Raw genomic sequence first — 72089 nt, 5'->3', positions numbered from 1 at the left:
GGGTTGGTTCCTTCTCCCTGACACATGGGGTGTCTAAAAAGCACTTGGGTGGTTCCTCCCGAGCAGCATGGTGCTCGAAATGGACTTGAGGTGTCTAGGTTGCTAGACACATGCACACACATTTGTTGAACACTCCAATTTGTCATTGACGGGGAGTGTTGAGAGAGTGAGTTTGGCAATGCCAAATCATTGGGGGTGAGAGGTGAGATGGTCACACTGATTGTACATTGAGGAGGGGTGTTGAAATGTGCAATGTCCAATTATTGGAATATTGTTATTGGTACCCTAGAGGGGTATCATTGTGTGATTTATGGTAGCCACATAGGAGGATGTGGACTTCATGGATAGATGTGGGACAAGGGTCACCACAAGTTGAATGTGGATCAGAGGATGCCACATAGCAGGCTATTGTCTTGAGGTTCTCTATATAAGAAACCTGCCATTGTATGATCATTAAGCATTGGAATATATTGTTGAGTGTTGCCTACATCGTTGTCTCTCCATTATGGATTTCCTTGTGTATTTTGATCCTCCATAGCATTGCACTAATCTTGCATTGCCCTAGGCTTAGTGGCGGTCTCATTTAGTTTCTTATCAAGTCTATCATTGCCATTCCATTGACCATAGTATACTGTCACTTGAATCCACCGTTGGTAGCCACTCCAAAATATATACTAATGCCTTCGACACTAGCCAACCTTCGGCCATGTTACCTTTTGGCCAAGCTTGCTATCGCACAAAGTCCTTCATGGTTTTCATGAAGTGCTCTAAGAAGAATATCCATCATGTATGGACGAGTCTCGCAATCTCCACTTCATCTACGAGATGTACTAGGAGGTGAGTTTGTATCGTGAGGATGCTCGTGGGGGGGTACTTCTCAAAGAGACAAACCAACTCCACCACTCCCCGTCTTACAGATTCAATAGAGGATGTCTTAATCTCCTTATGTGAGATCCATTGCACTAAATTCAACAACCTATAGATTGCCAATTGTACTTTTGGAGTGAAGCATCCCCACGATCACAATCAATAGTACAAACGGTTAAAAATTTCAAGCATTAGGAACATCGAATGGACACTAAATAACGAAATGTTGAGGTTACTTCCTATCAAGGTCAGTAGGAAAAGCTTGGCATATCTTATGCCAATCATGGGATTTTAGCCTTGATAGTAGTTGGTTGTCTTTAGAAAAAGCAACCCTAAGGGAATGCATCATACCCATTAAGATACGGATATACTTGATAATTTGCTTCACCGTGTGCTCTTCTTTAGTAGACATAACCTAAGGAGCATGAGGTAGTTAGAAGCAATTGTTAGAGCTTGACTGGCTCCATCTTGCCTATCTCCTTCAAATCCATTTGTGCCCCTATAGTGTGTCTCTTTCCTATGATATGGTTCCATTATAAGCTATCCACATTCTTGAATATATGCATGGGATCTAACAATTGGTTGATTTGTAAGTAATTCCAATATGAAAACTCATAGAAAACTTAGAACCATCGCATTCCACTTGAGCTTTAGGCATACATTCCTACAAGAGGTCATCCAAGAAAACCTTCCCTCAGTTCATGACCCTCTAGAAACAAAGCGATGTGTCCCTAATATACCATCTTTTTCATGGTCCGTGACCTTTAGGAGTCTACTAACCGTGGCCCACACCATGGACATACATGATGACTTGAGGTAACTAGACTTGTTACAATACCCCTATCTAGTCAACACAAGCTTGAACAAGCCATGGTAGATATTAACAATGAGAACAAAAGCCCACTTACCTAAGCACTCCTAGAATCCCAGAAAGTGATGCATGGTCCATATGAAAATGGCTCATATATTAGTAGACCACCAACCATCGGGATTGCTCATGTCTTCCACAGCAACCCCCCTCCTCACAAAATCTTGAGCTCATCAACTAATGGATGGAGGTAGACGTCTATGTTGTTGACTTTGTAGCAACCATGAATAAGCAAGCTAAGGATCATGTATATTTTCTTTGTAGAAAGACATAGTGAGATGTTGTAGTTAACAAGGACTACAAGCCACACATACTATAAGAAGCTAGTGGACACCGAATGGATTCACACCATCCATAGCAAGACCAAGCCAAAGATTCCTTGTCTCTCATGCAAAGCTTAGAAAGGTGGGGTCAATGTGACTCCATGCGCATGAGTCTGTTGATAAATGGATTCACACCATCCATAGCAAGATCAAGCCCAATATTCCTTGGCTCTGGTGCAAAGCTTGGAAAGGTGGAGTCAATGTGGCTCCATGCACATGAATCTACTGATATTTGTTGGATTCCATCTATGGATATATTTTGTGCATGCCACGTTGTTAAGCTTGCCATGATCGATGTACAAAATATGTGACGTATATGTAGTATAAGTGGAAAGTGTCTAAGAACCTTTTGAGGAACAGTTTTCCCTTGCAACACCACACTTTGGACATGTCTCCATAGTCTCGTAGTCTCCTCGAAATAACACACAATTGTTGACACATGCATGGATGCTATTGTAGTCTATTGTAGTCCATGCTACACTTTCATAACATCAATTGTGCATCATCACAAGACTCAGGCATTGTGTTTTCAAGTGGTAATATATGTTATTTTAGCAACCTGAGAAAAAAACAAAGCACCATTGAAGAGCATAAAAAGTGTTTTTTATAGTGGAGTCAAAATCAATGGAACATAGAATGTACCTGAATAACTCAATCACACTTGCATCACCCCACCCATACTTTGCCTATACACTTAGGAGTGCAAGCATCGTCTTTAAATGAGATACTCGGCACCCATCATACAATGATATGGATGCTTCCTCTCTCAATGGATCAAGTGACTCGGCATCCATGGATAGTAATGCATCCATTATTGCCTTTATCTCAGGCTCCAAGATTGGAGAAAGTTTTGAAAGGCCCACTGTCTCCTTTGGTATCAAGGGTGTAGTCTGTGGCATGGTCTCCAATTAATCTATCAACTCAGACACTCCATCCATCGCACACCCACGAAATCTTCTAATGGGCCGCAATAGGTGCATTCCTTGGGATGAAGCATCACCTCTCTATACAAATTTCTAGGGTGAAAGGGATGAGAGGATTGAAAGACCATGCATGAGCTATGGCGGAGAGCAAGAGCAAGAAAAGAGAGAGAGAGACAAATGGGAACTCCAATAGTCACAATGTGTGACCAGGCCTTCCTTTATTCACTAGTCACTGAAAGAATAAAGAATAAGTGTGACGATGACGGGTGCTTGCCACCTGCAGTGTGCAGTGGCGGGTACTGTCAGTGTAGTAATACACGGGATGGCACGGCGGAGGCGCCTTTACCCCAACAACCTCCCACTTAAAGGCGAATCTGCCCCAGTGAGAGAGAAAAGAAAAGAAAAGATAGTACAAATGTACATAGGTACAAGGGATGAGGAAAGGCAACATCTCATCCAATGCCTATCAATCTCCTAAGGAAGGCAAAGCGCTCAGTAGTGAGGCTTTTCGTGAGAAGATCTACAGGATTGATGTCAGTGGAGATCTTGACAAGGTCAACAGACCTATCTTCCACGACACCCCGAATAAAGTGATATCTCACCTCAATATGTTTCGTCTTCGCATGGAAGACCGGATTCTTAGCCAACTGAATGGCACTCATAGAATCTGAATGCAGTGTAGAAATAGCATCAATCCCAAGGTCAGATGGCCTAGCCAAATAGCCTCCTTGCAAGTCTCAGTGGTAGACAAAGCCGTACACTTCTGCACCCTGGACATCCAAGAAATAGCCCCTCTAGCATAAGTGAACACATAGCCAGAAGTGGACTTCCTGCTATCTGCATGTCCTGTATAGTCGGAGTCAGTGTAACCCATGACCCCTATATCCTAGATACCATAGCATGTAGACACATCTGCAGCACCCTTCAGGTACCTCATGATACCTTTCACGGCATCCCAATGCTTCTTGCTAGGTGTAGCCATATAATGCGCCACAACACCATCTGCATGCACAATATCTGGACGAGTGGCTATCATGGCATACATGAGACTGCCCACTGCTGATGCATAAGTGATCTTGGCCATCTCGGCCCTCTGCTCATCTGTCTGTGGACAATCGACCTGTGAAACCCTCACATGAGAAGGCAAAGGACAGCCTGTAGGCTTTACGTCCTGCATGCGGAAGCGCTCAAGGAGTTTATGGATGTACTCCCATTGTGAGAGATACAAAAGCCCCTGACGCCTATCATGCTTAATGCGCATCCCAAGAATATGTGAAGCCTGTCCCAGATCCTTCATCTCAAAGCTCTTCTTGAGCTGAGCTTTCAGAGCATCAAGCTCTGCATGAGCTGTCCCTGCTATCAGCATGTCATCAACATAGAGAACCAAAATCAGTAAACTGCCATCACGGGCTTTCTTCTGTAAAGACAAGGATCCATAACACTCTTGGTGTATCCCTGACTGCATAAAGGCATCAAACTTATGATACCATTCCCTAGGTGCCTGCTTCAAGCCATAAAGACTCTTCTTCAATTTGCACACTAGGTGCTCCCTGCCATGTTTGGCAAAGCCCTTAGGCTGCTCCATATAGATCTCATCATGCAAATCCCCATGCAAGAATGCAGTCTTAACATCCATCTGATAAAGATCCAAGTCAAGTTTTGCGACCAAGGACAAGACTAAGCATAGGGTAGTCATCTTGACGACATGAGAGAAGACCTCATCAAAGTCAACTCCATGCTCATGTTTAAAACCCTTAGCTACAAGTCTAGCCTTATAGGCCGGCTTGGGGTGCCCAGGGGTACTTTTCAACTTGTACACCCATTTGCATGGCAAAGCCTTTTTGCCCTTAGGCAAGGCAACAAGATCCCAAGTCATATTCCTATGCAAGGAGTCCATCTCAGACTGCATAGACCTCTCCCAGGAGTGACTGTCACCCTTGCACATAGCCTCATCATAGGTGAGAGGATCTCCTGCATCCGTCAACAAGACATACTGCATAGAGGGCTCATAGCGATCAGGTGGACATCTATCTCTAGTAGACCGTCTCACCACAGGCTGTACTGCCTGCCCAACTGCCTGTCCAACACCCTTGCCCTGTGTAGGAACTGCTGCAGGCTATACTATTGGCTGTGCTGGAGCCCAAGGCTCCTCCTGAAAGATCAGTCTGCGGATCTCAACCACCTTCTCAGGCTGCTTATGCATTTTGTGTTCATGGAAAACTACATCATGGTTGTGTACTATTTTCCGCGCCTGTGGATCCCATAGGCGATAGCCCATCTCTCATGAATCACCATAGCCAAAAAAGATGCATTTAATGCTCTTTGGATCCAACTTACTCCTCTTGTCCTTGGGCACATGGCAGAATGCCTCACATCCAAAGACATGGAGATGCGCATAAGAGGGTGGCTTACCAGCCCAAACTTCCTCTGCAACTTGGAAATCCAAACCACTAGAAGGTGATCGGTTTATGACATGCACTGCCGTACTAACTGCCTCAGCCCAAAAGCTCTGTGGTATGCCTGCATGGCTAAGCATAGAGCACACACACTCTTGAATAGTCCTGTTCATGCGCTCAGCCAAACCATTCTGGGGTGGGGTGTAAGGGGTGGTCAACTGACGCTTAATACCCCTGTCATCACACAACTGCTCAAAAGCATGTGAGACATATTCTCCCCCATTGTCAGTCCTAAGGCATTTCAGCCTATACCCAATCTGGTTCTCAACAAGAGCAAGCCAACACTAAAAGACTGCCAAGACATCGGACTTCTGCTTTATAGGATAAGCCCACACTTTCCTAGAAAAATCGTCAATGAAGGTAACAAAGTACTTCGCGCCACCCATAGACATACAAGGCATGGGCCCACAAACATTAGAATGCACCAAAGCCAAGGGCTCACTCATGTGTGGCCTACCCGATTTCTTATGCATAGATATATTCTGCTTACCATAAAGACAATGATCACACGAGTCAATACATGCATAGTCTAAAGGCGGAAGATACTGCAAACCAGAAAGCATTTTCATTCCCTTCAAAGACATATGCCCCAAACGGGCATGACAAAGTGATACATGTGGGATAGAACCCACTGACAAAACATGATCAACTGTAGGACCATCCACTACAAGAGGATAGAGGCTGCCAGCCTTGGGACCTTTGGCCAATACAAGTCTGCCTTTGGTAATCTTCCAGGCAGAGTCTCAAAAACCAATGTGAAACCCTGCATCATCCAGCTGACTTGTAGACATAAGGCTGTGCATAAGTGCAGGTACATGATGTACATCCTTGAGCACAAAAGAACTGCCAGTGGAAAACTGCAACTGTATGTCACCACTGTCCACAATAGCCAAAGACTTGTCATCTCCAAGCATCACTGACCCTGATACAGTGTGGTAGGAGTGGAACCACTCATGATAAGGTGTCACATGAAAAGACGCGCTTGAATCCAAAAGCCAACACTATGCATATATGCTAGGAGTCTCAGTCAACTGTGAGCTGTCAGATGAACTAGCTACCAAGAAAAACTCATCACCGTTAGATGGCTCCTCAGTCTGTGTAACATTGATCTCTTCGATCTTTACACTGGACTTCGCAGGTGATCAGAAGACTTTTCCTGCACTTTATCCTTCCCCTTGTCCTTGCGCTTCTCATTGCGCAACTCATGACACCGTGGTCTGATATGGCCCTTTTTCCCACAATGATGGCAAGTGACATTAGCGTTGCGCCCATGCGACTTACTACGTGACTTTCCACGAGATTTGGACCGACCCTTTTGAGAGTCACGGACACGGCCATTCCCACAGTCATTCCTGTCATTCCTGCCTCTAACTGTCAAAGCATGAGAAACACGAGAGGCATCCAAGTTCTTCCTGTTGATCTCTTCCTGTAGAAGAGCATTCTCTACATCAGACAATTTCAGCTTAGTAGCAGGAGCACACAAGGCAATACGAAAGACATCCCACGACTCTCCAAGAGTCGCAAGCAAAAAGAGTGGGGTCACCTCATCGGGAAATGTAATACCCTGCGATGTCAGATTCTTCAAGATCACATGGAACTGGCTCAAATGAGCAAACATCATCGCATTCTCCTTCATGCGCAGATCCATGAGTTGCTTGAGCCAATACATCTGACTAGCCGGGCTCTTCTTATCATAAAGATTCTTGATATTTTCCCATAACTACCATGCGGTCTGTGCCTCATCCACTACATTGTAATGAACCTTCTCAGTTAGAGAGAGTATGATTGTGGACTTACAGTATACATCCAAGTCAAACCAGTCATAATTGCTCATACCTGCGGGCTGCTGCCCGCCCAATGGAAGTGGCTTTACATGGTTCTTATGCACCAAGACCTACCAAATCTGGCTCTTCCAATAGCCATAGTTGGTACCATCCAACTTTATGATATTAAATATGGCATTATCAGTCGAAGATGAAGCCATGATGCAGGCTGTAAATGCAGAGACAATTCAAAAACTGCTTGCTATTTTTTGCTCAGTAAACAACCAAAAAACCACTAAATCTAAGGAAAAATGACTGGGAAATTGACTGAGAAGCTGCTGCCCACCAAGTACAAGGTACAGTACACCAAATCAGGACATTTCAGCATGAAAAATACAGCTTAGTCTACCAATAAATGCTTACTGTAATAAATTGCAGACATGCAATAATGAGAGTAAGCTCTCCCAAAATTGGATCCAAAGTCAACTAGACAGTGCTAGGTCCAAAGCCGGCATGAAAAGGACAAAGCAAAGCCAAATGACGGTGAAAATACATGAGCTTAACACTGAGACATTTCAAATAGCATCTGCCAGTAAGAGGCACACCCCCAGACAATCTAGGCAAGATGTACCTACAACTGCCAAAACTTGACACAAATAGGTGTCTACCCAAAATGAAAGCAGATCCAAAGCAAGAGATTCAGCTCATAAGTAATTCGGAGACCAAGACATACATCAATGCAATATCCAAAGGTCGGAGGGTAATCCCAAAGTCTCAAAAAACATCTACTCAAAGTCGTAAGTTGCTCCAAGACATGAACTGCTCAAAGTCGGTCATGCATACACTATGCTCCCACTGGCACAAATGGCATACAGGCGAGCTAAAGAGCTCAAACAACCCAAGACAAAGTACCAATGACAAGTGACCAAGTCAATGCGTCAGACGCATCCAAGAGAGCATGACATACATGAAGCAATTGTCGTAGCAACCACTGAGCAAGACATAATCCCAATGGCAAGATCTCTGTCAAGTCAATACATCTAGTAACAACCCAAGGTCAATATCCCTGTGAGTCGGAAGTGCTCAAAACATCCAAATCGGAGCTCCAAAATATCTTTCAAGCATGGACAAACTAAGAGGCATCAACCATGGACCAAAGCATGTAATGCATAGAGCTTATCCGTCAAGTACAGACAATAGGCATAAGTAGCCCAAATGCCAGTCAAGTCGACCAAACTACCAATGACAAACCAATAACAATGGAGTAAATGCAATGCTCAAAAGCATTCCGGAATCACAATCATGAGTTTGAAGTCGATCCCCAAAGTGTAATACATCATGGCATAACCCATAGCATACATCTGGTATCGATAGAGAAGCAATACATGTGACAAATGAGCTTCAGTCCGCTCATGTACAACAGCTCTAAATAGTCCAAAATTGTCAATTTACAGCCCAAAAACAATGCCAAATCATGGGCAAATCGAATGCATACATTCCCAAGACATTCGAGCATCAAGTAGGCCGCATACGGGCATCAAATAGCACAACCGGAATGGAGTGTAAGTAACAAATGCTAATGCCAATGTTGCTGCCCTATTTTCAGCCTGTTATGACAGTTTATGACAGTCCCAAATCTAAAGAAATCAGCCCCGAATGATCAATACCAATGCCCAAATCTTGAATGACATCAAGCATGAAGTCTAATAGCCCTCTTGATCAAGGTAGAGAGCAAGAAGCAATGGCCAAGTGTGGAGTTGAAGTAGACAAGTGCTAACAACTTGGAAAAAATAGCGCAATCTGCCCTATTGGTGCTAAACTTGCTGCTACTCCACGTGAGCTGAAAGAGGGTAATGGGGGGCTCAAGAAGGGCCTATCAAAGGCCTATGACAAACCTCTTTGAGCCTTGATAGGTGTAAGGCACAATATGAGGGGAATAAGCTTCAAGGGTTTGAAGCCATGGCCGCCCTTGCTATTTGCAACCTGTAGACTGAAATAAAACCCTGAAAGAATGATCAAATACCTCAGTACCAATGCCTTGAAGGTGCCTCAATAGGCTAGAAAGGTGCTCGGGAAGCTAGGGAGTGAAGGGAGCTCGGGGAGATCGGATATGGCTGCCGGGATGGAGATCCAATGCAAGAAGGGAGTCGATGCGAAGCTAAGCAAGCACTAGAAGAGCTCAAGCAATCAGAAGCCCAGCTTTGATACCACTTGAAAGGGATGAGAGGATTGAAAGATCATGCACGAGCTATGGCGGAGAGCAAGAGCAAGAAAAGAGAGAGAGAGACAAATGGGAACTCCAACAGTCACAATGTGTGACCGGGGGTCTTCCTTTATTCACTAGTCACTGAAAGAATAAAGAATAAGTGTGACGGTGATGGGCGCCCACCACCTGCAGTGTGCAGTGGCGGGTATTGTTAGTGTAGTAATACACGGGGTGGCACGGCGGAGGTGCCTTTACCCCAACATAGGGCATGTCTAATATTTTTGTATATGATATTCAATTACTTTGCTAATATAAAGCATGATTATACACTTTTCTTACTGTTTGCTCAAAGTTTAAGACTGCATGGTCAATGATCTTTGATTGAAACTCACAGAAGCATCGTACGTGGTCTATATACAAGCGATGCTTTTGTTTGATTTTCAACTTGCACTGAGTGTAAGGACACGAGACATGCTGATTAAGATACACCTTGTGATCTTGGATGCCATGACTATCATCCTTATCTATTTGGTCTATGTTATGACAAATAATATGTTTTTATTTCTCTCATTGATCATCTTCCTCCATTTTAATCTCTACTTATCTTTCTCCCTCTCCATTCTTATATGTCCCACTATTTTTTTCTCTTTTCCTTCTTTATTTCTCTTCCCACCTATTTTTTTCTCTCCCTTTTCCTTTTTTTTGTTTGCCTCCTTTAATCTCTTTCTATCTTTCTTGCCCCTCTCTCTCTCATTATTTCTCTCTCTCTACCATCTTTCTACTTCTCTCCCCTCTTTATTTCTCTCCCCACCCTTTTTCTCTCTCCCTTTCCCTTTCTTTTTTTGCCTCCATTCATCTCTTTATTTCTATCTCCCCCTCTCTCTTTCATTGTTTCTCTCTCTCTACCATCTCTCTACTTCTCTCCATTCTTTTTCTCTCTCCTTCTCTTTACATTTATCTATTTTTATCTATCTGCCTCGCTATTTCTCTCCCCACCCCTCTTTCTCTCCCTCTTTCCCTTTCTTTATTTGCCTCTCTCCATCTCTATTTGTCCATTCCTTTTCTCTCCCCTTCTCTTTATCTTTATCTATCCCCCCTCTATTTCTCTCCCCACCCCTCTTTCTCTCTCTCTTTCCCTTTCTTTATTTGCATCCCTTCATCTTTCTTTGTTTCTCTCTCCCCCTTTCTCTCTCTCATTATTTCTCTCTCTTCTCCTATTTTCTCTCTCCACTCTCACTTCTTCTCTATCTTCCTTTCTCTCCTTTATTCTCTCTATTATTCTCTCTCTTTCCCTCCCCACTCTCACTCAACCCATCTTGTTACAATAGAAATCAAAGATAAAAAATACAAAACTTAAAAAACAAGGACATTTAATGATCCTCTCTCCCCATCTCTCTTTATATTTCTCTTCCCTTTTTCCTTTTATTTTTCTATCTTTCCATTCTCTCTAATTCTCTCATTGTTTCTCTATTTCTCTCACCCTCTCTATTTATTGTTCTCTCTATCTCTCCTAAGAGTTGACTTGAGGGAGCAACCTTGTATTGATATTTTGTGGATTTTAAGAAAGCTTTTGACACCATACCAAGAGTTGGCTTATGGCAATGAATGCAATAATTAGGGGTCCCAAATGATCTATGCATGGAAATTTACAGGATATATCAACAAGTGGTGTGCTGCCTCAGAGGTCGCAATGGGTTGTCACAAGTATTTGAGAGTAATATGGGAGTCAAACAATGTTACCTTCTCTCCCCTACATTATTTGGTTTATGCATTGATAAGCTAGAGGAAATACTTCCCACAGCTTTGAATGAACAGGAAGCCAAAAGCCCACATATTGGTATGTTTGCCATCTTGTTCATGCTTTATGTAGATGATGTGGTCTTCTTTACATATAGTGGGGAACGTATGTAGCAGTTCATGGGGATTCTTGAATGGTTTTGTCAAGTTGGTTGTTTGACGGTGAATGTATAAAAAACAAAGCTAATGGCTGTGTGCACCAAGCATCAAGTACATTATGTGGGACAATCTATAGAGGTAGTATCTACTTTCAAATACTTGGGGATTGAGATACCTACAGACCACAGATGGCATACATGTGTGGAGCGGCAATTAGCGGCAAGGAAAAGCAAGTATTATCACTTTGAAAATGTCTGCAATCATACATATATAAATTCTAGAAAATATGTTGTATGATTTTTATCTTCTACAGACGGTATTACATGGAGTGGAAGTGTGTGTGTGGGGGGGGGGGGGGGAGCATCTCCTCATCTGCATGGAACGACATTGAGAAGATGCAAGAAGCTTTTATTCGTAGACATTTGGGTATCAAAAGCACCACACCATATGTACTTATGCTTTTGGAAATTGGTCGTCGGCCAATTGAGGTACATGCTATGATCTGAGTACTGAGATATGCGACCAGACTACGTCAAATGAATGACAGTAGGCTCTCCAAACGGGCATGGAATGCTAACACATGCCTACAAAAAACATGGAAAAGTAAAGTGCTTTCAACATGATGGGTGTTGGATATGTGAAAATGGTTTAAAGAGTGGGGAGTGGATAGATATCTAGATATGGCATCTGAAGATATATGCATGGACACATTTCAATCAGACCTCTTATGAGCGTATCAAGCAAAACATCAAAGCAAGGAAGAAAATGGCAAACTTGCTTATTACAGTATGCATATATACCATTCATTTTGGGAATCCTACATGTAGGCAGAGGTACACACGCAGCCATACATAGCCAATCCACTCTTAGTGGTATCTAGATGGAGTATTGCACGACTTCGAACTCGATCACACACTTTATTGATCAATACAAGTGCATGGAGTGGACAGGCAAGAGAGATGAGGTTATGCAAGTTGTGTGGACTACAGAGTGTAGAATTAAAGGAGCACATAATTATGACATGCCCAACATATGCACACATATAGGCTGACTTTGGTATCCCTTTACAGGGGCCACTTCACCATTTTTTGACCACTACTCCCATATTGAAGTTAGAGGCTCTCATCACCCACATGTTACGCTTTCAGGAGAACCATGCTGCATAGATCGTTCTTTCGTCGTAGCTACCCCTTTCCTACCATGTGGGAGGAGAATCATTGTATATCTAGAAAGGTCCTATGGGTCATAATTTGGCCTTCCGTATGATAATCTCGGGGAAGTTACTATATGTATATCCTCTACATCATGTGCGTTCAAGGCCTATTTATAAGTATCCTTATCTGTGAATGTTTCCTAAATAAAACATAATCCTTTTCTATTCAATTTGTAAATAACCCCTTTATATTACACCCTTATGTATGTAAAAAATGTATAAAAATGGTATTTTAAAAATACCTTATTTTGAACCACGTGATGCACTTATATATTCATGAGTAACTTACCTGAGACAATAATAAACTGCTCTACTCTCTTCTTTTCACTGTCCTTTGTCAAGATTGTGGGAGAGAAGAAAGGAGTCTCACTTGTAGCTTTCTTGCTTGCACAATGGGGGAATACACACAAGGGTGGAGGCTGAAAACAGTTTTCCTCTTCTTAGTTGTGGAAGCCAAAAGAACTCTCATACAAAGAAATAAAAGAACCCTATATATGGGTCTCAAACCAGACTCAACTAACTAAGGTGGCATACTAACTGAACCACGAACTAGAGTAGATAAGGATAGCTGTCATGTAGTTATTATTCATGGGCGGTGTACCAACCGCATCTGCAAACTGACATGTCGGTGACATAAATGCACAACGGTCACCGTGGCATATCACGAGTGGAGCTCGATATCTCAACACTCCCCCTCGAGCTCAATCCCAATTCCTGCACACCAAACAGGTCTTTGAACTTGCGCAGCTTCTTTACGCCCAATGCCTTCGTGAATATGTCAGCTAACTGATCCTCTATGCTGACATAAACTAGATCAATAAAACCTAGTAAAACCCTCTCCCGCACATAGTGATAATGCACCTCAATGTGCTTTGTTCTAGCATGATAGACTGGGTTATTTGCCAAGTGTATACTACTCATGTTGTCACAATAAATGACAACTGGCCCATCTGTAGGCTGATGCATATCATAAAGTAGCTTATGCAACCAAGCTACCTCACATGCAGCCATTGCTGCACCCCTGTACTCAGCCTCTGTGCTGGACAAGGCAACTGTAGACTGTTTCTTGCTGCTCCAAGTGACTGCATCACTCCCAAAAGAGAACACATATCCACTGGTAGATCCTCTATCAGAAATGCTACCAGCCCAATCAGCATCAGTGTATCCATGCAACTGTATATGAACCCCAGTCTCATAAAATAGTCCATACTGCAATGTGGACTTCACATACTTGAGTATGCGTCTAGCCACATCCAAATGCGGTTTCCTTGGAGCCTGCATAAACTGACTTACCAATCCAACAGCATAGCTCAAATCTGGCCTGGTAATAGTCATATAAATCAAGCTTCCTACTATGCGTCTGTACATAGTAGGGTCTTCCAGCAGCTCACCTGTATCTGCGCTTAGCTTCACATTTTGCTCCAAAGGAACTGAAATAGGCTTACAGCATGTCATCCCATATTTGGACAGCATGTCCAATCCATACTGCCTCTGCAAGAGCTATATCCCACTTGGTGATCTAATCACCTCAATGCCCAAGAAATAACGCAGCTCTCCCAAATCCTTCATCTCAAACTTCTGCTTCAATAGCATTTTCACATGAAGGATATCTTCATCACTGTCACCTGTCATAATCAAATCATCAACATAAATGACAAGTAGCATAATACATTTCTCTGTTTTTCTCACATAAAGTGAGAAATCTGCCTTGGAAATCTGAAAGCCAATAGTGACAAGATACTGTCCTATCTTGTTAGACCATGCTCTAGGTGCTTGCTTCAAGCCATAGAAGGCTTTCTTCAACCTGCAAACAAACTCAGGATGAACAGCATGCACATAACCTGGTGGCCGCTCCATATATACCTCTTCTTGCAAATCACCATGCAAGAAGGCATTCTTTACATCCATCTAATGTAAAGACCATTCCTTTGATGCAGCCATAGCAATGACTGCTCTTACGGTTGCCATCCTTGCAACCGGACTGAATGTTTCTTCATAGTCAATGCCATATGTTTGTGCATACCCCTTGACTACTAATCTTGCCTTGTATCTGTTCACAGAACCATCTGCATTGTGCTTTACCTTATAAACCCACTTACAACCAATTGCATTCTTATCTTTAGGCAAAGGTATCAATTCCCATGTAGCATTGGCTTCCAAGGCATCCATTTCTTCATCCATGACTTTCTCCCATTTTTCTTTTCCCATGGCTTGCTCAAAAGAAGTGGGTTCTGGTTCCTGTATCACTTTTACCATATATGCATAGTGAATGGCTGTAAATCCATCATATTTCAGCCTATCCACAGGATACTGACGAAGGAAATTCGGTATGGCAGCCTCTATACTATGCCAAACTCCCTTCTGCCACAAAGTGAATGAGATAAGGGCACCACCTAGTCATGGAAGAGCAGACTAGGACGCTATGCAAGAGGGAGAGGAGATTGTAAGGGAGAAAAGATGGAAACTAAGAGAGGAAGAGAGAGAGAGTGAGTGAGAATGAGAGAACTACGAAAAAATAGATGAATCAATAAACTTAAGAGATGGAGAAACCTCAGGACATAACCAATATACACAATATGGACGCCAATATCCTGGGCTTATTACATTGTAGAGCAAACATAAGCTATAGTAAGAGAAGGAATTCCATAAGCTCATGAAGGTGAATGGGGAAGGCTCAATAGGGCTGAAGGAGGCCTCTTTGCTCTCTCTCTTCTTGCAAATTACAAAGGAGAAGGCGTCTTTATATAGGCCTTGAGGGTGTTTAGGGAGGAGGTTAAGATGTAATAGGAATTAACACCACCAAAGCTGCATTAAGGCGGTTCCACCAATATGGAAGCTCCATCTAGATGTTTTGTTGACCAATTTGTACTTAATCAAGCTCCATCATAGGTGAGTTGTCTCCATTTCCCCCCCATAGCTTGAGTCCAAGAGCTCTCCTATAAAAAAATATAGAGAATCTTCATAAAATAAGATCATATCTAGCAATAATAGAGAGAGAGTAATGAGAGTTCATACATTACTACTACAACTAAGGGTGTTTTGAGGGTGATTTAGGAGGGAAATTCTAATGGTTTATTAGCTTGAGAGAGAGGATAAGAGAGGGGAAAGGGTTGGGGTCTAATGAATGATGTTTTATGAAAGTGTTAAGTGTGGGGAAGAAAGTATGGATGTGTATTAAATTGGGAGGTGGTCTCCACTGCAGTTGGAAAAAGTTGGCATCCACCATTTTGGCCATATCTCCCGACTCATAGCTCCAAAAAATTATAAAAAAATACCAGCCGAAACTTCAGCTCACGAGCTACAACTTTCATGTTGAAAAGTTTTTTTGGATCTGAGTGGAAGTATTTTTAATAAATCTTACAAAATCATGTGCCTGATTTTTCTTCCACTAATGCTTCCAAGAAGGGTCCCATTTGGTTGAATTGTCATAAGGCTCCAAAGTCATGACATTATGAGCCTCACATGCCCTTTGGATGGCTCCAAATCCATTTCATATCTTTCCTTTTCACATTTTCCTTCACCTTCCTCCATTGATCTTTACTCTTCACCCCCCCTTGGTAAACCGGTCCATGAAATATTTTCATCCAGTGATGTCTTGGATTTCCCAAGAGGTTGTTCCCACCCTCTTCTTTATTTCAAAGCTCCAAATGTACAAAAAATCAACAAAGTGTTAGAAAAATATTTTTTTGTGATTTTCTCGGATCATATAGCCCCTCCCAACCTGGCTAGAGGTATTTATGCCTCTAGACACTCTTTGGTATCTTGAGCTAACCCCACCCTGATGTGATAGGGTTTTAAGCGCCATCCATTTACACTGGTCTTGTGAACTTTTCCCTCAATGTCTTGAAGTTTGTAGGAGCCATTGTTGAATTTTTTTGTGACCCAAAACGGTCCCTCCCACCGGTAGAGAAACTTGCCATCCTTTCTTTTATCAAAGCGATTGTCATATCGAAGCACTAAAGATCCCGCCTTGATGTTTTTATCTGTTAGCTTCTTGTTGAAATTTTCTCTACGCTTCTCAGCTTCCTGGGAGTAGTGGTTGATGGCTTCTTCACGATCCAATTGTAGCCTCTCTAGGTCCAGTAATCTTTGATGTAACTTCTCCTTTTGAGAGCCTACTGTGCCACCTAATACTCGAAGGCTAGCTAATTTTACCTCAATAGGCAAAAGAGCCTCTTGTCCATAAACTAGATGAAAAGGTGTGAACCCTAACATGGTTTTGAAGGAGGTTCTATAAGCCCATAGAGCTCCACTAAGGTGCTTGTCCCAATCCCGGGGCCTTGAATGTACCTGTTTACTGATGATTTTACAAATCATTCCATTTACCTTTTCAACCAATCCATTGCATTGAGGGTAGTAAGGGGTAGAGTGTCGTCGTCGAATATTTAGCTTTTGCATGAGTTCACCCACCACATTAGCTCTAAACCCTGGTCCTCTATCTGATAGTATCTCAAGAGGGGTACCAAACCTACAACAAATGTGGTCAAAGATGAATTTACTCACTTCCTTAGCAGTGATTCTTCTAGTTGGCATAGCCTCGGCCCATCTAGTCATGTAATCTACCCCCATGATAATATACTCTTTTCCTGATGGAGTGCGTGGTAGAGGCCCTATGGCATCAATTCCCCACTTCTCAAAGGGTCCATAGACCTTGATTGGGGTTTGGGGTTCTGCTATGAGCCGTTGTGGTCATGATTTCTGACATTCTTCACATGTTTGACACCAATATTTGACATCTCGGTGTAGACTGGGCCAAGTAAAGCCGGCTTGTAGAACCTTTCTACTTGTGATGTCGTGTGCAAAGTGGCCTCCACACACATCATCATGGCAAGCTTTTAAGATTTCTTCAATTTCCCATTTTGACGGCACTTTCCTAAGCACACCATCCTTACCAAGACAATATAAACTGTCATTTACTATGCGATATCTTGTAGCCTTCTGAGCTAGCCACTGTCTTTCTCCCTTAGTCAGGTGTTTGGGAGCTTCTCCTTGTTCTAAGAGATGTAGAATATCTTCTAAGTCTTCCTTGCCTTGTCGAAGTGGGGGTTTGATAGCCACTGCTCCCACCATTGACTCATTCAGCTTTGATGATGCTAGATGGTCGGCATCTTTGTTCTGGTCTCTTGGCACATGATGTACTTGTGCCTCCCTAAATCTTCTCATAAGAGATTTGGCCTCTCTCATTTTACTAGAGAGGTTTGTATTTTTGCATGCCCATGTACCTTGCATTTGCCTTACCAATAGCATGGAGTCTCCAAAAGCATTCAATCTCTGGCCCCATGGTGTGATGAAAGTGGTCTTCTTTTGATCCTCCTCTGCAATGCGAATCTGGAAGTAGCCAGAGTAGCCATCACACACCGTATACCGCTCATGTCCCGCTACTTCATTCAAGATTTCATCCTGAAATGGGAGAGGGAAGTGGTCCCTCTTTGTTGCAGCATTTAGTGGCTTGTAATCTATGCATACTCGCCACTTACCATTTTTCTTTGGCCTCACTACTACTGGGGAGACCCATTCTGAATCTTCCACTGGGTATATGAATCCTGCATTCAAGAGTCTCTTCACCTCCATCAACAGTGCATCCTGTTGCACAACTCCGAGTCTTCTCAATCTTTGTACTATAGGTTTGCTTCCTTCTTTGAGTTGGATGTGATGCTTCACTGCAGTGACACCTGTAATGTGAGTATAATCAGAAATAAACAATGATGCATGCTTCTTGAGAACATCCACATAACCCTCCATTTCTTCATCCTTTATATCCTTGGATATCATCTTCTCTAGGCTAGCATCCCACACATCTTCTCCTTGGATTCTTGGGTTGTCTTCTGATAAGGTAGGTTCTTTTAAGGTGACACCCATAACTTCGAGAGTGCTATCACTCTCTCCACTTGAACTCTCTTCCTCTTCTACTGATGAGGAACATCCACTTGAGCTCCACTCATCGGCAGACGTTTCTAGTTCAAGGTTCTCTTGACGCCCACTCTTCAAGTTGTAAACCACCTTTTGATCGTGGCCACCCACCTTACGTGGCCTCAACTCCAGATCTCCTGTTGCCCAATCTTGCCTAGCTCCGATGCCCATAAGCCAAGGTCTCCCTAGGATGAGGGGATATCCTTCCCCCTTTACTGGCATCACATAAACATCCACTGCTGCAGTGATTCCAAAAACAGAAACTCTCAAAGCTTTCACTACACCCACACATGTGACCGCATCATTGTTGGCCATCTTTGCCCTGAAGGTTGAGGATTCCATTACTTCTAAACCTAATTGATGCATAAGTTTTTCTGTCATGACATAAACCTCTGCTCCACTATCGATGTATGTTTTGCGAATCCGTTGACCTTTAATTTGAGCCTCCACTATAGGCACTATATCTTTGAGTCCATATGCCTTGATTGCACTAACCATTTTACCTTGCCTTGCCCTTGTGCTTACCATTTTTGACCATTGTCGTCGTAACTTTGGAGAGGCATGAAGTAGTTGTGGCCAAGTAATTTTTGGCCCTTGAGAGCTCACGTCTGCTACTAGATCATAAGGTTGTGTCCGAGAACCCAAAGGGAAGTCAGAGATATCAATTTTAGACCTAGTTCGATTCTTTCTCTTCTTCCCTTCATCTCCAGGTGCCCGTGATGTACTTGCCTCATTGGTTGCTTCCTTGCTTGCCTCAGTCTGGACACGTACCCGCTTGATAGGCATGGTCTCTACTACATCTGCCTTCATCTTACCTCTTGCTATTTCTTCTTGGAGCCTTCTATCCCTGACCACCTCCTCTATTTTTATGACATTAACATTTGGTTGAACAACAGGGGTTTCAGCTTGAACATAAGGTGGTTGTAAAATTGCAGGTCGTGATTGCTCTTGCTCTTGAGTCCTAGCACAAGGAGGGCTTACTTGTTGTCGAGGACCTCTGGCAGGGTGATCATATCTTCTAGGGTGAGGACAATTGTACATGCCATGTCCATTTTCTCCACAATTGTAACACAACATCTCCCTTGCTTGTCGCCGCATTTGTGGTCGATTCCCACCATTCCCCTCGATAGGTCTTCTTGCACCTTGCACAAGATTCACTCTCAAACCCTCTAGTTGATTAGTAAGATTGTTTATTTGTTGGATCATGTCTTCTTGACCTCTAACAAGGCCTGGTGCATTAGATACATTTGGGGAAACTTGAGAGGCCTCCATAGTTGTGATGTTGTTTCCCAAACCTGCTTGGCTAGCTTGGGCTTGGTACAGAATCTTTCGATTCTTTTCCCTAGTGATTCTCAAAGCATCTTCAAAAGTTTTTGGAAATTTCACCTTTACCTTCTCCCTGAGCAAGGGATACAAACCTGAAATGAATCGATCCTTTTGAAGGCAGTTTGGAGCTCTCTCTCCAGGGTTCAGTGAGTCTGACCACTGCCCCCAAAGCTTCAAAAACCCTTCCTCATAAGTTGCATAACCATAAGGATCACTTTGATGGAGGGCCAAAAGCCGTTGCCATAACTCTTCGGCTGAGTTAGTTTGTTGAAATCTCTACAAGAAAGCTGCCTTCAATCCTTCCCATTCAGCTCTTTGGGCCGGATTTAGAGTTTGGAACCACATTCTAGCTTCTTCCTTGAGCATCAAAGGAAAAGCCCTCAACTTTAATGCTTCATCATCCCTCCCAGAGACAAGGAAGGCCATCTCAAGGTTGTCCAAAAAATCCAATGCATTTTCTCCATTACGCCCAAAGAAGCTTGGAAATGCCATGTTGCCTTAGTAGAGTACAAAGATGAACACGTCTAGACTTAAGTTGTATTTTATGAGGGGAAGGATGAATGGGTTTACCAATGCATTGATTTCAGCAAGACGTCTAGGCCCCAATATGCTTCTAATAATGCCTTGGAATCTAAGCTTTGTGCTAGCTACAATATGCACAGTTTGCATAGCAAGTGGATGGATAGGTCCATACAACTCGTTGTGATTCATGAGAAACTATTATAATAGGATAAAGACATGCACATTGAAGGATGCATTGTAGTCTAGCATTGGGAAGATTATAGGTTCTGGTGATACAAGAATCTCCCTTAATCTTTCAGCCCCAAAGTACATGACAAGACGCTGCTGGAAGAAAATCTTCCTACTGATGCATACATTAACTTGGATGTTTTGTACAGAGTGGAAGGTGTAGAAATTCGGGCCATTATTATTATTCATGAGTAGAAACTACTTAAGGGAGTAGAGGAAATGCACTTTCTTGAATTATGAAGGATTTTTCCCAGAATGTTTCTTTTGGGATCCCACCAACTTTGCTATACGGAGAATTTGCTCACCAGTGATTGTTCTTGCCTTGGTGTGTCCATCCTCGGCGACATATATTTCATAAGGTGTGATGGCCACCTTTTCAACCACACCCAACCTTCGAGCTAACAACAGTTGAAGGTAGTCTTCATACTTTGCACTTCTACAAAACTCCACACCGTTCATGCATAGTTGTCCTCCTTTGATGTGGATTAGGCCAAAGAGAGAGAGGGATTTGATGATTTGGAGACGAGGACCTCTCGGAAGGGCTTTCACTTTGTTTGCAAAACACTCACCACAATTATGAGAACCTAGCAATTGATGGCAACATATTTTTTTCCCTTGTGAGATAATGGAATTTCTAAAGTGAACACCTTTTACCCGCATGCGTGCCGTCATCCGATAGGCATACTTTCTTTCTTGGGCTTCCTTGGGAGACCATTGTGGGAGTTGTGGACTTCGATCAGCTTCAAAAAGAGTTGGTGAAGGCGTTGGAGAAGAGCCACTTGGAGTACTTGTTGTAGAGGATGCACCACCATGTGTTGTATCGTCCCGCATGGATGAGAATGTCCTCAGCGGGGGCACCAATTTATGACGAAGGAAATTCAGTATGGCAGCCTCTATACTATGCCAAACTCCCTTCTGCCACAAAGTGAATGAGATAAGGGCACCTCCTAGTCATGGAAGAGCGGACTAGGACGCTATGCAAGAGGGAGAGGAGATTGTAAGGGAGAAAAGATGGAAACTAAGAGAGGAAGAGAGAGAGAATGAGTGAGAATGAGAGAACTACAAAAAAATAGATGAATCAATAAACTTAAGAGATGGAGAAACCTCAGGACATAACCAATATACACAATATGGACGCCAATATCCTGGGCTTATTACATTGTAGAGCAAACATAAGCTATAGTAAGAGAAGGAATTCCATAAGCTCATGAAGGTGAATGGGGAAGGCTCAATAGGGCTGAAGGAGGCCTCTTTGCTCTCTCTCTTCTTGCAAATTACAAAGGAGAAGGCGTCTTTATATAGGCCTTGAGGGTGTTTAGGGAGGAGGTTAAGATGTAATAGGAATTAACACCACCAAAGCTGCATTAAGGCGGTTCCACCAATATGGAAGCTCCATCTAGATGTTTTGTTGACCAATTTGTACTTAATCAAGCTCCATCATAGGTGAGTTGTCTCCATTCCCCCCCCATAGCTTGAGTCCAAGAGCTCTCCTATAAAAAAATATAGAGAATCTTCATAAAATAAGATCATATCTAGCAATAATAGAGAGAGAGTAATGAGAGTTCATACATTACTACTACAACTAAGGGTGATTTGAGGGTGATTTAGGAGGGGAATTCTAAGGGTTTATTAGCTTGAGAGAGAGGATAAGAGAGGGGAAAGGGTTGGGGTCTAATGAATGATGTTTTATGAAAGTGTTAAGTGTGGGGAAGAAAGTATGGATGTGTATTAAATTGGGAGGTGGTCTCCACTGCAGTTGGAAAAAGTTGGCATCCACCATTTTGGCCATATCTCCCGACTCATAGCTCCAAAAAATTATAAAAAAATACCAGCCGAAACTTCAGCTCACGAGCTACAACTTTCATGTTGAAAAGTTTTTTTGGATCTGAGTGGAAGTATTTTTAATAAATCTTACAAAATCATGTGCCTGATTTTTCTTCCACTAATGCTTCCAAGAAGGGTCCCATTTGGTTGAATTGTCATAAGGCTCCAAAGTCATGACATTATGAGCCTCACATGCCCTTTGGATGGCTCCAAATCCATTTCATATCTTTCCTTTTCACATTTTCCTTCACCTTCCTCCATTGATCTTTACTCTTCACCCCCCCTTGGTAAACCGGTCCATGAAATATTTTCATCCAGTGATGTCTTGGATTTCCCAAGAGGTTGTTCCCACCCTCTTCTTTATTTCAAAGCTCCAAATGTACAAAAAATCAACAAAGTGTTAGACAAATATTTTTTTGTGATTTTCTCGGATCAGATACCTAACTCTGGTTGACCTACGCAAAGTAGGTTCACTCCCAGGTGCTCTCAAAACATCCCTGGTCTTCCTTACTCCAGGTGTAACAATAGAAGGAATACCCAACTCATCATCAATGCTCAGTTCTGAGCCACTGGATTCACTATCCACATAAGAGTGACCTGCATTCACATCAAACATGGGCTTATCTACCTTCTCTTTTCCTTTTCGTGACACCTGCATACCACTATTTGCACTGCCTTGAGAAGATTCTCCTAATCTCAATCTGCCTGTCCATGGCGAAGAATGTGAACCACTGCTAGAGGACACTCCAGGTCCACTAATATCTTGTGACTGTTGTTGAGAATTCTGTGCAGCATTACCGTTTTGTGCATCTACATCATCAATCACATCTACTGGTTTATACCAGCTACTCATCTCATCAAAAACAACATCTCTGCTCAATGTAAACTTACGAGTAGAAGGGTTATAGCATCTATACCCTTTTTGCTGCAGAGAGTAACCAATAAAGATGCACTTCTCAGCTTTTGGATCCAACTTGGATCTCAACTCATCTGGCACATGTACATAGGCAATGCAACAAAAAATTTTCAAATGAGAAATATCTGGTTTTCTACCAGTATACCTCTCCTCTGGAGTCATCCCATGTATTGGTGCAGTGGGAGTCATGTTCATTATATAGACTGCTGTAGCAACTGCTTCAGCCCAGTAAAAATCTGGCAAGTCTTTTTTGTTGAGCATGGCGCGAGATACCTCTCCAATATGCCTATTTTTCCTTTCTGCAATTCCATTTTGTTGTGGGGTATGACTGCATGGATATTGCTACTTTACACCATGCTCCTGCAGGAACCTTGCAAACTCATTTGAGAGGTACTCTCCCCCTCCATCTGACCTTAGGCATTTTATTTGCAGGCCTGATTCTTTTTCAACCATAGCTTTAAGAGTTTTGAAATGCCCAAAAACTTCACTTTTCTTTTTCATAAAATACACCCAAATTTTTCTGCTATAGTCATCAATAAAAGTGACAAAATAATGGCAGCCTCCAAGAGATGCAGCTTTAGTAGTCCACACATAAGAGTGGATTAATTCCAATGGCTTCTCACTCTCTTGAACATGTCTAGGAAATGGTTTCCTTGCTTGTTTTCCAAAGTGACAGGCTTCACATACCTTATGCATTTCTGCAACCTTGAATTTAGGCAATCCTGCAACAATATTTTGGGCCTGCATTGATTTAAATCGCTGTACATTAACATGACCAATGCGTTTATGCCAGATATCAATATCTGCAACTACACCGGTCCCATGTGCAAACATTGCTGCACTCAATTCAGACATGTCTGCATCCAACGAAAACATTCTGCCCTTCTTCTTTCCTTTTGCTATCAAGCGACCTTTATTTTTTATATCCTCAACAAAGCATCCATGAGGATTAAATCTGACCTGCAAGCCCTGCTCAACCATTTGACCAACAGAAACCAGATTCTTGGTGATATTCAGGACATGAAATACATCGGACATGTATTTCTTTTTCCCATCCTGCATAGACAAATGAATTTTTCCAATCTGCACAATAGGATGTGCAATATCATCACCAGTCTCCACAAATCTTGGTTTTTCCATTTTCCTTGCATCCTCCATCCATTCTACATGACCTGTCATGTGGTTTGATGCACCTGAGTCAACATACCATACATCATTGCTTTCTTCTGCACTTGTCACAGAATTGTTCATGTGCTGCACCATAAACAAATGCTCATTTCTGTCATCACCCTGTCTACTAGAAGATGCATAATTCCCTTGTTGCAGTTTTCCATTCATGATGTCATTCTGCTTTTTATAGCAGTCTTTAGCCATATGACCCATTTTACCACAGTAGTAGCATTCAACATTATGTTTGCATTTTGGCCTCTTTGCCATCGACCACGACCTCTTTGGCTCCCCCTGCCTCTAGAGTTACCACGTCCTCCTCCATAGGACTGGTTTTCTTGAGTTTGTTGCATATTCTGATTTCTACCACGGCCTCCAAATCGGCCTCCTCTACCTCTGCCTCTACCTCTTCCAGCATTTGAGTAGAAGACAGCTTCTTTTGAAGTTCCTCCTGAAGAAGATGCACCACCATTTCTCTGCTCCTCAGAAATTACAAGAGCAATCAACTCCTCAAAATCAGGAAATATTTCACAGACGGAAATGGATGTTCGGAACTGTGCATAATCCTTTCCTAGACCATTCAAGGTCACAGAAACTAAATCATCATCTTCCACTGGCGACCCAATGGAAGCAAGTGCATCTGCAATCTTCTTCACCTTCATGTGGTAGTCATTGATGCTCATACTTTCTCTTTGCACATTATGCAACTCTTGCTTAAGCTGCATTTTCCTGGCTTGCGTATTTGTACTATACATTTTTGACAAAGTATCCCATGCCTCCTTTGGCGTACTTGCATCCTGAATATGCACAATCATAGAGTCTGAAATACTGATAGACACCCAATACATAACTTTCCTGGCTCTCTCATGCCATGCTTTAAATGCCTGCATTTGCTGTTGATTGGGAACATCAGGAAGAACTGGTTCTTCTTCATTTCCTGCAACAAATTCCCAATATCCTTTTCCCATAAGGAAATTCGTCATTCTAAACTTCCATGCTTGGAAGTTGTTCTTGTCAAGCTTTTCAGTTACAATCTGTGAAAGAGAATCAGATGCCATTACAGAATACTGCAAAAAATTCTGTCACTGCAGAGAACACAGCTTTAGCCCCACAAGGGCAAATGTGCAAAACTGACGAAAGTGGTATTTAACCACACAGTCACTTCCTAGTGACGATTTTGCATCAACAGGCAACAAGAATGATTCTGTAACTCCCAATGTCTCTGTGCACAGGCATATGATGCAATTTCTACAGTAACTTTTCACCGACCTGTAGAACAGTGGGGCTGCATAGCATAAAGCTGGGCCTTTTCCTGAGTGTGTGCAGAAAACTTCCACCTCTAAAACAGGCCCCGAAATGGCCTCAAATAAAAAAAACAGGGTTGCCAAGGGCTAAAGCCCTTGCCCGCATCATATACTGCCCTCTTGCTTCACCGCGAAGGGTGTCTCAATGTGAGACAATGCACTCTTGCAATTTTCGGCTGTGCTACCTGCAGAGATCTGCTCCCAAAATAGAAAATGAAAGCAACACTACTCCTCTTACCAGAACACCGCGAGCTTGGCTTGCTTTCTTGAGCTCCTTACCACGAACAAGGCTCTGATACCATGTCAAGATTGTGGAAGAGAAGAAAGGAGTCTCACTTGTAGCTTTCTTGCTTGCACAATGGGGGAATACACACAAGGGTGGAGGCTGAAAACAGTTTTCCTCTTCTTAGTTGTGGAAGCCAAAAGAACTCTCATACAAAGAAATAGAAGAACCCTATATATGGGTCTCAAACCAAACTCAACTAACTAAGGTGGCATACTAACTGAGCCACGAACTAGAGTAGATATGGATAGTTGTCATGTAGCTATTATTCATGGGCGGTGTACCAACGGCATCTGCAATTGACACGTTGGTGACATAAATGCACAACGGTCACCCTGGCATATCACGAGTGGAGCTCGATATCTCAACACCCTTCCTCTCTTTACCTCACCGTTCTTTTCTACCTTTTCCTTCTCTCTCCGTCTCTCTTTCTCTCCCCCCTCTTTTTCTTTTTCTCTTTATATTTCTTTGTTGCCTCTCTCTTTGTTTCACTCCCCCCTCATTGTTTCTCTCACTCATTCTCATCTCTCCCTTCCTTCATTTCTCGTCTCTCTCTTCGTCTCTCTCCTTATTACCTTTTTCCCTTTCTCTCTTTCTCTCCCTTCCTTCATATAGGCTTCATATCTCTTTTCTCTCTTCCTCTCTCTCTTTGTTACGTTTCTCTCCTTTCTCTCTCTCTTTCTCTCTTCTTCTCCCTCCTTCCTTTCCTTTTTTTCTCACTCTCTTTTAATGTATTTCATTATAGAGAAAAAGTAAAAAAAGAAAAGAAAAAAACACAAAAGCAAAGCAAGAAGAGGCAATGTACCTACCTCAAAGGCCCAAGGATAAATTCTCTTCTACCTCCTCTTCGCAACGTTCCCTCTTTCTCCCTTGTGCACTTCTCCCTCTTCTTTGGTACAATGGTGGTGGCGATGGCAGTGAGGAGCTCTCCTTCTCTCCCTCTCTCTCTCCCCCTCTTTTGCTCCCTCTCCCTATCAAGGCGGCAATCCCATGGAGACCAGTCATAAATATATGTATGTATCACATGGGTTCAACATAAGGGTTTTTAAAAATACTAATTTTATACTTTTTTACATATAGAAGGGTCCCAAAAGGGGTTACTTATAGATTGAATAGAAAATGGTTATGTTTAATTAAAGAAAATTTCACAGATAAGGATATTTATAAATAGGCCTTGAATGTACATGATATAGAGGGTATACAGATAGCGAGCTACTGAGGGAAGCAATCTCTCTTGCTCTCTCTTTTTCTCTCTCTCCAAAATGTTTGCGACAAATGCTGCGCTTGGGTTTTCGGTGCCTTTTTTCTCAGACCAGCATTGCTATTTGTGTCACTATTAGTGCCGTAGATGCAAATTAGTGATGCTAATAGCAACATAGATAGCGATGTGGATAGTGAGGCCACTATTTTGCGTCACAAATCACCATTGTTATCGCCCCATTCCCTTTTAGTGACATGAGACCAACTCAAAAAACTATTTGGTGCTTAGCCAAAGAGCTCCAAGTTTGGCCTTTTAATTGAGTTTTTTCTATCTTAAAGTGAGGTCTCAAACCCCTTTTGCATCTCAACTTAATCATATGAAATGATTTCCTACTTATCTTGTAAGGATTGAACTTAAAGTTGAAAAAGACATTGCTATTGGTGTCTTACTCAAATCTTTGCATGGAGAAGATGTTAGTAATGCGGGATCTAGAGCATGACATAACCGGAAGCTATGGAGGATGGAAAGAGAAGTGTAGACTCATGATGGAATGGACACTGTTTGTTACACAAGTGAATTAGGTTCCAAGATTGAGACTTGGACTCATAAACACAATCTTGTGTATGTGGACAATGACATTGACACTTTACTAAAATGAAAAGAGTACTATCATTGCATTAAGAAAGGAAGCAAGTACAATGCTTTATAGGAAAGTAGGAAACTGCAGTAGGCACCATTGTGCATATGGGATAAGTTAGCCTGCATATCCTTGACCCTGAGACTCCATACAAAGAGGCTGTTTGAGTGTGATTGCTGATTCTCAACACCCCTCCTCAATCACAACTAGGAAAGGCACAAAGTGTGTAGAGGCTGTAATGAGAACCACCTGCAAAGTGTGGGCATACCACAGACATGGCAAAACACCAGAGGCTGTCGCAGAAAAAGCTAAGTGTGGGTACCATAAACATGGTGGACATCCAAAGGCTGTAACAGGGGCCTCACAAAGTGTACAGGGACTGTAATGCCAAGTTACATAAGGAGTTTACAAAGCTTATGGCAGGAAGCATTAGGGAAAGGAAATACAAGGCTTTTTAAAACAGTCTATCAGAATTATGAGAGTACAAGGACTGATGAGTCTTGTCCTTCCGATCCTGGTGGTCTTCATCTTCTTCTTCCTTTGCTTCATTTTCTTCTTCTTCTTTGACTGCGACTAGATAGGCCTTTTGGGATCTCTTTCTTGCGTGGCAGAACTTCTCGGTGTGTCCGGTCCTTTTGCAGAAGTCACAAAAGAGTTGATCTTTCTTGCCTTTGTACCTGTTGCCAACATATAATGCATGCTCATCTCTAGAGGTACTTGGTTCTTCTTTAGTTTTTAGCTTCTTTTCTTCTTCTAACAGTGATGCCTGGATATCAACAAGTTCAGGATTTGGCATGTTGATTAGAGTTGTTGATACATTATTATATTCAGGAGGCAAGCTCTTAAGTAGAACACCGATGCAAACATCTTCATCCATTTTAATGTTGATTCCTGCAAGTTGGGTTAGGAGTCCTTCCATGTAATTAAGATGTGTGGCAAGTGATGTGCTGGACTTCATTTCAAGCCTGAAGAACTCAATCAGGAGACCATACTTTGATGATTTAGATTGTGCACCGAACAGGGTGTCAAGTCTTTTCCATGTATCTTGTGAGGTCTCACAGTTATCCACATGATGGATATAACTGTCGTCTAGCTCCAATTTGATAATGGCCTGGGCTCTGTCATCATTCTTTTGCCAAGTAGTTGCAAGGTCCGCGTCCCGAGGTTTCTTCTCTTTGCCATTTGTGATGGCCCAGAGACCCTTCTTCATCAGGATGAGCTTGATGCGGGTTTGCCAAGTGTGGAACCCGACTCCTTTGAATCGAGCATTTGGAGAGTCTTTGCCCATGTTAGATTTACGGGAACAGTAGCAAATCAACTTCAAACTTTATTAGATTTGAGCAACAGAAGAATTGATTGAGAGACACAAGTGCTAAAAAGCACTAACTGAGTGTCAATGAATACCAAATCTGCAAAAGTCTTTTACTCCAAGTAATCTTCCCCTTCTTGATTTGATGCTGATGCCTTCAGATCTGAGTGACAGTACTTTAACGAACTTCAGAGAGTATTGCTCAGTGATTAAAATCACTGTTGATAACTTCAGTGAGAGAAACAGTGAAAAATGTCAAGATTTTGAAGCTTTTGGCTATGGTGGAATTAGGGTTTCTGAGACAGGGGCCTGGTTTTTTGCTGATTGCAGGAGCTACAGTGGATCATTTTCAAAACTTTTTACATGTCTAGGAAGCTTATGTCATGGGCTATCAAAGCCCCATGGAGATCGTCCAGATCGCGGGCTGTACGGCGCACGCAGAAGTCACGAACAGAATCGGCGCAGATTTGGACAGCGACAGTCAATTTCTGCAATGCTGGAGCCAGGGAGCAGCAATGTCATCGATTATTGTGCCAAGATGAAGCGCCTTGAGCAGAGGAACGACTCTCCAGAAGAAATCGTGGGCTGAAATGGCCTGGTTGAAGAGTTATGGAAGCTCCAAGCAAGGTAGGTCCTGTCTGGCTATGGCAGACACAAAGCAGAGATTGGGGATTTTCACAATGCTGAGCTCCAAATGGTCCAATGTCCTGGATTGATGTGATACAGGGAAGCTTTATGAGTTGGGGAATACTTTTCCAGAAGGAAGCTCCAAGAGATTTGACCTGTGGAGTGAGATATAAGCAGTTCAATCTGACAGGGTGCTACTGGCTATGGCTGCCATGGAAGCTTATGTGAGAGTAGAGTTGAGAAAAGAAGTCATACACTGACACTGAGCTGGATGGAGGTTCAGAAGAATCAAGAGAGGCTGGAGAAGCAATGCCATGCCCAACTGGGCTCTGATACCATGTTAGTAATGCGGGATCTAGAGCATGACATAACCGGAAGCTATGGAGGATGGAAAGAGAAGTGTAGACTCATGATGGAAAGGACACTGTTTGTTACACAAGTGAATTAGGTTCCAAGATTGAGACTTGGACTCATAAACACAATCTTGTGTATGTGGACAATGACATTGACACTTTACTGAAATGAAAAGAGTACTATCATTGCATTAAGAAAGGAAGCAAGTACAATGCTTTATAGGAAAGTAGGAAACTGCAGTAGGCACCATTGTGCATATGGGATAAGTTAGCCTGCATATCCTTGACCCTGAGACTCCATACAAAGAGGCTGTTTGAGTGTGATTGCTGATTCTCAACAGAAGATGACCATGTAGCCACTACTATTATCAATATGCCCTCTCCTAAGCTAGTTGATGTTGAATTCTCTCTTCTAGAAGAAGAGAGGAGATTGAAATTTAAATAAGAGATCAATAATAGTGCTCCAAAACATGAAGCACTCTACACCAAATAAAAATACAAAGGAAAGAATAAGGTAATTCATAATGGACCCCTTGTATGTGACTTTTACCACAAGCCCAATCATAAAGAAAAAGATTGTGTTCACAAGAAGAGAGCTCAAAAAGTGTTTCTTGTGAAGATTTCCCAGAAAATGAAGGAAAAGTTGAAGAAGACAATTAAGCAAAAGCTGAAGAAGAAAAGCATAAAGCATTATCCATGAATTTTAAGAAGAAGAAGCATTAGGAAAAAAATGAACTCACAAATGGGCCCTTAAAAATAATATAGTTTAAGATGTGGGCCTTTTGGATTGTCCAATAGGAAGGCTAGATGTTGATATCCATGGAGGGTGAATCTTCTCTCTCCAAATCTTGGGTTTTCTATTAAAAAAAGGGGTAGTGGGGGATTAAAAAAAGGGAGAATGAATAGTACACAAAATTTGAGTTTCTCTCACCTCGTATTTCCCTCCTTTTTTTGGAGAATTTTCAATTTTGATTTTTTTCCCTCTCACGAAATCAGTTTGACCCAAAAGTTGACCAATAGACCACTTTCCCTCTCTTCTCTATACTCGTGAATTTTTGTCTCCATTGAAGCTTCGTGATGAGAGTAATTAGGGTTTTGAGCGTTCTGCTTATCTATGCACTTTCTTCTCCACGCAGCTCCAGATTTTGGGCAAAACACAGGTGCCCATCTCTCTTTGCATTTTCTCTTGTTTACTATTTTTTCAATAGGGTTTGATATCATTTCTTACTGTTGTTGTTGTTTTATTGCAAAGGTTGTTTGGGGCAGGAGATAGAGGTGCTCATCTCTCTCTCCTTTCTTTCCCCCCTCTCTCTATGTGTTGTTTCTCTTTTATGTTGTGTTTTCAATAGAATTTGATGTTGGTTCTAATTGTTGTTTTCTTGCAGAGTTTATTTGGAGCAAGAGGCAAAGGTGTTAATCTCTCTCTTTGTTTGGTTTTTCTTTTGTTGATACCTTTTCAATACAACACAATGTTAGTTCTAACCCTTGTTGTTGTTTTATTACAGAGATCATTTTGGGTGACATTGCATAAGTGCTCATCTCTCTCTCCCTCTCTCTTTCTCTCTCTATGTTTCCTCTTTTCTACTGTTTTTTCAGTATACCTTCATGTAATACTAACTCTTGCAAAATTATCTTTTGCAGAGATCAATTTGGGCAAGGTTGGATAGGTGCTCATTTCTTTCTCTCTCCCGCGTACTCACACACTCTCTCTTTCTTCCTCTCTGCATTATCCCTTTTCAACTATCTTTACAATAGGGTTTGATGCTAGTTCTAACTTAAGGATCAATTGTTGTTGCAACACTTAACACAAAGGTAGAGCAGAGATTCTGTAGCTCAATTTACAGGTAAATCTGCCATATTTTGTGGTGCCAAAATTTATTCATTTAAATAGTGACTTTTATGTTTGATGGGATTGATGTTTTCTTATGTCCATCATTTGCAATGGGTTATGATTAGCAATGATTCAATCTTATCTTCAGCAGATCAGCTTATAGGTAAATTGGCCCTATTTTGTATTGCTTCTATTCATGCAGTTATCTAGATATTTTATGCTAAAAGGGATTCATACAAGTATTTTTGTTAAAAGAGATTCATGCAAGTGTTTTTTTGTACATGCAGGTATTGTACAAGGTTTAGGTGAAGTATATAATTCTCGATCAACTATTTTGATGTGGTGAGTGATTTCTTTGTGTTGGATGATATGGATATGCTCGAAGTCAATGGTTCAAAAACCCTCTACGTTATTGGTCCTATGTATCCATTTGAATCTCCATGCCAATTGGCAATGATCCATGAAACTCTTGTATCATATCATCCATATAACACACAATGTGTTGAGTCTTAGAATATCTCAGGTGTCAATCCAATGTGCCTATTAAGATTTGCATGCCATGTGGCTGCTATCCTTGTAACAACTACTCTATAATACCCACATTTCATACAATGTATTGAGTCAAATCAGAATCCTCTTCATTATAATAAAATTTATTTTGGCAAAATTCTCTAAGAATTCTTGTGCTATTCTTTTCATTATATTTCATGTAAATGGTATGATTAAAGTGATGTCTTGAAATTAAATCTATACTTTGTGTTGATGTATATATCCATATGCGTTTTGATATCGATGTTTATGTGTGTTTACAAAAGTGTAAACATATCTTAGTGCCATGTTGATTTGTAAGGAATATTGGTGATTTAGGGATTAATACATACTTCTTTACATCTAGTGCATAGGTTATAATGCTTATTATTTAGGGATTAATACATACAAAATGCTTCTTTACATATTGCACCCATTGTGCCCTTTCAACGAAACATTGCAAACAGTAAGTATTTGCAACTCATTGAGAATGAGAAATTTCATGATACCTATGTAACAACTTGTCTTGTATTTACAGAAGTATACCCTTCGGATTGCTGTGAGTGGCAAAATGTTGAGAGTTTCACTGGCCTTTTTAAGTGTTACCACCTCAAAATCGGTAGATTGCTCTTTGAGGGGCGTATAGCTAAGCAACTCGCAGAGAACCTTGTTTTTTTCTATGACTCCAAGTACATATTACCCAAGGGGAGTCGAGAATATGGAACCCTTAAGTCTATGCATATATCAAATCTCAATAGCATAGAATGACCATTGTGTAGTAGCACATTTTGCACATGTGTAGCACAAAAATTTTAGCAGACATATTGAATTCTATGAAGCCAAGCACTAGCTCAAAGAATGTACATCTAAGCTGGTTCATACCGATTGCAATTTTTGCACACATGTTCAAGGAGTGTAAGGGTTTGAGAAGTACAAAAAGCACATACGTCATAAAAAATACATCAAAGGATTATGTAAAAAGGATTCTAGAAAAAACTTGGACATAAAAAATAACTCACCGTCCTGACACAGTGGAGTGTCGAGTCACAACAAGGGACATGGCTTTCAGGTAAAAAATTTCTCTCTTAGTTGACTATTATTTTACTTTGGGATGAATCGGCTAACTTTCCTTTCCAATTACAGGTACTTTGTCACACGACAAGCTTTATGCCTAGTGTTCAAGTATCGTAGATGGAGAATGCTCAAGGGTAAATGGTTGTGCCTTGATAAAGACATGTGTGAAAGTGCAGTTGTGGATGTTATTGTCATTTGTGAGGGCCATGAGCCCCAAGTGTTGCAAATGGAGGATGATTGGCCCTTGAGTATAATGCACTAGGAAATTACAATGTCAATGCAGAATCCACCTGTTAGCTTCTATTTTAAACTAGATGGTAGAAAAATTCAAACCCGAGTTGAGGATACTGTTACCAACGGAAAGTGTATGGCTCCACATATTTTAGAAATTGTAGAGTCTCCTTAAAAATCCCAACATCACAAGTTGTAAATTCCAACACCTATAAATTTTGGATTTTTTTAGCCAATAGAATATTATCGCTTACAAACTTGTAGTATTTAAAAATTATGGTATTTATGCAAAATCATACACTTGTTATACACTTTTTACATCAAAACATTTACATATGCATGTAAACTTTACAAAGATGTAAGTAAAGCCATAACTAAATATTGTACGCGAACAACCCTTAATGGTTTAAAACTTAAGGTTTTTAAGGTAGAACTAGTTTAGTTCTTGTTTCATTGTTTCATTTCACACTTTCTCTCTTCATCTCTTTATATCCACCACATCCCTCCTACCTGCTATGATGGATGCTCGCGCACACTTTGATGAGTGGATCCATGAGACTATCTTTGCCAACTAGGATGACATGATATTCTAGGTTTTCTCTAAGAAATTCAACCTTGAAAGTGTGCTCTCACCACTGGATCCCCCACTTTAGGTTTTGGAAGACTTTGTGAGCACCATTGCTACATGCACATACTCCATCGAGGGATCCGACATGACTTGGGTGCCTCTAGAATAGCTCGTGGTATTTTAGGTAGGGAAGCATCACCAAAAAGTGGTGAATAGGTGTTTGGCCTATGTGGATCCTTCGCATAGAGTATGCATTGTTCCCATGGGAAGTGCACCAGGTACATCACCTTTGGATCTCGTGGAGTGTGATTGCGCATTGGCAATTTGCCTCCTTGCATTGGATACACCCCTAGAGGAGGAGAGCGATGAAGATACAACTCCACAAGTTGTTTCTATCACATACACGAGAGAAGAACCGATTGAAGAGCTCATAAATATTGAGGAGGAACATCGAGTGGTGACAGAGCAAGGGTTGGCTCTCATGGTGCCATCTTCTTCAGAACAACCACAAGTCGACAAACCTAACCTTGCCTCCTTGACACCCATTGAAGTAGATGGTGTACAATACTTGCTTCTATCAGATGTACTACGATACTTGGAAATCAAGGAAGAATAGTTGTTTTCTATCCTATTCAAGGATTCAATGGAAGACCTGATCGATTATGATTACATGGATGTGTATCCAACAATGGCAAAGATTGGAAGATATGATGGCACAAGCTTAGATACTGTGAGTGCAATCATAGCAGCACATGAGCATATTACCTCGGTTGAAGAAGATTACCTTGTGCCAGATGTTGAATTTAAAGCACTACAGCATGATTTGTTCAGACCAAGGCCCCAGCTTTCTACCAAGGAGTTTGTAGATCTCTCTACCCAAAGAGGTGCCTCCCTGACACATGAGGAAATGAAGATACAAGATGATATGGAGAAGGTGAGATTTCTAACTACCATATATTTTTATGCAATGAAACTTGATACTAGGTGCGTCGGGTCCCCCAGAGTCCACCAGTGAAATCTCGACAAAAAATGATGCTTGCAGCTGCCCTGTCAAAAGTCTGGCGTCTAGGGCAAAAATGATGCATGTAGCTGCCCTGTCTGAAGTCTGGCGTCTAGGGTAACTGCAGGCATCATTTTTGGCCAAGATTTCACCAGTGGACTCTTGGGGACCCGACGCACCCTACTACCAAATTTCATTGCTTTTTGATAACTCTAGGTTAGTCATTAAATATATTGTTTGATTTAACTTTGTCATTTAGGACATACTGTATATAGATAAGTTTGCATCAAGGCAAGGAGGAACTCGACATGCAGATCGACGCGCAGATCAACGCAAGGATTCAACTCTTAAGGAGTATATTGGTAACCTTGTTGTAGATTTGGTGGTCTTCCATAAGAAGTGCTCACTAGGAGGACAAGAAATAATCATGAAAATTCGAGCTTTGACCAAGTTTGGACCTTTTCGAGCGATACCTATGACATCTAGCTTGGAGAAGGTGGTGCTAATCAAGCAGTCAAAGCTTCTTTACTTGTTTGACCAAACGTGTGGTGGAGCAATGTGTGTGCTTGTGACATTAGGCAACCTCGCTAAAGTGTTAGATTCGCTTCTCCTGGAGAAAGAGCTGAAGGGGAAGTGCATCATTTCTGAAGCAAAGAATGAACTTATATTTTCATCAGAAGCTGGCCCCTCCTCTCCACCAATGAAAAAGCCAAGGAAAAATTGAGTCTTGTTGGCTATCAGCTTTTTGTATCTACCATCACTAACAGCCATCACATGTATTTTTCTTGATGAATATAAGATACTTTACTTTTTTCCTACAAATAAATATTTATTAAATAAATATGTGGTTCGTATAAGTGTGACGATAATGTGTGGTACCTGAATGACACATTCGCATACGTTAACATAATTCAACGTGTAGTATTGCACTTGCGATTGTGTAAGTGTGACGATAATGTGTGGTACGTGAATGAAGCATCCGCATATATTAGCATAATTCAACGCATAGTACTGCACTTCTGATTGTGCATAAGCAATAACGTAACTTGTATCCATACGTATTACTATTTTTTATGCGTTCGTACGTTGTCGTAGATTTCGTGTAAGGGCTGTTGAACACAGAGTTCAAGTTGCAACAAGTGAAGAGACTAACAAGAAGAAATCGAATTTTTGATGCCAAAGTTCACTATATTCCTTGTCAAGTGAGTTACATGAAGTTCATGTTCAGAAAAATTTGAAGTATCTCATAAACTATTTACATCCAGGTGTATGATGACAGTTACATTGAACAGAATAATGGGCATTAACTAATAATCCAGTCAAGCATGTCCTTTAGTGCACAGAACCATCTGTTGTACAACACATCTGATTTCTGCTGCTCTCAGAGGTTTCTATCAAATACGAAAAACCAGTAATTTATGGGATCTCAAAGCAGTTTCTTAGTAGTAGGAAGAAAAATGTTCTTCACATCAGCATGTACATTTTGTAACTTGGCAGTTGCCTGATCAACATAAGATTTCAGAATATCCAGAGAGCTGAAAGGATCTATGTGCTGGAACCTGCAGCCCAACTCCCGTTCTAGAGTTTCAAATGTCCACATCTGGAATTATGTATGCATAAAAATAGCCATTGAAATTTCATGCTGTTCACCTGTTCTTTGACCATCATAGTTCTCAAATATAAGAATGTGGAGGATGATGTTGATTATGAACGTCTATCTAGCTTAAATGATGGCTACAGTGGTTCTGATTTGATAGAGCTATGCAAGCAGGCTGCTTATTTTCCCATCAAAGATCTGTTGGAGCAGGAGCAAAGTGGACAATTAACCTGCTAGACCCCGAGACCACTGCAACAGTTAGATTTCGAAAGATTGTTGTCTAATGCTCAAACATCAAAAGTAGCTGCATTGGAGTATAATGAGCGTAGAAACTAATAACCCGCAGTATGCTTGCTTGCTGTCTCAGATCTGGAGTTTTTTGGTTTTTCCCTCAACCTACACTGTTCGCGTTGCGAACTCCACGCTGATGGTAGACTTGGACTCCAGGTAGAACTCGTTTTGTGTGAACCGAGACAGAAGATTCGACTTTCCTACCCCTGAGTCACTGATGAGGACAATCTTGAACAAGTAGTCATATTCGTCATCGGGTCTACGAGGCATGACGGGCGTGCACGCACTCTCTCTCTCTCTCTCTGTGTGTCTGATCGCAGCAAACGGAAGAAGCTCTAGAGGTTTCTGCTGATGCTGATGCGGAGCTTCCGTTTCCCTTCGGAGATAGTACCAAAAGAAAGCTTGATTGGAAAGCCTACTCAGAAAAGGAGAGCTTGGGGAGGTGGTGAAGCTGAACAACAGGTTCACTGGGTGTTATCCGTATCTCTTCGGATCAATCTGAAGCTCCACTTCTGTTACAAAGTCTTCTTTCTGTGTTGCCAGGCAGTCATAAGACAATATAGAGATTAAAAATTTTCTTTGCAAGATTATCAATCTTTCCTCGTCTCTCAGGTGAACAAGTTCGTCTCACAGTATCGCCCCATACAGTCCCCCATTCATCACCATCGTTGCTTCTCTTCTTCTTATTCTGGCTGCAATTTTCAAGATTAGCTCATCCTCTTCGAAACCCTTCCATTCAGCTCTCCAATCCTGTCGCTGCTCGAATATCGAATTGATAGATCAGTAAACTCTGTTATTGTTTTTCGCTTCCTCTGCCTCCATGATGGAATTATCTCCCTTCTCCTTTTGTTTTTTTCCTGGATGAACTCGATCTTTCGCCCAAAACAACTTCTTTCTTGCAGAGGATGCTTTTTCCCTCCAGAAAAATTTAGCAACCAGCTCCCTTATTAGATTCCAAGTACCCCTTTTTAGTGGTCTTGCACCACAACTCGGACTATAGCCCTCATCTACAACTCGGTCCCTAAATCTCTCTGTGACCTGAACATCAATCTTTTTCTTCTTTTTAGACGTTCAAACACCTCTTTTAGCATGATATCTACTATCTCCTTTTTGCTTAACATCCGAACCAATATTTGATTGAATTGCTTGTAACACAGATCCTTGAGCTCACTCTCTATCGACAAGACATGTGGATATTGTCCTCGTGAACCTTCTTTTTAATTGGTAAATTCTAGAATTCGCTGGATTGACACGTTCTATGGGGATGCAGTCTTTGAGACAACTGCAGAGATTCCTAGTTCTCGTGTACCCTCTATCTTCATAGCTTAAATGTCGGCTTCAACAAAGCTTCCTTTGATTCCACAATTCCCTGCACTTTTCTTAGAGATCATCATTGAAATTATCAGCTTGATAATGTCCTTTGGCATCAGTTTTTCATATTTTTCTAACACACGCACATCATGCATCCAAACAGAAACACACACACACACACTAGCGGAATATATACATTGGATATGGGTACTGAAAGGACGGATTATCGTAATGCATCAATCACACACACAATGAATCACACGCAGAAAATAACACAAATGCTCAACAAAAAAAATGGAGGTGTATATGGCTCGGATGCGCAGCAGCACGACATCCACCCCCTCTAAACCTCCGCATCCTCCGGATGAGCCAACTATCCACAATCATTCAAGTCCACAAACAGGTCGAGTCTTTCATAAGTTTCTAGTGGACCTATTTCTCCATCTGCTTCATCATCCATATTCTCTGCTTCTTCTGCTTGACTTTCTTTTACTTGCTCTTCTTCTGCCAATGCTTCAAGTGAATATTCTTCATCTTCTCTTCTCTTGAAAATCTTGACTCGTTTTCCAGCAATGGGCACCCTCAATACTGTTCCATCTAATTCAGCCAACTCATAGGTACCATTATGAAAAACCTGTTTCACCTCATACGGTCCAAACCATCTTTGAACCATTTTTCTCATGCTACTATGCTGATTCTCTAGACTACTGTCCTAGACTAGAACCCAATCTCCTTCTTTTATGGCTCTAGGCCTCAAGCGATGCCTCAAATCAAACCTGTCCTTGTTTCTGAGTCGGGCTGCCTTCAAACGATTAACTGCTAGCTGCACATCTTCTGTCCTTCTCTCTAGTTGACGAATCCGAAGAGCTAGAAGCTCCTCCCTTGATAAATTCTCATGCCATGGAAGAACACTCCACGTAAGAGCACAGATTTCTGTAGGCATGACAGGTTTTTGCCCATACATCAACTCTGCAGGCATATATCTAGTAGTCATGCTATGTGTAGAGCGGTCTACCCACAATGCGAAAGGTAATAATCTCGGCCAATCTCCAATCCAACCTCTACAAGCTTTTGCCAATGCTTTAACTATTGGTGGATGTCCTCTTTCGCTCTTGCCATTTCCCTCTAGATTATAGGCAGTAGTAGGAGCCAACTTAATCCCAAGCCATGAAAAAAAATCTCTAGCTTCATATGCATCTAGCTCTCCACGATCGGCTGTAATCTTGCCTATACATCCATACTTGCAAAATATTTCTTCCAACAAGAATTTACATACTGTAGTGGTGGTCTTCGTCCACAAAGATCTGCCTTCAACATAGTTTGTAAGATCCTCCCTAGCCAAGACAAGATATCTCATCTGCCAAAGTCCCACTGGCAAAGTAACCAAGTCTACCACCCACTGCATACATAGTGGATAAGTTGGATGCAACTCATCACGATGCCGCACTAAAGAGTAAAGCTGGCAGTCCCTGCAAGTCTCCACAAAGTGAGAAACATATTTATACATCCCTTTCCACCAGTATCTTTCTTTGATTTTCTCATAGGTAGCCCACACACCTCTATGACCAGCCCATGAGCTCTCATGAAACTCTCGCATAATCTGTATCTGCATCGCTACATCACAAACTACTCTCAAGGGCAAGCCGCCTCTCTTCTTTGGATGCTTCCAAAGAAAACTATCTTTCAAGAAATACCCATAAGCCTTCCTTCTAATTTTCTTGAATTCATCATCTGTCCAATCAGCTCTTTGAGTCAATGAACTTAGATACTGTCCAATTTGCAACCACTCATCAACATAAAGTTCTTCAATAAAGGCTTCAACAGTAGATACATGACAATCATGAACAAGAACACAAGCTACAAACTGTGTCTCATCAACTTCTGCAAGCATTGACTCCTCATCCTCATATCTCGCTCTAGATAGCATATCCGACTGGATTATCTTTCCCTGCTATGTGTCGAAATTCTGGATTCAATGATTTAATATAGGCAATCCACTGAAGCATCGCTATATCTGGAGTCGAACAGCTAGTAATCATGCCAAGCAAAGACAAACAATCTATCTCCACAACAACTGAAGCTCCAATAAAATACCCTTTATCACACTTCAGTGGAGTGACTACTTCCCACAACTCTCTTTTGATCTGCGGATATCTCATCTGTCGCTCATTAAGAACTTTAGCTCCAAAGCGGATTGCATATCTATTTCCATCAGCATCATCCTGTCCCACTGCCCAACCTATGCCAATAGGGCTAGTATCAACTGTCAACATGATTGGCCGTGCACATTGATAATCCGCCTTGCGAAGAGTAGGAGCTGACTGCAATAGCTTCTTGAGTTTACGCATCGCTTTCAAATGCTTCTCATCCCAATGAAATTTCTGCCCCTTTCGAAGCAGCTGACAAAGAACATCTGCTATGTGAGTAAAATGAGGAATCCAAATCATGTAAAATACACAAGCTCCCACAAATCTCCGCACCTCTGAAGTAGTCGAGCAATACTCTGCAATCCTACTTATGGCATCCACCTTTGCAGGTGAAGGCTTCCTGCCATAATATCCAACCATATGCCCAACAATGATGACTTCATTAACACCAAAGATAGATTTCAGCCTTGAAAGAGTCAAGTTTACCTCCTCTAATCGTGTCAATATTTGCTCACAAGCAACCAAGTGTTCAACCACAAACTGTCTACATCCTCGTAAATCAAGACTTTCATTCTTTTCTTCTTCTGCACAACCCTTAATAGGCACATCATCTAGGAAAGGCATGGTATACTACGGAATATAGTCTCGTAGAACTCTATGCATAGCATTTATCATATGAGCAACTGAGTTGGTGGAACCTTGAGGCAAGGTACACATCCTCACAAGACCAATAGGTGTCCGCATAGTAGTAATATCCCTGCTTTCCAAGGCAAGCTGAAACTAATCATAACCTAAATACAAGTCACCTAGAGAATAGATGGCTCGTCCTGCAAAAGCCTCAGCAAATTCATCCACAACTGGACATGTTCCCACATTCCTGATTGTCACTTTGTTCACGGGCTGCATATCCTGAATAAACCTCAAAGTACCATTCTTCTTTGGTACAGTAAACCACCTGTTAGAATAGGACGCAGAAGAGGGTTCCAAAATCCCCATCTTAATCTTCTCATTATGTGCTTTAGGCACAGGTATAGGACGTATATTCCATGGTACATGAGGGACAGTGAAGATGACCATAGGCGCAACCAATTCGGGACTAATGCAGCCAATTTCATGAGGAAAGAAAGCAAATGCCTTACCATGACGTCCAAGCATCTCTCTAAAACATTCTTTTTCCACTGGAAGCAAGAAATCATCATTTCCAATATTCAATTCTGCAAGAGTTTCAGTTGTAAATTTATGTCCAATATTTGCAGGATCTCTCAACATAGGCTGCTTCATAGCTTTTTCTATCTGCTCATCACTATCAGGAGGAAGCGGCCCTGCAACTAGCTTAACCTTCTTATCAATTGTTTTATACTTCGTGTCAACCTTGGCATCAGTCAGACACTCTTTTCTTTGCTGTAATTTTTGCAAATTTTCAACAACTCTCAACTCTGTTGGCTGAAAGATTTCAACCCTTTGCTCTATGGACTGCATGGGTGCAGCCTGAAACTCTGTATGCTGAAATTTTTCAGCATTAAACTCTGTTGGCTGAATGAATTCAGCCCTCGGCTCTATGGACTGCATGGGTGCAGCCTCATACTCCATATGCTGAATTTTTCCAGCATTTAACTCTGTTGGCTGAAAGGTTTCAGCCCTCTGCAACTCTGTAAGCTGATCAAGATCAGCCATAAATTCAGTTTGCTGAGTTTTCTCAGCCTCTAACTCTGTTTTCAGCATAAAATTAGAAATTTCCCCAAACATATCCAAGGTTTGCACAGGTATAATCTTTGAACCCTTACATACATCAGTTTTCAGCATTGTTCCCATCTCAAAAAATGTATCTACATAAGACATCCCTTCATACAATCCATCTACACGCTCTTCTGCTTGCAAAATACCTGCAATCTTCAACTCTTTCTCCTTACGACCAATGTACTGCCTGGCAGCTCTAGACAAATCTGAAATTCTTTGATAACTCATTGAACTATCTGAAGAAAAACCAACAAAATTAGTGGAGAAAGACTGGCTGCCAGGAGGCGAGATCTCCTCTTTTCTCCGCTCCGTACCACTGGCGTCTCGCAAGACAGTGGTACCTAATGAAAATCCAACTCCTTCGCAGGTAGTGGTGCCTCACGCAAGGAGTCCCTCTTTCTTGGATGATTTACCCCAACAGTCATAAACTGAACAGCTCGCATACCATCCTTACTGCGTATCCGTGCATAAGCTGAGCCGTCATCCATCACTTTCGTTTCCATTCTTACTTCTGTAATGAAAGGCTGTCCAAGAATAATCGGATAAGAGCAAGAATCCTGAACAAAGCAATGATAATCCTCTTCAACATTACCAATAGAAATTCTGATAGTCAGACAAGTAGCATACATATCACCAGAAGTATTATTGGTGGCTCTCATGCGCCAGCCATGCTCTGCATCCATAGGCCACTTGCCACTTTCATAAACTCCTCGAGCAATAAGATTAATCTCAGAACCATGATCAACTAAAGCGACCAAAGGAATCTGTTTCTCTCCAATCCTTACCACCGTCTCAGTGGTTGCTCTAGCCCAATGACTACGTGAAAAATGGCTGCGAGGAATGAGAATAGGGGTATCATCATCTTCATACTGCATAGGCTGAACTATTTTCTCCAATTGCGGATTGACAGAAGCATTCTCAACCATCACTGCATCATCATGCTCTTCCCCAAGAGCTCCATGCCATAATCCCTGTAAAACAGGTCCTTCCATCACATGTCGTTTCCTTTGCAAAAGATCCTGCATTTGATCCTGTATTTCTCTTCTAGCAATCCCAAGAGCTTCTCCAACAGTAAAAGTGACTTCATTATTCGAAATTCTTTCATGAAAAATCTTACTCATATCCGTCTGCATATCAAGGTCTAACAAGAGCTTGAATCCTGGCTCCTTTCTTGGTTGCCTCTTCTCTTTCATCTGCTTGTCTCCCATAGGTTGTTTAGGACCTGATTGAGCTGGAGAACTTGACATAGGTGGAGCTGTAATAGGTGGTGAAACAAAGTCACCCCCTCTAGTCTTTTTGGAGGTGCTGGGACCCTCCTCATCTCTTCTTCTCTTTTCCTCAACCATGGCATCTAAACCATGTGTTTTCACCATATAAGCAAAAATAGAATACCTGTCAACAGGAGAATCCCACCCCGTTTCTCCTCGAATGTTGGAGCCCACACAAGTCATAGTAGATGCCTGAACTTTCCCTCTTCTTGCTATCTCCAAGGCAGAGGACCATAAAGTAGAGTCTCCATCTGATTTCTGCTCAAGCTGGACTCCATAAGCTGAAGCATCTCCTCTAACACTCACATAAGTTGATCGCGCAGCCATATCATCAATGAGCTTCTTCATGCCTCCCTTACCAAAGTTCGTGTCAAGAGGAGCGCCAGTCTCTGTCAGCCATATCTTCCCATCTTGTCCCCAGAACACTACATTCTTCTTACGCGCTTCCGGAAAAGCATCACAATCTCTGCAGTGTTGGTGCTCTGTACTATCGCACCAAATACATCGTCTCCCTTTTCTTTGACCAGCTGAAAAAGCAGTCGCTAGAGCAAGTGCTACAGCAGGTGTACTGACATAAGTTGCTCCTTTAACTTACCAACTTCAGCTTTGACTGCTTCAATCGTCAAATCTGCCAAGCCTTTAATAACATCATCTACAGATAAGGGCACTGGAGCAATAGGAACTGGTGGATTTACAACAGGAGGAGTAGGCTTAGGCATAGAACTTGCAGCAGGGGTAGAAGAAGAAGTCTCCAAGGATTTTTCAGAAGCACATCTTGTATTACGATGCAATCGTACTCTCCTGCGCTGCTTCTTAACAAGAGCATTCACAGCATCAATGACATGTCTCCACTCGGTCTTTAAACCTGAATCAGTAGCTTGATCTTCCAAAAGATCATTCAACTTTTCCTGTAAATCAGCATCAGCGGCTTGTAAAAATAATTCCACTTTCTGCATCTCCAAAGCTTGCTCCTCAGTTCCATCCAACTGATCATAGCGGCTCTCAAACTCTCGTAGAAGGGCGGTAACTGAAAGTCCCTTATTAGGCATAGAAACCCATGCTAAGAAATTCATGCGATTCATAAGACCTGTATCCTCCAGGAAATATTCAACTTTTAATGCCTTCTTAAACTCTGCCCAACCTGCATGTGTTTCTTGAATTTCTGAAATTCGGACTTCAAGAGCGCGCACCACGATCCGCAAGAAGTAGCGGCTCCAAACATCTTGGGAAACCCCAAAAAACTTCATCTTTTCTTCATATAAATGCAGGTAAGTTGACACTTATTGGCCATTGAACTACTTCATCTCCTGTTGGACAGCTTTCAAGACATCCATAGCATCACTATCACACTTCGGGTGAGTTTGGTGCTGCATATAGGTGGTAAATGACTGAAACAGGTTCTTCATGACATTGTCATCAGTCATCTCTTCTTGCGAGTCTCCCATCTTGCTGAAAAGTGACGCAGCACTTTCACGTCGAGTTCACCAGAAATGTCATAGATTTCGTGTAAGGGCTGCTGAACACGGAGTTCAAGTTGCAACAAGTGAAGAGACTAACAAGAAGAAATCGAATTTTTGATGCCAAAGTTCACTATATTCCTTGTCAAGTGAGTTACATGAAGTTCATGTTCAGAAAAATCTGAAGTATCTCATAAACTGTTTACATTCAGGTGTATGATGACAGTTACATTGAACAGAATAATGGGCATTAACTAATAATCCAGTCAAGCATGTCCTTTAGTGCACAGAACCATCTGTTGTACAACACATCTGATTTCTGATGCTCTCAGAGGTTTCTATCAAATACGGAAAACCAGTAATTTATGGGATCTCAAAGCAGTTTCTTAGTAGTAGGAAGAAAAATGTTCTTCACATCAGCATGTACATTCTGTAACTTGGCAGTTGCCTGATCAACATAAGATTTCAAAAGATCCAGAGAGCTGAAAGGATCTATGTGCTGGAACCTACAACCCAACTCCCGTTCTAGAGTTTCAAATCTCCACATCTGGAATTGTGTATGCATAAGAATAGCCATTGAAATTTCATGTTGTTCCCCTGTTCTTTGACCATCATAGTTCTGAAAGATGAGAATGTGGAGGATGATATTGATTATGAACGTCTGTCTATCTTAAATGATGGCTACAGTGGTTCTGATTTGACAGAGCTATGCAAGCAAGCTGCTTATTTTCCCATCAAAGATCTGTTGGAGCAGGAGCAAAGTGGACAATTAACCTGCTAGACCCCGAGACCACTGCAACAGTTAGATTTCGAAAGATTGTTGTCTAATGCTCAAACATCAAAAGTAGCTGCATTGGAGTATAATGAGCGTAGAAACTAATAACCCGCAGTATGCTTGCTTGCTGTCTCAGATCTGGAGTTTTTTGGTTTTTCCCTCAACCTACACTGTTCGCGTTGCGAACTCCACGCTGATGGTAGACTTGGACTCCAGGTAGAACTCGTTTTGTGTGAACCGAGACAGAAGATTCGACTTTCCTACCCCTGAGTCACTGATGAGGACAATCTTGAACAAGTAGTCATATTCGTCATCGGGTCTACGAGGCATGACTGGCGCGCACGCACTCTCTCTCTCTCTCTCTGTGTGTCTGATCGCAGCAAACGGAAGAAGCTCTAGAGGTTTCTGCTGATGCTGATGCAGAGCTTCCGTTTCCCTTCGGAGATAGTACCAAAAGAAAGCTTGATTGGAAAGCCTACTCAGAAAAGGAGAGCCTGGGGAGGTGGTGAAGTTGAACAACAGGTTCACTGGGTGTTATCCGTATCTCTTCGAATCAATTTGAAGCTCCACTTCTGTTACAAAGTCTTCTTTTTGTGTTGCCAGACAGTCGTAAGACAATATAGAGATTAAAAATTTTCTTTGTAAGATTATTAATCTTTCCTCGTCTCTGAGGTGAACAAGTTCGTCTCACAGTATCACCCCGTGCAGTCCCCCATTCATCACCATCGTTGCTTCTCTTCTTCTTATTCTGGCTGCAATTTTCAAGATTAGCTCTTCCTCTTCGAACCCCTTCTGTTCAGCTCTCCAATCCTGTCGCTACTCCAATATCGAATTGATAGATCAGTAAACTCTGTTATTGTTATTGGCTTCCTCTGCCTCCATGATGGAATTATCAAGAAATGTTGTAGATTTCGTGTAAGGGCTACTGAACACGGAGTTCAAGTTGCAACAAGTGAAGAGACTAACAAGAAGAAATCGAATTTTTGATGCCAAAGCTCACTATATTCCTTGTCAAGTGAGTTACATGAAGTTCATGTTCAGAAAAATCTGAAGTATCTCATAAACTTTTTACATTTAGGTGTATGATGACAGTTACATTGAACAGAATAATGGGCATTAACTAATAATCCAGTCAAGCATGTCCTTTAGTGTAGAGAACCATCTGTTGTACAACACATCTGATTTCTGATGCTCTTAGAGGTTTCTATCAAATACGGAAAACCGGTAATTTATGGGATCTCAAAGCAGTTTCTTAGCAGTAGGAAGAAAAATGTTCTTCACATCAGCATGTACATTCTGTAACTTGGCAGTTGCCTAATCAGCATAAGATTTCAAAAGATCCAGAGAGCTGAAAGGATCTATGTGCTGGAACCTGCAACCCAACTCCCGTTCTAGAGTTTCAAATGTCCACATCTGGAATTGTGTATGCATAAGAATAGCCATTGAAATTTCATGATGTTCCCCTGTTCTTTGACCATCATAGTTCTGAAAGATGAGAATGTGGAGGATGATGTTGATTATGAACATCTGTCTAGCTTAAATTATGGCTACAGTGGTTCTGATTTGACAGAGCTATGAAAGCAGGCTGCTTATTTTCCCATCAGAGATCTGTTGGAGCACGAGCAAAGTGGACAATTAACCTGCTAGACCCCGAGACCACTGCAACAATTAGATTTCAAAAGATTATTTTCTAATGCTCAGACATCAAAAGCAGCTGCATTGGAGTATAATGAGCGTAGAAACTAATAACCCGCAGTATGCTTGCCCGCTGTCTCAGATTTGGCATTTTATGGTTTTTCCCTCAACCTGCATTGTTCGCGTTGCGAACTCCACGCTGATGGTAGACTTGGACTCCAGGTAGAACTCGTTTTGTGTGAACCGAGATAGAAGATTTGACTTGCCTACCCCCGAGTCACTGATGAGGACAATCTTGAACAAGTAGTCATATTCGTCATCGGGTCTACGAGGCATGACTCGGGCGTGCGCGCTCTCTCTCTCTCTCTGTGTCTGATCGCAGCAAACGGAAGAAGCTCTAGAGGTTTCTGCTGATGCTGATGCAGAGCTTCCGTTTCCCTTCGGAGATAGTACCAAAAGAAAGCTTGATTGGAAAGCCTACTCAGAAAAGGAGAGCCTGGGGAGGTGGTGAAGCTGAACAATAGGTTCACTGGGTGTTATCTGTATCTCTTCGGATCAATCTGAAGCTCCACTTCTGTTACAAAGTCTTCTTTCTGTGTTGCCAGGTAGTCGTAAGACAATATAGAGATTAAAAATTTTCTTTGCAAGATTATCAATCTTTCCTCGTCTCTCAGGTGAACAAGTTCGTCTCATAGTATCGCCCCGTGCAGTCCCCCATTCATCACCATCGTTGCTTCTCTTCTTCTTATTCTGGCTACAATTTTCAAGATTAGCTCGTCCTCTTCGAACCCCTTTCGTTCAGCTCTCCAATCCTGTCAATGCTCCAATATCGAATTGATAGATCAGTAAACTCTGTTATTGTTTTTCGCTTCCTCTGCCTCCATGATGGAATTATCTCCCTTCTCCTTTTTGTTTTTTTCCTAGATGAACTCGATCTTTCGCCCAAAACAACTGCTTTCTTGCAGAGGATGCTTTTTCCCTCCAGAAAAATTTAGCAACCAGCTCCCTTATTAGATTCCAAGTACCCCTTTTTAGTGGTCTTGCACCACAACTCGGACTATAGCCCTCATCTACAACTCGGTCCCTAAATCTCTCTGTGACCTGAACATCAATCTCTTTCTTCTTTTTAGACGTTCAAACACCTCTTTTAGCATGATATCTACTATCTCCTTTTTGCTTAACATCCGAACCAATATTTGATTGAATTGCTTGTAACACAGATCCTTGAGCTCACTCTCTGTCGACAAGACATGTGGATATTGTCCTCGTGTACCTTCTTTTTAATTGGTAAATTCTGGAATTCGCTGGATTGACACGTTCTATGGGGATGCAGTCTTTGAGACAACTGTAGAGATTCCTAGTTCTCGTGTAACCTCTATCTTCATAGATTAAATGTCGGCTTCAACAAAGCTTCCTTTGATTCCACAATTCCCTGCACTTTTCTTAGAGATCATCATTGAAATTATCAGCTTGATAATGTCCTTTGGCATCAGTTTTTCATATTTTTCTAACGCACACACATCATGCATCCAAACAGAAACACACACACACACACTAGTGGAATATATACATTGGATGCGGGTACTGAAAGGACGGATTATCATAATGTATCAATCACACACACAATGAGTCACACACAGAAAATAGCACAAATGCTCAACAACAAAAATGGAGGTGTATACGGCTCGGACGCGCAACAGCACGACAACGTTAAACAAAAATTAAGAGTCATGTGTTTCAAGAAACAAAACAAAACAACTTTACTCAATTATTTGAATTTAGTACACATCGCATGAGATATTATGTATATATAAATAAATATTCCAATGTGGCAGATTATACAAAATTTTTTGGGCTTCCAAGATGTTATGGCACTGTAACACTCATTACAAACCTTGCATCATTAATTTAGTAAAGTATGGCGGAGTCCCCTTGCTGTGTCAAAGCTGAATGATAAAGTTCATGTCTTTATTTGTGATTGTGACACACTCTGTATGGATGGCCGCAAGCTGTGTATCATTGAACAAGTCGATGAGAAACCCCTCTGCAGATGTTTATAGGGCCTCCATGGCTGTAGCAGTCCACCTTCGTGCTGGTGGGCCATTCTGCACTCGTGCCCAAAATCTTCCCATCCCTTCTAGCTACAAGTCTTGCATGACTTCTCGAACAACTTTATGAAAAGAACTTTTCGGGATGAGAAGCTCGTATCCTCGTTGGATTCTCCTTATCTCTTGAAGGGCGATAGTGCCCGGTTTCCATTTCCTCTTCTTTTGTGGTGGTCCTTGTGCTCTACAGGGAGCACTTGTTGCTACACTAGAGGAGGCTCCACCTTGTGCTCCAGGTGGTGGGCCTTGGCATGATGTCTTCCCGAGGCCAAAACGACGACATGCTTGCTTGGTGCATGCCATGCAAGCTCAAGGAGGGCAAGACGGATAAGAGACAGAGGTTGGGGATGTGAAAATGGAGGAAGCAAAGAAATCAAGATGTGAAAATGAGAAGAAGAATGAACTTTTAATCCATTTAAACCCCAAAACCGGGTTAATGCAGCTTCATACGCACTGTCCATCGTGTGATTGTAAATCCATAACCTTGTATTGGAATGCAACAAAACTTCACACTCACACTCGTTAGGTGGCCAAGAGCCCAAATTATTTTTTTTGAAAAAAAGTGCTTGCAAACCCCTGGTCCGAAGACTGGTGTCTGGAGCCACTTTCTTGGCTAAAAAAATAATTTGGGCTCTTGGCCACCTAACGAGTGCGCGTGTGAAGTTTCGTCGCATTCCAATACAGTTTAGTATTTTAAAAATTATCCCATACCAAAATTATGGATGGATTGATAATTGAGAAATCAACATCGTGACTACTAGCCCTTAGAAACTTCGCACCACATAGACTATACAGAGGCATTAGAAGTAAAGTCTACAACAAGAAATGGAAAATTTTTGCATGTTATTCCTATTGAAATTGATAGTGCTAACAAAAACTGTAAGTAAGAATTGAAAATACAACGAAGACGCACAGTCAAAGTTGAGAGCGAAGGACAAGTGTAAGATTTTAATTCATATTTTAAGGGCGCATACAATAGTTTTGCACTGGGACATAGTCATATGTCCAATGCACGAGGATAACACTATGCCAAAAAAGATAACATTGCAAATTGTGTTCATTCCATTGGAACAAATGCATCCTTCACAGCTTGAATATTTCTTACAAGTTGGAAGTCCTTGGGAGTTACAGTGATGCGCTTTGCATGTATTGCACAACATTGAGCATCAGTCATCAAGTCAACTAAAAAGGCCTCTGCAGCACACTGTAGAGCATGAAGACATTCTTTTGTGAAGCGATCAGGTCTATCCTGACGTTGTACCAAAAGCCACCTCCTGCTTTCTGTGCGATAGAGGTCTTGCACAATCTCGCGAACAAGTCTCGAGAAGCTCACCTTTGGAATGATGAGATCAAAAGAGCGTCGATACCTTCTAATTTCTCTCAAGGCCACTGTACTTGGCTTCCACTTGCATTTCTTGTGGGGATGCTGAGGAGGACCCTTATGACGGCGACTTGAGGAAGGTGGATTAGATTGAGAAGGGGGTGCATCTGAGCTAGTAGATGCTCCAAGGGACTGAACACGATATGGGGCTCTTAACAGAAGCTTATTTGCAACTGCGTTAGACCTAGCCATCTTTTCTGCACAAGAGATGTGAGAATTCAATGAATAAGATAGAAAGTGAAACCCTCTTTTATATAACCCTAAACTGTGAGACTCATTCACATAGATGCACACTCTCTCTTTCTCTCTTAAACTATGAATTGCATTCACACTGACTCACATTGTTCATCTTAGTATCTTAGCTCTTTTTGAACCCATTTTGTTGCCTAGTCAAAGCCTTGTTTCTAGCCACTTGGCATGGTTTTCTTTGGCACTTGAGGCTTCATAACGCACTCTTTTAGTGACACGATGTGATTCCATCATGTTAGCAGCCGATTCATCAACACTTTCATTTGCTCTCTTTTGTGAGAGTTTAGCTTCATCCGCTACTATAATCCTATACCACCAAGATAGCAATTGGATCATTGGATTGCTACCATTCATCTCTCCACCATGATCAGTTTTTCTTTGGTATGCACTATGCGCTATCCAATGTGAATTTTCCATCCCTTGTGTGGACCAAATTTCGATGCTTTCCTTTTCTACAAAGTATGGCCCATGTGCCTCAAGGATATGGTACAAAGACACATATCACACATGAGTAAAACTATGCTCAATAGTTTATACAATTCATACAATTTCAAAATATTAACTTGGTATGCACCATGTAATGTGTAATAGAGCTTTTGCCTTATGCTTCCACCATGTTTTCGTAGAAGCTATGCACAGCATTGATAAATTCTTGCTTATCTTCATTGTTAAACACCATCTTGTGAAGTAAGGGAGCCAATTTGTTAAGACTTATCCAAACCTTAGCTTTGGCCAATCTTCTTTTTCTTCCATTACTTCGATCGAATTGTAAAATGTAACTTTTTCCACCCATCGTAGTCCTGCGGCCTATGAACCATGACATTCCCTTCCTCATTGATGGATACTGAGAGAAACTTCCTAGCCTTTGCTCCTCCAAAGCAAGGCTTTTTTGGAAAGTTATCAGATTTTCTTGATCTCTTCTCATCTTTTTCAATCGTCACTTGATGCTTGGGTAGCCCAATTTGTGATAGCACTCGCTCCACATTCCTACACGTTGCAATGGCTTCATTTTCTGGTTGCATCTTATAAGCAAAGCAAATGTATTCATATACAAGTTTCTCCATGATTCTAACAAAAGCATGCAATGAACAAATGTGAATACGATCCAAGGGAATGTTGAAGATGGGCTTCCAAGTGGGATCTTCTCTATTGTGCGTCAGTGCAACACTTGTCACCTTTCGCCAATCCTTCTTTCCGTCCTTTCCTTCCACTCTCTCTGTCAAGCAATATAGGCATGGATTCTTTGTATTTGCACCATTGGAGATTCCACACATGCATTTTAAAGTTTTCAAGTCTCCTACAAGATGCCATTCAACCAAGTATTGACCATACCCTTCAACCGAGACCATCTCACCATGTTCCCGAGGATTGATGATGCTTGGAATGCGTGTGTGCATAAAGAATAGCTGCAACACCTCAAATGTCTCCTTAGGAACTTCAAATGCAGTGAGCCACCACACATGGCACTCAGATTGAACACTAAAGTTCCCTGGGTTGTTCTTATCAAATTGTAAAGCTCTATTCATAAGAGTTACACTAACTCTTTCAAGCTTTACTCCTTTGACGACCTCATTTTCATCTAATTTTATAACAAACTGCAATTTACCATTACATTCCTCAACAGACATATTGTAGTACATTACCATTGCCGATTGCACCTTGTTCAAATCTAAATAGTAATTATTGAGTTCAGTGAACTTCACCTCATATGCATTTTTGGTCGTAATATTTTGTGTTTCCACACATTGAACATGCATGGGATCTCCTATCAACTCCAAAACATTTGTATTAAGTTGCCGTCGGGCCTCTATTAACTTTGAAGGTTGAGAAAGAGGCACGATTCTATTTCTCTTTAGCATACGACCAAACCCAACCTTCACACCTTTGAATATCTTTGAGTAAGTCATTGTGCTAATGCCGGCCCTGTCATAAATAGATTATAAATCCATAGCTGAGAACTCATTTGACACATCTTTTAATGTGCACTCAATCACCTTTTCCTTCACAACCTTAAACTTACGATTGCTCAAAGAGTTTTCCAATGTACTTGCCTTCAAAAATCTACTAATACATTATCCAACCTCATCCTCACCTAGGTTCTCTTTCTGAGCTACCTTACATGCTTTGATACGTCACTTCCACTGGCCACTATTCACAATTAACTCATTGATTGGCTTCTTCTTTCATTTGTGCTCCTATGTTAGCTTGCTGTTGATCTTTCTCAAGTCTTCCAATTGTGCCTTTGCGTCCTCATATGAGATACCAATGTCATAGATAGTGTCCTGCATTGAAATAATTTTATTGTTTTGTTGAATTACAGTGTCATTCAATTGTACCACTTGTCCTATGAGCTGTTGTATATGAAGTTGATGTGCAGTGATCACATCATGGAAATTTTTTATGGTTGCTTGGCAAATTGTAAATACTTTGAACACTTGATCATCGAGCCGCCTAGTATAACCAAGTAGCCCATTTTTACCCTTCCACACATACTTCAACAAATCTGTGATTCCTGAGAAAGTTGGAGGTCTATTGTTTAAGGGGTCAATTGGGTAGATTCCCCCATCAACACACAAATCCACATGTTTCAATCCCATTTGCCTGTCACTCTGCAAAACCTGAGGGTTGAGACTGGTATGCTAGGCTCTTTTGAATAATGGGGCATATTCAATCTCTACCTCAATATGCAGCTCCTTCTTTCCTGTATTCATTTTACTATTAATAGAAATGGGGAGCCTACTTGGTTGTCACAAGAGAAAGAGTGGAGATGCACAAAGAGGCACACACATGTGCCAAGGGAAAGGAGGATGTAAGTAATTCACTATGTTAATGAAGGTTGCATAAACACAGAGAAGAGGTCACAATAGAGCCATGTGAGAGTATAGATATGGGGGGAAATAGCTCAGAGGGTAGGGATGTCCAAGACTTTTCGTATTTTAGATATTTCTATTTTGCCTCCAAAAACATCTCCAAAAAACATGAAATTTGACTAGTTGGTTTGTTTTTAGACCAAAAGCTAGGATATAAAAAATCCCCAAAATATCTTAAAAGGAACTTTCGAAATTTCATTTTCCTTATTCTTGATTAAAAAAACAATTACCTCGTATTTACTAGTAATTTTGCATTGAAAACGAAGCACCACACTCGTGTAACTAACACCTTTTTGAATATAAAATTTGGTTGAAAAAGACTTCTTCAATGAGGAGAGAGAAGGAATCTGAGTATATCTTTGTAGATAATATAAAAAAGGCAAAACGAGATTGCAAAAGTGGAGAGAGAGGAGGATTATTTTACTATTCTTCTCTCCTCTTTTCCTTGTTTTAAGGAGGAGAGAGGGGGGGATAAAAGGCCCATTTGTGAGTTCATTTTTTTCCTAATGAATAAGAGATCTAAGAAGGAGCTAAGAAGGCTCCTCCATATGTGTCTATTTATGTAGGATTACTCTAACTATGTGATCCTTTTTTTGTAACTCACTTGGGTCATGTCATGTAACCTTGTAAAAATATCCCCTAAACCATCCAAACCTCTAACCCACAAGTGATCAAACAAAGAATGCCTTTGATAATCTTGAGACAAGCCAATGCACCTCTGAACTACTTAAGGATGAACATCTCCCTGGTAAGTCATGGTAACTAAGTTGTTGTAAGATGGTCATACACAAAGCTACCTACAATCATGAGTTTGAAAGGGGCTGTTAAAACTACAAACACAGTATGTACTTTGGAGGTTGCACAAGAGCACACACTGCTTGGTCTAATCTATCCTATGGCTTGTACCCATCAGTAAAGGGAGAGCCTCCCTACACCCACTGCACTATGTGAATCCACTTTAGCCACCTACTTTATCCACCTAGAAACCACTAGCTAAAAGCTATCTACCAAATCCACCACTCTAAACCACTACCCTAAACCACCTACTTGTAAGACTTTATAAAGGCACCTCATCTACATGAATAAATAACTCTCTTTTTGCATTGTACTTTCATTTTGGTCTATTGTATTTGAGTATCTTCTCTCCCTCCTATTTCTCTTTCAAATATCTCAACAATTTTTGCCATCCTATGAGGTCTTGTGAGGGCTATGACTATTTCTACTAACTTTTGGTAGCCTTCACTTGCCATTGGCTATGTTTGTATCCCTTGATGTCATATCCATTTGCATGGCGATGGCATGAATAATTTGAATGTCCTCTCAATAATGTTTGTTTCAACTAGCCTATCTACGGAGTTTTGCTAGCTTCAGCAAAAGGATTAAAGATTGAGCAAGATTTCTCTTCGGCTTGTGATTTGACCTCCAACTTAACTTGCCCTCTTGGCCACTCAAGCTAATGTTGAGGTCATAACTATTCTACTCTTTTTCCAACTTGCCCGTTGAGCTAACTACCTCTTGAAAAGACTAGGTGCCATTTAATATTTTCTTCATCATTAAAAGAAGACTCCTAACCAAACATTAGGGGGTGAGGTTTACCATTTGCCGTGAATTTTCCCTAAGAATAAGTTAGGTGCACAAGTAGGGGGTGTACCTATTGGTGGTTGAACTAGAGGAGAAGATAGTTTTCCTTTCCCATCATTCTTTCATTTTCGGCACTTGGTTTTCTTTGAATGAATGGGCTAGAATTGCTATTTGGTCTAATCTCTTTCCTTAATAGACCCATGCTCTACTTTGTCTGCCTATTTAGTCTAGTTCTCTTTTCATTTGTCCCATCTGGGGCACACCTTGAAGTGGTGACCCTACCTATGACATTTGAAGTAGAAGTTACAAAGATTTTTATAGATTATCTATTTTTCCTTGATTTTGGCCCAAGTCATTCTTGATGATTGCACAGTGTTTCAATCTTTTGCTCAAATCCACTTTTTTTAAATTCGGGGGTGCCAACGGGGATTGATGTCAGTGTACCGTCTTTTTCCAAGGACTTTACCTATAGCAGAGGCTACAGAGTTAAGGAATGCATAAAAATTGTCTCGCATGTTTGGGAATTCAATCCAAACCAGGACTTTGCTGGGTTTGGATCCAAGCAGGGTGAAGTCTTGAGACCACTGAAATAACATTAGACAAAGTTGCATAACATCCAATAGTCGTGTGCCATAGCATTAACATCCATTTCTTGGGACACAAACAAAAAGAGGAAGTACTTGTTGGGTAGGCACCTAGTATAGAGGAACATGATTCCTAGAGGGTGCTAGTGCTCACTAATCAAGATCTTAGGTCTTCAACGGTAGGTGGCTTTGGCCCCTGACATAAACCATAGAGAGCACCATATTGATATTCTTTGAGCTAGTGAAATGCACCTTCGTTAGGGATCTCAATAAAAAATATACCTTCTTGATCCTCTTCATCTAGTTTGGGTTCAATTGTGGATGCTCCAATGTCTTGGTTCATCCCTACTCCCTTTCAGGCAGCTGCAGTTGCTGCAGTGAAGCCTTTCACTTCTCCTCGTCCAGCCATGTCCTGAGGAGAGCTTTTTTGTGGCCCAATCTGGTGCATGTGTCTCTCGATGTTTTGCTTGGGGCAGCCAGAGGGGAGGTTAGGGGTGAGGTTTCCGCCATAGAGGACTTCCCCTGAGATTTCTATTGCCCAGAAACTATAGGAGTGGAGAATCATAGTGGACTGTTTCGCATCCCAATCAACGCGCTATTAACTGTCGTGATGGTTGAGTGAGGGGGTGGCGAAACCATGATGCTTGTGGTCGATGGGACAATCGTGACAAAATGTAGTGGCGGATTGACACAGAACTCTCACGTAGAGGGGCAGAATGCGCCCATCCATTGTTCTGCATCAACTAGATATGATGAGCTAGTATCGGTCTTGTGCTTGTAATGATCTTAACATAATTTGCCAAATCTCTAGTTAATGATGGTCTTTCTTTAATGGTAATAGTGGCGCCAAATCTGACCTTAGCAGTCGACTTGAGGCCCTTTTACTAGCGAGATTTTTTGCTTACTTTTCCTACTAGCAAGATTTTTTGCTTGAAACACTCAAGATGCTAGCCATGTTTGTGTACATGTGGTAACAATCGATGGCCACATTTGAAAGTGGTGGCAACCATGATGAAGACAATGATGATGATGATGTTAATTCTTCTCCCCTTGCTCCTTCCTCTCTTTCCCTTTTTGTTTTTCCTCGTGCTTCTCCTCTAGTTTTTCTATAATCCTTCAAGATATACCATTCTCCTTCCACAAAAGAAACCAATAAGGCAGACTTTCTAAGAAAAGCTAGGCTAGGTAAGTTCTACATTATCCTAGGGCTTAAAGCCATAGACTTTCTAGATGCCAAGGTTAAAACATTCCATGTTATTCTGCTTTCTCACCACAAACCAATCCTGCTTAGTCTTTCCAACTCTATTCACAAATAATACAATCATGGTGGTTTCACACCAACCAACACTACAAGATACATGCATCATATCAACGTTCAAAGCAATGAAAATGTTCATTAAAAAAATTGCTCCCGTCATCGCTAAATGCGTCATTATTAGTGTCTCCATAAAACTGTCGCTATTTGCATCGTTATATTAGCATCGCAATTTTTGTCAGTTTTGCGACACTAATAACGATGCAAATATCGTCAGTTTACGACTCGTATTGCGACACCAATAGCGATGTGTGCAATAAATTTACAACACTAATAGCAATGATTACAGAGAAAAAAATGTTGTGGTAAGGCAGCTAGCATTATGTGCTATATTTATATTCTACAAATGGATTACATGCTAAGTGTACAATGATCATCAAGATGAGTACAAAATGTACTTGAATCCACAAGATTGATACATAGAATAAGTACAAAATTGCTTATGAAAACTAATGGAATTATGGCAATATACAAAGGATGATAACAGCATAGTACATATAATATGCCCGCATAAATCACATGACCAAAAAAGAAGAGGATGTGCACTCCACAAATCCAAGCACGATCTACAAATCATTGCCATTTGAAAGCTCGTCTTGATGCAAAGGAGCATTGAACACACTTTGCAAAATGAACAACTACACATCAGTCACCATACATAATGTATTTAATAAAAATAGTAACTACGAACAAGAAAAAAGATTGAGTTACTGGGCCGCCATGTGCATACAGTCTATCAATCAATGCAGTGAGACCGTGTCCTCTCAGTATATCGAGTCTCCAGGTCAGTGGGATTACAGTTTGTAATGAAGTGCTGCAAAGAAAACAGAATACGACTGTTAGAAACATGATTGTCAGTATAAGTGATATTGCAAATAATTAAGCAAGAAAAACAAAAGAAAAACTTACAAAGTCCTCCATATAAGTCCTGCAGCTGTCACTCCCAAGATGATGGACCACCCCTGCCTCTAATCGTGCCCTCGTTGTCTCCCATTTGCTGTCGCCAACATCTTAGACAATCTGTAGCCTCCTTCCCGAGTCTTCGCTAGTCATTTGCATCTAGCCACTTGGACTTTGAGGCACCACTCTTGAGTGCCTTGCATGCATTCGATCGTATGTGTGACATGTATGCACACATGCACTCCATCACATCCACCCAATGGAAAACCTCTCTGCCACAATAGGTACCAGAAACTCCTCATGCAACGATGCTAATATGTAGTCCTTGGTCCCCTTGGTGTTGCATGGCACTATGTGTGGAGAGTTCGTGAATGCCACTCATCGTAGGGATACAAAGGGAGATGGGAATAATGGATCAAGAGTACCTAAATTAAGATAAAAACATGGAGTGAAGAATGACTACAAATCCCATTCCATCATTCTTATTGTAAAACCATAATGAAGATGTTTTGCCATTGTTATAGATGAAGTTTGGAGAGTAAAGTGAAGGCAGAGAGATAATTCCTTCTTTTCCTCTCCTTTACAAATAGCCGGCAATATTGTAGCCTCTGAAGAAAGACTAAAATTGAAGATGATGGTATGATGGTGAAGAAGTAATATGAGAGGAAAGAATTGGCTTTAATGATCCAAAGGATGATTTAGAAGAAGCTTTCCTTCTTCAACCACTTGGATGAATGCTATGAGCCCTTTAAAATCAGTTTTACTTCCTTCTTGTGTAAGTTGCCTCCACTTGCAGAAGATTGTGCAATCACTTTCATGCATGGGTTGACGCTCCTTCCTCTTAGTGTTTCATATGATTGCAGTCGACACACACTATGCTGTGCATCAACTATAAGAAAGATTACAAAAATAATTTAACTTCTCTATAGCTCACCAGCACCACACATCACAATTGACGAAGACCTCTCGATTGCATTATCCATACTTTACAAAGCCGATATTTTGGCTTAAATTTAGAAGCACTGACGGCAGCACAAGAAGTTGAACTTCCGAATCAGCAAACCATGGCCGCTCTTGCTCACACAACTTGGGTGAGATTATACTCTATACTTGTTGGGATGAGATTTTCATGCAGCCGAATGTCCCAATGTTCTGGCCCGATTACTGCAACAGCAAGACATATTTCTTATGAACTTTCCAAATTGTTAACGCTCAGGGCGTCATCTTTTCCTCCACCATGGCTGTCAGTCAATCTTCTCCTCGTCGACATCTTTTTGCCATCGTTCCAAGCTCTTCGTCGTCACGTTTGACTTCTTCCGACTTGATAACTGCAGCTCTCCATTCGACATTATCCGAGTTCACCAGCTTCAGTGCCACCTTTCTTGTCCTTTGCTAGCTTCGTCAAACTCCTTCGTCCCCACAACTCCATTGTCTTCTCAGTTGCATCTTCGATCCCTCCGTTGCGTTGTTCCTATCGACGCCACGATCTCCTCCTCTTTAGTCTGGACTAATGAATCATCGCCTAAGCTCAAACTTCTTCTGATCCTCCGAAGCTTCTTCTATTGGTTCTTTTTCTTCTTTGTGTTTGATCTATGTCCCATCCTTCTGCTTCGTCTTCCCTTCGAGTTCGGTGTCGCCTCCTCTTCTTGCTTCCACTGTCTTTGTAAGTCTTCAAATTCAATCACCTTTAAAATAATCCCTTATTTTCCTTTCTGCTTTTCATAATCAATTATGTCATCGTAAAATGCCATCTTCATCACGAGACCTTTTTGTCACAATAGGCTAGCACATGCAATCATGGCATTGCCATCGTCCTTTGTGCTTGTTTTGGCTATTGTTATAGAAAGTAAGTCGTGCTTTATGCTCCAGAATTGAACCTGATTTTTTGATGCAATGATCCATCCTCCATTCATCTTGTGTCATTTTTCCCAAAATTGTATTTCGGCCACCTTGAGCAATAGCTGTGTGGGATCATGTGAGGAACAAATTTGAGATGCAAACATTATTAAAACCATGTTCAGAGAGTCAAATTGTTGCACGAAGTCTACCTCAACCTTTTCAGACAAATTTGAGTAAAACCTTGACAAATAGAATGTCTAATTGTAAGGCTTTGGATCACTGAATCATAGTGAGACTCTTCCTACATATGCAAAGATCATGGCTCATAAGTTAAAAGCTTCTCTATCTTAATAGGGTAAGATGTTTTGTCAACCACTCAATTTTGTTTCCCATTTAAGATTAATACAGCTTTTGGCAATATCTATACTTGAGATGTCACAACATCACATAGTCATGTGAAGAATGCTTCAATCAATTGTTAGACCATATTACGCAAGGCATTTTAGTAGACCGGACATTCAAGGAAGACCATTAACCAAGATATGTGTAGTCCCGATGAGATTTTGTCAATACCGAATCATCTTTACAAAGAATATAAGTGTCGGATGTAGCAATACTCCATTTGATCTTTTTAGCCTTTGTAGATTGCTAATGTTGAACCAAGTTTTCTTTTGAAGAGACCCTTTATCTGCATTGGCAACATCCGAATTACAAGCAACATGGGGAAAATCCAAAGCAAAGGATCATTACAATCTTTTCCTCTTCAAAACAGAATCCTTTTTGTGAATCAGTTTTCCCATGCATTGTGCCCTATCAAGAACATGCTTTGGGAAAGAACAATTTGCAAATTAGGTTCCATGCAATGCAATCAATCGAGTGATGCTCCACACAAAATTATGAATGCATTGAGGAATTGGTGCCTAGCCTATCTACATGTGCTCATGTGCCATGCAAACACAAAAGATACACACAACAGAAATCAAACTCATAATGATGCTGACTTAAAAGTTCAAAATCTTGATAGAAAATTCCGCCCTCAAGTTTGCAGTGGTAGACGCACAGCGTCATGACATCGGATATATTCTTCCAATGGTCCAAGATATTGTGCCGAAAAACTTGTTGGCATAACTCTCTCATATGAGAAATCACCCTCCTCCCCTCATCATTCATGATCATGGCTCCTATCCTGTCATCTATGAGGTATCCATACCCCTCTGGGATATGTCTAAGGTATGTCCTACAACTGCGCTTCTGGGCATAACTAGGAGACCCCTATATATCTGGTGTGCCCACGAGGGTGATATCTCTTAGAGTAGCACCCATAGGGATGCTACCTTCTATGGACAGTTGGAGCAAAAGCTGGAGTTACTTGAGTATATATCCCCATAGGTGTGACAAACCCTACAGGTGACATGCCTCCACCTAATTGATGAGACGGTGACACTACATCAGTGCCTCCACAACACCCACCCTAGCCATCCTCTCTTGAACCTGTATGAGAGCGAGGAGTAGTACTTGTATCTTGAGTCAACTATGGGCTCACAGCATCCACATCTCCACAGCACCCCCTAGAACCACTCTCTCTATCCAGGCCCAGTTTGGAGCGTCGACCTCGTCTACTAGAAATTGAAGCATTAAAGCATGCCAAAATAGATATAACGGAATAGCATGATGGCATCCGAGATAGCTCCTGATCCGCCATATCTCTGAATTGGACCATCTGATCTGAAGACATACGTGTGAATATCTCCTATAACTCCTCGTTGCTCATCCCTCAACTCATCCAGGTCTCCAAATATCATCAAAGGTCACTTGGACAGACATAAAATTATGTTAGCATAACCAATATAAAGATTCAAGCAAAGCATGGTAATATAACTCTGAAAAAATTATGTTACTACTTAAGCATATTCCAGAGTACCCTTATAAGCGATTCATCAACGATTTGAGTAGGCGGCTGCTGCAAGTATGACATAGCCTATGGTTCCATGTCAATCTCTTAGCACAACTTTGCATACATTGGAAGGTCGATAGATAGGTCATCACAAAAGGATGAGTCCACCTCATTTTCAAAGAATTCATTGGCTCCTGTCTTTCCGTAATCGTTACCCAAATCTGCCTCCTCTACATGCTCCAAGCCATCTTTGACCTCCACCCCTTGCAATATCGACCCCTCCACCTACATACTCTCCTCATCTATGCTGGCAACATTGCTTTCATCATACACTCTCGCACTTCAAGGAGATGAAGACACAACATACCACCATCGAGGTTGTCGAGGGTTTGGATAGAAAATTGCATGTTCAAATTACATATAAGAGAGATTCAACATTTGTGACATATCTATCTCGTGAAAAAATGAAAAAAAAAACACTTCATGGATCTATTCACAATAGACCAGCAATATAAATATGTCGCGCAGATCCGTCCATCTTCTCTCGAAATCTATTTCGAAAAATCTAGATGGACCTTACCAAATGGTTGCCCCGGCTCCTTCCAATGGAGGCAAATGCACAATTGGAAGACTTGAGAAAGATCAATAGCAAGCTAACACAAGAGTGTAAACGAAAGAAGAAGCCAATCAATGAGTTAATTGTGAATAGTGGCCAGTGGAAGCGACGTATCAAAGCATGTAAGGTAGCTCAAAAAGAGAACCTAGGTGAGGGTGAGGTTGGATCGTGTATTAGTAGATTGGTGAAGGCCAAGTACACTGGAAAACACTTTGAGCAATCGTAAGTTTAAGGCTGTGAAGGAAAAGGTGATTGAGTGCACATTAAAAGATATGTCATATGAGTTCTCAAGTGTGGATGCACAATCTATTTGTGACAGGGCCGGCATTAGCACAATGACTTACTCAAAGATATTCAAAGGTGTGAAGGCTGGGTTTGGTTGTGTGCTAAAGAGAAATAGAATCGTGCCTCTTCCTCAACCTTCAAAGTTAATAGAGGCTCGACGAGAGCTTAATACAAAGGTTTTGGAGTTGATAGGAGATCCCATGCATGTTCAATGTGTGGAAACACTAAAGGTTGGGACAAAAAATGCATATGATGTGAAGTTCACCGAACTCAATAATTGCTATTTAGATTTGAACAAGGTGCAGTCGGCAATGGTAATGTACTACAATATGTCTGTTGAGAAATGTAATGGTAAATTGCAATTTGTTATAAAACTAGATGAAAGTGAGGTCATCAAAGGAGTAAAGCTTGAAAGAGTTAGTGTAACTCTGATGAATAGAGCTTTGCAATTCGATAAGAACAACCCAGGGAACTTTAGTGTTCAATCTGAGCGCCATGTATGGTGGCTCGTTGTATTTGAAGTTCCTAAGGAAACATTTGAGGTGTTGCAGCTATTCTTTATGCACACAAGCATTCCAAGCATCATCGATCCTCAGGAACATGATGAGATACTCTCGATTGAAGGGTATGGTCAATACTTGGTTGAATGGCATCTTGCAAGAGACTTGAAAACTTTAAAATGCATGTGTAGAATCTCCAATGGTGTAAATACAAAGAATCCATGCCTATATTGCTTGACAAAGAGGGTGGAAGGAAAGGAGGTGGAAAGAAGAACTTGCGAAAGGTGACAAGTGTTGCACTGATGCGAAATAGAGAAGATTCCACTTGGAAGACAATCTTCAACATTCCCTTGGATCATATTCACATTTGTTCATTGCATGCTTTTGTCAGAATCATGGAGAAACTTGTATATGAATACATTTGCTTTGCTTATAGGATGCAACCAGAAAAAGAAGCCACTGCAACGTGTAGGATTGTGGAGCGAGTGCTATCAGAAATTGGGTTACACAAGCATCAAGTGACAATTGAAAAAGATGAGAAGAGATTAGGAAAATCTAGTAACTTGCCAAAAAAGCCTTGCTTTGGAGGAGCAAAGGCTAGAAAGTTTCTCTCAGTATCTATCAATGAGGAAGGAAATGTCATGGTTTGTAGGCCGCAGGACTACAATGGGAGGAAAAAGTTACATTTTGCAATTCTTGATCGAAGTAATGGAGGAAAAACAAGATTGGCCAAAGCTAAGGTTTGGATAAGTCTTAACAAATTGGCTCCCTTACTTCGCAAGATGGTGTTTAACAATGAAGATAAGCAAGAATTTATCAATGTTGTGCATAGCTTCTACGAAAACATGGTGGAAGCATGGGGTAAAAGCTCTATCACACATTACATGGTGCGTACTAAGTTAATAATTTAAAAATGTATGAATTGTATAAACTATCGAGTATAGTTTTACTCATATGTGATATGTGTCTTTGTAGTATATCCTTGAGGCACATGGGCCATACTTTGCAGAAAAGCGAAACATTGAAATTTGGTCCACACAAGGGATGGAAAATTCACATTGGATAGCGCGTGGTGTATATCAAAGAAAAACTGATCATGGTGGAGGGGTGAATGGTAGCAATCCAATGATCCAATTGCTATCTTGGTGGTATAGGATTATAGTAACGGATGAAACTAAACTCTCGCAAAAGAGATCAAATGAAAGTGTTGATGAACCGGCTGCAGACATGATGGAATCACGTCGTGTCACTAAAAGAGTGCGTTATGAAGTCTCAAGTGCCAAAGAAAACCATGCCAAGTGGCTAGAAACAAGGCTTCAACAAGGCAGCAAATGGATTCGAAAAGAGCTAAGATAGTAAGATGAATAATGTGAGTCAGTGTGAATGCAATTCCTAGTTTAAGAGAGAAAGAGAGAGTGTGCATCTATGTGAATGAGTCTCACAGTTTAGGGTTATATAAAAGAGGGTTTCACTTTCTATCTTATTCATTGAGTTCTCAAATCTCTTGTGCAGAAAAGATGGCTAGGTCTAACGCAGTTGCAAATAAGCTTCCGTTCAGAGCCCCATATCGTGTTCAGCCCCTTGGAGCATCTACTAGCTCAGATGCACCCCCTTGTCAATCTAATCCACCTTCCTCAAGTCACCATCATAAGTGTCCTCCACAGCATCCCCACAAGAAATGCAAGTGGAAGCCAGGTACAGTGGCCTTGAGAAAAATTAGAAGGTATCAACGCTCTTTTGATCTCATCATTCCAAAGGTGAGCTTCTCGAGACTTGTTCGTGAGATTGTGCAAGACCTCTATAGCACAGAAAGCAGGAGGTGGTTTTTGGTACAAGGTCAGGATAGACCTGATCGCTTCACAAAAGAATATCTTCATGCTCTATAGTGTGCTCTAGAGGCCTTTTTAGTTGACTTGATGATTGATGCTCAATGTTGTGCAATACATGCGAAGCACATCACTGTAACTCCCAAGGACTTCCAACTTGTAAGAAATCTTCAAGCAGTGAAGGATGCATTTGTTCCAATGGAATGAACATAGTTTGCAATGTTATCTTTTTTGGCATAGTGTTATCCTCGTGCATTGGACATATGACTATGTTGCAGTGCAAAACTATTGTATGCGCCCTTAAAATATGAATTAAAATCTTACACTTGTCCTTCGCTCTCAACTTTGACTGTGCATCTTCGCTGTATTTTCAATTCTTACTTATAGTTTTTGTTTGCAAGTACTTTTTTTTCAAAAAAAAATTATTTGGGCTCTTGGCCACCCAGCCGAGTGCGAGTGTGAAGTTTTGTCGCATTTCGATACAAGGTTATGGATTTGCGATCACCCGATGGACAGTGCGTACGAAGCTCCGTTAACCCGGTTTTGGGGTTTAAATGGGTTAAAAGTTCATTCTTCTTCTCATTTTCACATCTTGATTTCTTTGCTTCCTCCATTTTCGCATGCCCAACCTCTGTCTCTTCTCCGTCTTTCCCTCCTTGCATGGCACGAACCAAGCAAGCATGTCACCGTTTTGGCCCTTGGGAAGACATCATGCCAAGGCCCGCCACCTGGAGCACAAGGTGGAGGCTCCTCAAGTGCAACAACAAGTGCTCCCCGAAGAGCACAAGGACCACCACAGAAGAAGAGGAGATGGAAACCGAGCACTGTTACTCTTTGAGAGATAAGGAGAATCCAACGTGGATACGAGCTTCTCATCCCAAAAAGTTCTTTTCATAAAGTTGTTCAAGAAGTCATGCAAGACTTGGAGCTAAAAGGGATGGGAAGATTTTGGGCACGAGTGTGGGATGGCCCACCAGCAGCAAGAAGGTGGATTGCTGCAGCCATGGAGGCCCTATAAACCACTGCAGAGGGGTTTCTCATCGACTTGTTCGATGATACACAACTTGTAGCCATCCATGCAAAGCGTGTCATAATCACAGACAAAGATATGAACTTTATCATTCGGCTTTGACACGGCAAGGGGACCCCGCCATAGTTTACTAGATTAATGATGCAAGGTCTGTAATGCGTGTTACATCGCCATAACATCTTGGAAGCTCAAAAAAATTTGTACTCTGCCACATTTAAATATTTATTTATATATACATAATATCTCATGTGATGTGTACTGAATTCAAATAATTGAGTAAAGTCGTTTTGTTTTGTTTCTTGAAATGCATGACTCTTAATTTTTGTTTAATGTACGAATACATCAAAAGTAGTAATACGTGTTGAATTATGTTAATATATGCGGATGTGTCATTCACGTACCACACATTATCGTCACACTTACACAATCGCAAGTGCAGTACTACGTGTTGAATTATGTTAATGTATTCGAATGCATCATTCATGTACCACACATTATCGTCACACTTATGTGAACCACACATTTATTTAATAAATATTTATTTATAGGGACAAATTAAAGTATCTTATATTCATCAAGAAAAATACATGTGATGCTAGATACAAAAAGTCGATAGCCAACAAGAACTCTCAATTGTTCCTTGGCTTTTTCTTCGGTGGAGAGGAGGGACTAGCTTCCGATGAAAATATAAGTTCCTTCTTTGTTTCAAAAATGATGCGCTCCCCCTTCAGCTCTTTCTTCAGGAGAAGCGGATCCGCCGACACTTTAGCGAGGTCGCCTAATGTCGCAAGCACACACATAGCTCTATCCTGCGTTTGATCAAATAAATAAAGAAGCTTTGACCGCTTGATTAGCGCCACCTTCTCTAAGCTAGATGTCACAGGTATCACTCGAAAAGGTCCAAACTTGGTCAAAGCTCAAATTTTTATAATTATTTCTTGCCCTCCTGGTGAGCACTTCTTATGGAAAACCATCAAAACTGTAACAAGGTTACCGATATACTTCTTAAGAGCTGAATCCTTGCGTCGGTCCGCATGTCGAGCTCCTCCTTGCCTTGATGCAAAGTCATCTATATATAGTATGTCGTGAATAACAAAGTCAAATCAAACAATATATTGAGCGACTAACCTAGAGGTATCAAAAAGTGATGAAACTTGATGGTAGGGTGCGTCGGGTCCCCGGAAGTCCACTAGTGAAATCTTTGCCAAAAATGATGCCTTTAGCTGCCCTGGCGTCTGGGGCCACTTTCAGCCTAGAAAGTGGCCCCAGACGCTAGAATTTGGACAGGGCAGCTGTAAGCATCATTTTTTGGCAGAAAGTGGCCCCAGACACGCCAGACTTCGAACAGGACATCTACAGGCATCATTTTTGGCAAAGATTTCACTGGTGGACTTTGGGGGACTCGACGGTCCCTACCATCAAGTTTCATTGCATAAAAATATATGGTAGTTATAAATCTCACATTCTCCAAATCATCTTGTATCTTTATTTCCTCGTGTGTTAGGGAGGCACCTCTTTGGGCAGAGGGATCTAAAAACTCCTTGGAAGGAAGCTGGTGCCTTGGTCCGAACAAATCATGCTGTAGTGCTTCAAATTCAGCATCGGGCACAAGGTAATCTTCTTCAACCGAGGTTATATGCTCCTGTGCTGCTATGATCGCACTCACAATATCTAAGCTTGTGCCATCATATCTTCCAATCCCTGCCATTGTTGGATGCACATCCGTATAATCATAATCGATCAGGTATTCCATTGAATCCCTGACTAGGATAGAAAACAACTCTTCTTCCTTCATTTCCAAGTATTGTAGTACATCTGATAGAAGTAAGTATTAAAACCATCTACTTCAATGGGTGTCAAGGAGGTTTGTTGACTTGTGGCTATTCTGAAGAAGACGACACCATGAGAGCCAACCCTTGCTCTGTCACCACTAGATATTCCTCTTCAATTCATTCTTCTCTCGTATATGTGATAGAAACAACTTGTGGAGTTGTATCTTTATCGCTCTCCTCTTGTGTATCCAATGCAAGGAGGTAAATTGCCAATGCGCAATCACACACGAGATCCAAAGGTGATATACCTAGTGCACTTCCCATCGGAACAGTGCATACTCTATGAGAAGGATCCACATGGGCTAGACACCTACTCACCACTTTTTGGTGATTCTTCCCTACCTGAAATACCATGAGCTGTTCCAGAGGCACCCAAGTCATGTCGGATCCCTTGATGGAGTATGTGCATGTAGCAATGGTGCTCACAAAGTCTTCCAAAACCTGAAGGGGGGGATCCAGTGATGAGATCACACTTTCAAGGTTGAAGTTCTTAGAGAAAACCTAGAATCTCTCGTTATCCTGGTTGGCAAAGATAGTCTCGCGGATCCACTCATCGAAGTGTGTTCGAGCATCCATCGTAGCAGGTAGGAGGGATGTGGTGGATATAAAGAGATGAAGAGAGAAAGTGTGAAATAAAACAATGAAACAAGAACTAAACTAGTTCTACCTTAAAAAACTTAAGTTTTAAACCATTAAGGGTTGTTCGCATACGATATTTAGTTATGGCTTTACTTACATCTTTGTAAAGTTTACATGCATATGTAAATGTGTTGATGTGGAAAGTGTTAGATTTCATGGATGCAGGAAAGAGAGCAACATGGAGTGAAGCAACATGCTTCCTCTCTCTATTCTTCTCATTATTCATTCAGCACACTCTTAGTGCATATACAACCTAAGGTCATAAAGACCATTCACACTAGAAGTAGAACCGACTTATTTAATGTACCTAACTGATCTAGCCAGACTAGCTGTGTCCCAGCTCATGTTGGTCAAACACACATGAACGAGCTTGATATTCTAACACTCCCCCTCAAGCTCAAGACAACATATGTACTCCAAGAAGCTGTCTAAAACCACAGAACTTATCTTTACCCAAGGACTTGGTAAAGATATCCGCTACTTGTTCATCAGTCTTCACATGCATAAGATCAACTCCTCCTGTAAGAACCATCTCTCTGATGAAATGGTAGTATACCTCTATGTGTTTCATCCTAGCATGAAAGACTGGATTCATAGCCAGGAGTATACTACTCAGATTATCACATAGTAACTTCACTGGAGCATCTACCTGTATGTCCAAATCAACCATAAGCTTGAGCAGCCATGAAATCTCGCATGCTGCCAATGCAGCACCCCTGTACTCTGCCTCAGTACTTGACAAAGTAACCGTAGGCTGCTTCTTGCTACTCCAGCTAATCATGCCGCTACCAAATCCAAATGCATATCCACTCGTAGATCTACGATCATATGAGCAACCTGCCCAATTTGCATCCATGTATCCAGTCAATATCAATGGCTTATCTCTGACATAGAACAACCCATACTCTACAGTGGACTTAACATATCTCATAATGCGTCTAATTGCATCTAAGTGCGGCTTTCTAGGCTTCTGCATAAATTGGCTTATGAGCCCTACAGCATAGCTTAAGTCAGGCCTAGTGATGGTCAAGTAAATCAAGCTGCCAACCATCTGCCTGTACATAGTCACATCCTCTACTTCAGCCCCAGTGTTCATGTCTAGCTTGACATTCTGATCAAGAGGTGTATCCAGCGGTTTGCATTCAGCCATGCCATACTTCTTCAGCATCTCTATGGCATAGTGCTTCTGCATCAACCATAACCCATTGTCAGTTGGAATTATCTCAATGCCCAAGAAATACTTCAGTTCTCTCAGGTCTTTCATGTCAAATTCAGATTTCAACATCTTCATTACATGCTGTATACCCAAGTCATCATCACCAGTGATTATCAAATCATCAACATAAATGACCAGCACTACTACACCACTATCAGTCTTCTTTGTAAATAGGTTGTGATCAGCCGTGCCAATAGCAAAACCCAATCTCTGCAAGTAGTTACTGATCCTAGCATGCCAAGCTCTTGGAGCCTACTTCAGCCCGTACAATGCCTTTTTCAGCTTGCATACATAATGCTAAAAATCAGGGTGAATATACCCTTCCGATTGAACCATATAGACATCCTCTGCTAGGTCACCGTTAAGAAATGCATTCTTAACGTCCATCTACTGCAATTTCCAGCCTTTAGCAGCAGCCAAGGCAATCACAGTGTGTATGGTTGCCATCTTGGCAACAGGGTTGAATGTTTCCTCATAATCAAGTCCATACTGTTGGGCATACCCCTTTGCGACCAGCCTGGCTTTGTATCTCTCCACACTGCCATCTGACTTGCATTTGATTTTGTAGACCCATTTGCAACCAATGGTCTTTTCCCCTTCAGGCAGTCGTACTAAATCCCATGTTTTATTTTTAGTCAAGGCATTCATTTCTTCATCCATGGCTACACACCAATTCTCATCTTTCACTGCTTCAGCATATGTACTTGGTTCTTTGACCTCCATCACTTTTGTCATGTACGCATAATGCTTTGCAGAGTAGCCATTATATGTCAACCTGTCAACAGGGTAACTGACCCTCTCTGAGCGTCTAAGCTGTGGTGCACTACTCGATTCTCCTCTCTCATGAGGGGGAATATACCTGCTCTGCCTTGTGCCAGGCGTATAGACAATCGAAATACCAAGTTCGCTATCTAAAGTATCACCAGACTCATAGCCAGAAGTCATTCTGCTAGGTATCATCATACCAGATGCATCCTCAATAACTTTCTCTTTTCCTTTGTTGTCCAAGATATCATGTCTCCCCCTCACTGACATACTGGTGTCAGTGGACGGCAAGCTCCTCAATCTCCTTGTCCATGGGGATACTGTCTGACTACGAGGTCCTGTCATAACAGTGCTATGCTGTAAATCAATTGTAGAGGCATGAGTGGAAGGCATATCCGCTGGCACTACAACTGGTGATATATACCAAGAACCCATCTCATCAAAGATAACATCCCTGCTTACCAAAGTCTCCCTGGTAGAGGGATCATAGCATTTGTATGCCTTCTTCTCCTGCAAATATCCAATGAAAACACACTTATGTACTTTTGGGATCCAACTTCTTCCTTTTCTCATCTGGAATATGCACATAAGCAAGACAACCAAAGACTTTCATGTGACTTACATCCGGCTTATAGCCATACAACTTCTCAAACGGTGTCATCTCATGAATACCTGCAGTGGGAGTCATGTTCAAAACGTATATGGCTGTCATAACAGCCTCTGCCCAATAATAAAGTGACATATGCTTTTCATTCATCATAGCCCTAGCAGCTTCCATCAGAACCCTATTCTTCCTTTCAGCTACTCCGTTTTGCTGCGGAGTGTAGCTGCAGGTGAGCTGCCTACGAATGCCATTTTCAGCAAAGAAATCATCAAATTCATTTGATACATACTCCCCACCACTATCAGATCTCAAGCAAGAGATGTAGCATTCAAACTCCTTCTCAACCTGTGCTTTAAATTACTGAAAAACAGCAAAGACCTCATCTTTTGTTTTCAATATGTAAAGCCAGGTATAGCGACTGTAGTCGTCAATGAAGGATACATAATATCTGGAACCTCCCATAGATACATTATGAGCTGGCCCCCA

Source organism: Lygodium microphyllum, chromosome 6, assembly GCF_053477565.2.
Source record: "Lygodium microphyllum isolate KBCC chromosome 6, Lygodium_microphyllum_v1.1.10, whole genome shotgun sequence".
In the NCBI taxonomy this organism is placed as follows: Eukaryota; Viridiplantae; Streptophyta; class Polypodiopsida; order Schizaeales; family Lygodiaceae; genus Lygodium; species Lygodium microphyllum.
The sequence above is the reverse complement of the archived record's forward strand: the minus strand, read 5'-3'. Positions refer to the sequence as shown.